Source organism: Pelobates fuscus, chromosome 1 (assembly GCF_036172605.1).
Source record: "Pelobates fuscus isolate aPelFus1 chromosome 1, aPelFus1.pri, whole genome shotgun sequence".
Taxonomy (NCBI): Eukaryota; Metazoa; Chordata; class Amphibia; order Anura; family Pelobatidae; genus Pelobates; species Pelobates fuscus.
In genome coordinates this window covers 238,174,359-238,246,447 of record NC_086317.1, presented here as the reverse complement: position 1 = coordinate 238,246,447, position 72,089 = coordinate 238,174,359, and the positions used below count along the sequence as shown (strand labels likewise).

Here is a 72,089-nt window from a genome sequence, read left to right as displayed (position 1 = left end):
CTATCTGAATTCACTTGAATCAGGTCTTAAATGCTGTCAAACAAACCCTGACATTGGACGGCCTAGCTTAGAAACTGCTCTGGAGGGAAGTCCAGATTGATTTTTAAATTAATCCCAAACTAACCAAATAAGATGTCACTTAGCTGCACCAGCAGGTAACAAGATAAAATGAAAACTGACTGAGTCAGGGTGTCACCTTTCAGGAGAAGCCTTGCACTGTGATCTACTATATTTCCTCGCACAATGAGTAGCAGCACAAAGGTTAATATTATGGGTGAGTCTGTAGCTGCTTCCCCATCCCTTAGTTTGAGGGTCAATCACATTAACTAATTTCTTTCAGACTAATGACACACAGGGGGTTTAAATTTGCCAGCAAATCATACTGGGACTACGGTGCAGAGGTATAAATCCACTATGTTTTAGCCAATTAATGTTTTTTCTAGTAAGCTTTTCTCTTTTTAGTTGAATCAGATTTATATTTTTAAAGGACACTGTAGTCACCAAAACAATTACAGCTTAAAGGGAAACTAACTAACTTGTTTTCCTGGCACTATAGATTTCCCCTCTGTCAAGGCCACCCCCTGCGGCGCTAGGGGTTAATAACCACATTAGTCACTTTCCTGGGTCCAGTGCCGATGTCCCTTGGCGCTGGCTCAGCTCTGGGTCCAGTGCTGATGTCCCTCGGCGCTGGCTCAGCTCCGCCCACGTTCCTCCCCCGCTAGGTGGAGAGACCTAATGCGCATGTGTGGCAATGGCTGCTCTCGAATTAGGATCTTCCCACAGGAAAGTATTATTCAAGTTAACGGACCAAAAGTCTGTTTCAGTTCCGGAACTCCCTCTAGAGGCTGTCTGAATAATTACCTCAGAGGTAATTATTGCAGTTTATAAAAACTGCAATAAATACCACTGCAGGGTTAAAGGTGAGGAGAGTTTGCACCCACACCACTTCAATGAGCTGAAGTGGTCTGGGTGCCTACAGTGTCCCTTTAATGTAGTGGTTCTGGTGTCTATAGCCTGTCCCTGTAGGCTTATTAATGTAAACACTGCTTTTTCTTAGAAAAGGCAGTGTTTACATTACTGCCTAGTAACACATTTAGTGTTACTCAGACGGCTACTAGAGGTGCTTCCTAGTCCAGTCTGCACAGTGCACAGCACTGGCATTCAGCGTCTCCACACTGCATGAATGCGCTGAACATTCCTCAAAGAAATGCATTGGTTCAATGCACCTCTTTGAGTAGATGCTGACTGGCGCAACGTGGCGTTTTGCTATGCATGCGCAATAGCCTCCATGTGTTTTCCTATGGGAAAGCATTGGATTGACTGAGATCATCAAAATTGATTATCTCATCCACAGAGGCTGAGGCTAAAAGGGCCGGGGACCTAAAGAGCTACACAGATTCTATAGTGTCAAGAATACATGTTTGTATTTATGACAATATAGTCTTACTTTAAAAGGACACTATAATCACCAGAACAACTACCGTTTAATGTAGTTGTTCTGGTGAGTATAATCATTCCCTGCAGGCTTTTTCATGTAAACACTGCCTTTTCAGAGACACCTCCAGTGGCCACTCCTCAGATGGTCACTGAAGGTGCTTCCTGGGGCAGTGCTGCACAGTGTGATTTGATTCAATGCATTTCTACGAGGAGATGCTGACTGGCTCAGCCGGCGTTTGGCCCTGCCCCTGTCCCGCCTCCTTGATGATATTAGCCAATCCATTTCCCTATAGGAAAACACTGGAATAGCCGAAATAATTAAATTCTGATGATGTCAGCAAGAAGGCGGATCGGGGGCAGGGCCAGCACCGGCAGACCCGAGGAGCGCTGGAAAGGAGGGGGGGAGAGGGAAGATTCCTTTAAGGATGATTATTTGAATTAATAGATGAGGATATATGGGCAATGTTTAGTACCCTGCATTTGCTAAGTTATAGTTGTTAGGTGTTGAGAAGGAAAGGAAATTATTATGTGAGGTACAGTGTCAAAGTTTACTCAATGATGACGAATAGGGGGCGGACCGAACACGCTATGTTCGCTGGCGAACTGTTCGGGACATCACTATGCCACAGTGCTCTTTCAGCCAAATCAACATAAATCTCCACAATGAAAGGCACACACTGGGCTTTTTGAAGAAATATATTCGTCTCTATTAATAACACACGGGTTACAGCAAATCGACGTTTCAGTCCATCATAAAACTTTCATCAGGATAACCTTATAGTTCCAAACACCATCTTTATATAGCAAAAAAAGTGCAGGGAACTTGTAAAGGTGAAGTACCCCCCCCCCTAGACAAAGGTAATACCTGTGATCAAAGATCCAGACTAAACAGTGCAAACTGTAGATTGATGAGCCACATGTGGACCACAAAACTTCACTTAAAAACCATCAGGTGACCACTAAATAGTGTGTTTCATGTCAATATGAATACAACTAGATACAATCCATGTATCATAGTGTATAAGATACATTAGATAAATATTAAACAAGAAAAAATGTGAAAGATATGTGAATCTTATCATTTTACCCATGGTGAAACTAAAAGGGACACTTGAATGGTATATATACATAATATATTAGTACTAATTGCACACAATAATAAGAGCACTGTGATCCATATATCCCAGATAAAAATACAAATGAAAAACCTAGAGACACATTGATAATGAGATGTATAAACAGAATGCTAGTAACCGTATAACCTTTTGATTATTTCTCAATAAATGTAGGTATTTCAGGAAAGTACCGTTTCCTCACTTAGTAATCAAAAATTCAATATATCCAGCCCATGTTAAATGATAAAGAATCACATAAGAACTTATAAATCACAAAGAGATTGAAAAAAAAAAAAGAAAAGGGTCTTCTCACCTAAATTGTTATACACCACAACCACTGTGTGGCTTAGAACTCCAATTTCAAAATACGAGCATGTCAAACTCTGAGTTGGACACTCGCTGTCTAGGGGGAGGGTACTTCACCGTTACAAGTTTCCCACACTTTTTTGCTATTTAAAGATGGTGTTTGAAGCTATGGGGTTATCCTGATGAAAGTCCTGTGATGGACTGAAACGTCGATTTGCTGTAACCCATGTGTTATTAATAAAGACAAATAGTTTTCCTCAAAAAGCCCAGCGTGTGCCTTTCTTCGTGGAGATATAATATATATATATATATATATATATATACACAGAAAAGGAAACAAAATAATCCTGCACTCCACGATCCAAACTTAAATGCCCGGTGCTTGTCCAGCAAGATACAAAAAACGAAGAAGAGATAGCACTCCCAGGACTTGTAAGTAAATATAAAACTTAACTTTTAATCAATCGGCAAGAGGTCGACGTTTCAGTCTGTTAATCACAGACTTTCATCAGGACTAAAGCACAACACCATAAAATGACATATATATACAATAAATGCACATTGGTAATCAACTTACCCGCCACCAAACCAATTACGTCTCCCTGTCAGCTCCGGCTGGGTTTGCCGCGGGTTCCGCCGACGTCAATGCGTGCGTCGCAATGACGTCATTGCACGGCGCCGGCGTCATTACACCACGTGACCACATGCCCGTCAGCATCATGGGGAGTGTTGTCATGGAAATAGACTCCATGGCAACCTCATAAAAACAATAATAAACGGCTGAAGCGGAAATCAGGCGAACATTTGAATTACATTACTTATTCCAAATGCATGAGTGTAACCACTATCCCCAATCGATCGGGGGATTATAAGGCTCACAATAATTACAGTCCATGGCAGGACAAAATCAAGATGAATTTTTAAGGGGGCAGAACATTCAAGGGATAAATTTCCTAGGGAATCCAAAGAAAATTAGACATTAAGCGAATGGGCTCATAATGTTAAATAACATGGAGTCTTACTTTCCGTAAGGTATTTACCCAATATATAAACACCGAGGTTTCAGGGCTTGCAATAGAATAGCCTAGCATATTGACTCCGCAATTATAGCGACTATAAGAACAATGGTGCTCAATCATGTTCAAAGAAATTGAACCAAGGAGTAAATATCTATATGGAGACTGAATCATGGGCCCATCTGTATACTGATCAAACCTCCAAAGTATGCCCACTAAGTGGCTTCCAGGAATAATTAACTAAGAAACAACAATCTGGAAAGAAATATATACAGATAGGTGATATCAATGAAAACCGCATATCAAGAACCCACTTCGTGGATTGGTCCCCATGTCTATGTATTCACTATATTGGTCAAAATAACCTACAGACACATAAAGAATGGAGGAATATGAAAAGTATGAAAGGGGTGGAGACAATGACCATCCTCAAAACTGGACAACCAGGGAGGTGGCTTAACCCCAAGGGCGGGCCCCCAACACCTATGCCAGTATACATCAGGTCATCCAAGATATTAAACTATAAGAACACAGACAACGAATATTTTTCATTTAGTCCAAGGGGATGGACTGTTTGTAGTGTCCTAATCCAGAACAATTCTCTTTGGAGGAGCATCTTTTTTCGATCACCCCCTCTCCTAGGTGCTGGGACATGATCTATAGCCATCAGCTTCATGGATGGCAAGTTATGGCCAAGTTCGAGAAAGTGCTTTGCTACCGGTAACTCCGACTTCTGGTCCCTGTATGCTGTTCTGATGCTAGACCTGTGGTTACGGATCCGTTCCCTCAAGGGCAAGTCCGTTTTCCCGATGTATGTTAAACCACACGGACACATGAGTTTGTATATCACGAAATCGCTGGTGCATGTTAGTCGATGTTGGATGCGGAAGCTGGTTCCCGTATGAGGATGTGTGAACGTTTTTCCGGGGATCATATGTCCACAAGTCACACATCCTAAACAGCGATAGCATCCCAGATTCTGTGGAGTACTGCTCTTCGTGTAGCAGTGAACTGGATCGGTGTTTACTAGCAGATCTCTCAGATTTTTGTTCCTCTTGTAGCAGAACATAGGAGGATTTTGGAATATTGGAGGCAGTGTCACATCATTGCTAAGTGTTCTCCAATTTGCCTCAATAATTTGTTTGAATTTAGGTGATGATGTAGTGAACGTGGTGGGGAAGACCAATCTGTCAGTTTTTTCCTTAAGTGCAGGAGTGTCAACTGTAGCCCGCCCTCGGTCAAGTGCCTTCTGTAAAATCTGGCATGTATATCCACGTTGTCGAAATTTTTCCCACATTAACCCTAACTGTTCTTGGGCTCTTATTGGATCTGAGTTGTTCCTCAGGACACGCAAGAACTGTGAGTAGGGTAGAGAGTTCTTTAATGAGCCAGGGTGGAAGCTATTAGCCTGAAGGATTGTATTTCGGTCCGTCGGCTTAGAGTATAAAGTATATGCCAGTCTCGACCCTTCTCGTAGTACTCTGATGTCCAGGAAGTCAACTGATGCCAAGTCCATCTCTGCTGTTAATTTGATGTTGCTGGTGCTTATATTGATGGACTGGACCATTTCTTTGGCCTCGGCTATGGAGCCAGTAACCAACATAAAGATATCGTCGATATACCTTGCATACTTCAGGATACGGTCATGATAGGGTTGCAGAATGTGTCTGGTTTCAAATTCAAACATGTAACCGTTGGCATACATGGGTGCCATAGCCGCACCCATGGATGTACCAGCAATTTGTCTGTACCACTCCGTCTCGAACCTGAAGTAATTCTGGGACAGGACTATTTCCAAAAGCTCCAGCGTATACTCTATGGGAGGTCCTATGTAGTGTGTAGATTGCGATAATATCGACCTCATAGCATCTATCCCCTCTTGATGGGGTATCACGGTGTACAAACTTGACACATCACACGTCAATAGAACAACCGGTTCAGAGGGTAATGTTGTCTCAGATAATAATCTTATGAAGCTTGGGGTGTCCTTTATGCAAGTGGGAAGATGTTCAATGGGTTCTTTAAACAAGAAATCCAGCCATTTTGCCAGCGGTTCCAGAACTCCCCCAATTGCCGACACTATGGGGCGGCCTGGAGGTTTATCCAAATTTTTATGGACTTTGGGCAATGAGTAAATCACCGGCGTCCTTGGTGAAGTTGCTTGGAGATATTGGTAAAGTTCCATCGAAATGTAGTTGGAACGGAGTCCTCTTGATAAGCATTCTTCAATTTGGTTAATGACCAGATCAGTAGGATCCTTGGATAGTTTGGCATATGTGTTGTGGTCCGACAATTGTGATAAAATTTCTGAGCGGTAGTCACAATAATTTTGGATGACAATGCCTCCCCCTTTGTCAGCCGGACGGATGATGATCTCCTTGTCGGCTGACAAGGATTTGATGATCGCTCGTTCACTCTTGGTACAGTTGGAATGATGAGGAAGCTTTTGTTTCAAATGATCCGATGACTCCTTCTGCACTGAGCGTAAGAAGGACTTAATAGATGTTTGGTTGGGCATAGGGTCGAATGTGCTCTTAGTTCTGAATCTGTTAGTCGTGTTCGTTGTATCCATGGTTTTGGTCTTGAAAAAATCTTTCAATCTTAGCGACCGACCAAATTTATAAAGTTCAACTTCCCAATCTAGGGGTTTAGCTCCAGACGTGGGAACAAATGATAAACCTTTACTAAGCATCCTTGTTTCTTCTGGTGTCAGAGCTCTGGAAGATAGATTGAAGATTGGGGCTATCTCTGTTGACGGGGTGGCCGCCCTCTTGCCCCAGAAGGTACGCCCCCTCTGGCCACGTCTTGTGATGTACCTCCGCCTGATGTTCCGTGTCTGCTCTGGTACCGTGTCCGTATAGATGTTTCCTCTGCTGATGCCCTGTCTAAAAAAGGTTGTGCAGTGCTGGATGAACTATCAGTTCTCCGTGCTGAAGAAGAATCGTGCGGTAATTCAGACTCGGAGGTAGATTCACCTGAAGTTCTATCTATGGTGAACTGTCTAGGTTTGCGGATGGGTCTGCGTTTCTTAATAAAATTCGGTGTATCTGACTTTCCGCTGAGCCATCTATATACACGATGTTCTTTATAGTCAGCTGTAACCCTCTCCTGTTTTTCTCTTTTAAACCTCACCAAATCAGTTTTGTAGTTCTTGATATTGTCCTCTAGTTTTAATAAGGTAGTTGCCGATTCAGGTGCTGATAGTAGTACCGCCTGTCGTGTTTCTAATTCAGAGATCCTTCTCCTAATTTGGATTAGATCTTCCCTGACGTCTTCAATAATAATGAGCATAAGGTCTAGTGAACATTTATTGAGGACGGAAATCCAGCGTTTGCAAACCTGTGGCTTTAATCTACCAATGGTAGGAATGTTTTTGACCCGAAAACCTCGTGGAATTTGTAGCTTGCGATGGTAATCTGACAGGAAAAGCCCATGTAGGTCCAAATCCGTCTCACGTTTTCTAAGTCTTAATAACTCGAAGTATATGTCCCTTAAGGACGTAGTATTGGGTAAATCAGATGTAGACGCTGCCCACCGTATCCTATCTGCATCATCCTCGCTGTACTGCCATGTTTCCGCCTGTTCAACTAAACCGCCAGCCAATGTAAAAAAATCTTCCATAGATGAAGAGATGTGGGATAATAGATTGAATCCAATATGTACAATTGTATACAAGTACTCACAAGGGTACAGAATTGTAATTTTCCAACAGAAGTAGTTGAATGTAGATTCAGGAGTGGTTCAAACTCCAAAGTCGGGGTGCATAGAAAGCTGGCTCCTGCCACTGAGCCATACATACAAGGAAACAAAATAATCCTGCACTCCACGATCCAAACTTAAATGCCCGGTGCTTGTCCAGCAAGATACAAAAAACGAAGAAGAGATAGCACTCCCAGGACTTGTAAGTAAATATAAAACTTAACTTTTAATCAATCGGCAAGAGGTCGACGTTTCAGTCTGTTAATCACAGACTTTCATCAGGACTAAAGCACAACACCATAAAATGACATATATATACAATAAATGCACATTGGTAATCAACTTACCCGCCACCATTTAAGTTTGGATCGTGGAGTGCAGGATTATTTTGTTTCCTTGTATGTATGGCTCAGTGGCAGGAGCCAGCTTTCTATGCACCCCGACTTTGGAGTTTGAACCACTCCTGAATCTACATTCAACTACTTCTGTTGGAAAATTACAATTCTGTACCCTTGTGAGTACTTGTATACAATTGTACATATTGGATTCAATCTATTATCCCACATCTCTTCATCTATGGAAGATTTTTTTACATTGGCTGGCGGTTTAGTTGAACAGGCGGAAACATGGCAGTACAGCGAGGATGATGCAGATAGGATACGGTGGGCAGCGTCTACATCTGATTTACCCAATACTACGTCCTTAAGGGACATATACTTCGAGTTATTAAGACTTAGAAAACGTGAGACGGATTTGGACCTACATGGGCTTTTCCTGTCAGATTACCATCGCAAGCTACAAATTCCACGAGGTTTTCGGGTCAAAAACATTCCTACCATTGGTAGATTAAAGCCACAGGTTTGCAAACGCTGGATTTCCGTCCTCAATAAATGTTCACTAGACCTTATGCTCATTATTATTGAAGACGTCAGGGAAGATCTAATCCAAATTAGGAGAAGGATCTCTGAATTAGAAACACGACAGGCGGTACTACTATCAGCACCTGAATCGGCAACTACCTTATTAAAACTAGAGGACAATATCAAGAACTACAAAACTGATTTGGTGAGGTTTAAAAGAGAAAAACAGGAGAGGGTTACAGCTGACTATAAAGAACATCGTGTATATAGATGGCTCAGCGGAAAGTCAGATACACCGAATTTTATTAAGAAACGCAGACCCATCCGCAAACCTAGACAGTTCACCATAGATAGAACTTCAGGTGAATCTACCTCCGAGTCTGAATTACCGCACGATTCTTCTTCAGCACGGAGAACTGATAGTTCATCCAGCACTGCACAACCTTTTTTAGACAGGGCATCAGCAGAGGAAACATCTATACGGACACGGTACCAGAGCAGACACGGAACATCAGGCGGAGGTACATCACAAGACGTGGCCAGAGGGGGCGTACCTTCTGGGGCAAGAGGGCGGCCACCCCGTCAACAGAGATAGCCCCAATCTTCAATCTATCTTCCAGAGCTCTGACACCAGAAGAAACAAGGATGCTTAGTAAAGGTTTATCATTTGTTCCCACGTCTGGAGCTAAACCCCTAGATTGGGAAGTTGAACTTTATAAATTTGGTCGGTCGCTAAGATTGAAAGATTTTTTCAAGACCAAAACCATGGATACAACGAACACGACTAACAGATTCAGAACTAAGAGCACATTCGACCCTATGCCCAACCAAACATCTATTAAGTCCTTCTTACGCTCAGTGCAGAAGGAGTCATCGGATCATTTGAAACAAAAGCTTCCTCATCATTCCAACTGTACCAAGAGTGAACGAGCGATCATCAAATCCTTGTCAGCCGACAAGGAGATCATCATCCGTCCGGCTGACAAAGGGGGAGGCATTGTCATCCAAAATTATTGTGACTACCGCTCAGAAATTTTATCACAATTGTCGGACCACAACACATATGCCAAACTATCCAAGGATCCTACTGATCTGGTCATTAACCAAATTGAAGAATGCTTATCAAGAGGACTCCGTTCCAACTACATTTCGATGGAACTTTACCAATATCTCCAAGCAACTTCACCAAGGACGCCGGTGATTTACTCATTGCCCAAAGTCCATAAAAATTTGGATAAACCTCCAGGCCGCCCCATAGTGTCGGCAATTGGGGGAGTTCTGGAACCGCTGGCAAAATGGCTGGATTTCTTGTTTAAAGAACCCATTGAACATCTTCCCACTTGCATAAAGGACACCCCAAGCTTCATAAGATTATTATCTGAGACAACATTACCCTCTGAACCGGTTGTTCTATTGACGTGTGATGTGTCAAGTTTGTACACCGTGATACCCCATCAAGAGGGGATAGATGCTATGAGGTCGATATTATCGCAATCTACACACTACATAGGACCTCCCATAGAGTATACGCTGGAGCTTTTGGAAATAGTCCTGTCCCAGAATTACTTCAGGTTCGAGACGGAGTGGTACAGACAAATTGCTGGTACATCCATGGGTGCGGCTATGGCACCCATGTATGCCAACGGTTACATGTTTGAATTTGAAACCAGACACATTCTGCAACCCTATCATGACCGTATCCTGAAGTATGCAAGGTATATCGACGATATCTTTATGTTGGTTACTGGCTCCATAGCCGAGGCCAAAGAAATGGTCCAGTCCATCAATATAAGCACCAGCAACATCAAATTAACAGCAGAGATGGACTTGGCATCAGTTGACTTCCTGGACATCAGAGTACTACGAGAAGGGTCGAGACTGGCATATACTTTATACTCTAAGCCGACGGACCGAAATACAATCCTTCAGGCTAATAGCTTCCACCCTGGCTCATTAAAGAACTCTCTACCCTACTCACAGTTCTTGCGTGTCCTGAGGAACAACTCAGATCCAATAAGAGCCCAAGAACAGTTAGGGTTAATGTGGGAAAAATTTCGACAACGTGGATATACATGCCAGATTTTACAGAAGGCACTTGACCGAGGGCGGGCTACAGTTGACACTCCTGCACTTAAGGAAAAAACTGACAGATTGGTCTTCCCCACCACGTTGACTACATCATCACCTAAATTCAAACAAATTATTGAGGCAAATTGGAGAACACTTAGCAATGATGTGACACTGCCTCCAATATTCCAAAATCCTCCTATGTTCTGCTACAAGAGGAACAAAAATCTGAGAGATCTGCTAGTAAACACCGATCCAGTTCACTGCTACACGAAGAGCAGTACTCCACAGAATCTGGGATGCTATCGCTGTTTAGGATGTGTGACTTGTGGACATATGATCCCCGGAAAAACGTTCACACATCCTCATACGGGAACCAGCTTCCGCATCCAACATCGACTAACATGCACCAGCGATTTCGTGATATACAAACTCATGTGTCCGTGTGGTTTAACATACATCGGGAAAACGGACTTGCCCTTGAGGGAACGGATCCGTAACCACAGGTCTAGCATCAGAACAGCATACAGGGACCAGAAGTCGGAGTTACCGGTAGCAAAGCACTTTCTCGAACTTGGCCATAACTTGCCATCCATGAAGCTGATGGCTATAGATCATGTCCCAGCACCTAGGAGAGGGGGTGATCGAAAAAAGATGCTCCTCCAAAGAGAATTGTTCTGGATTAGGACACTACAAACAGTCCATCCCCTTGGACTAAATGAAAAATATTCGTTGTCTGTGTTCTTATAGTTTAATATCTTGGATGACCTGATGTATACTGGCATAGGTGTTGGGGGCCCGCCCTTGGGGTTAAGCCACCTCCCTGGTTGTCCAGTTTTGAGGATGGTCATTGTCTCCACCCCTTTCATACTTTTCATATTCCTCCATTCTTTATGTGTCTGTAGGTTATTTTGACCAATATAGTGAATACATAGACATGGGGACCAATCCACGAAGTGGGTTCTTGATATGCGGTTTTCATTGATATCACCTATCTGTATATATTTCTTTCCAGATTGTTGTTTCTTAGTTAATTATTCCTGGAAGCCACTTAGTGGGCATACTTTGGAGGTTTGATCAGTATACAGATGGGCCCATGATTCAGTCTCCATATAGATATTTACTCCTTGGTTCAATTTCTTTGAACATGATTGAGCACCATTGTTCTTATAGTCGCTATAATTGCGGAGTCAATATGCTAGGCTATTCTATTGCAAGCCCTGAAACCTCGGTGTTTATATATTGGGTAAATACCTTACGGAAAGTAAGACTCCATGTTATTTAACATTATGAGCCCATTCGCTTAATGTCTAATTTTCTTTGGATTCCCTAGGAAATTTATCCCTTGAATGTTCTGCCCCCTTAAAAATTCATCTTGATTTTGTCCTGCCATGGACTGTAATTATTGTGAGCCTTATAATCCCCCGATCGATTGGGGATAGTGGTTACACTCATGCATTTGGAATAAGTAATGTAATTCAAATGTTCGCCTGATTTCCGCTTCAGCCGTTTATTATTGTTTTTATGAGGTTGCCATGGAGTCTATTTCCATGACAACACTCCCCATGATGCTGACGGGCATGTGGTCACGTGGTGTAATGACGCCGGCGCCGTGCAATGACGTCATTGCGACGCACGCATTGACGTCGGCGGAACCCGCGGCAAACCCAGCCGGAGCTGACAGGGAGACGTAATTGGTTTGGTGGCGGGTAAGTTGATTACCAATGTGCATTTATTGTATATATATGTCATTTTATGGTGTTGTGCTTTAGTCCTGATGAAAGTCTGTGATTAACAGACTGAAACGTCGACCTCTTGCCGATTGATTAAAAGTTAAGTTTTATATTTACTTACAAGTCCTGGGAGTGCTATCTCTTCTTCGTTTTTTGTATCTTGCTGGACAAGCACCGGGCATTTAAGTTTGGATCGTGGAGTGCAGGATTATTTTGTTTCCTTGTATGTATGGCTCAGTGGCAGGAGCCAGCTTTCTATGCACCCCGACTTTGGAGTTTGAACCACTCCTGAATCTACATTCAACTACTTCTGTTGGAAAATTACAATTCTGTACCCTTGTGAGTACTTGTATACAATTGTACATATTGGATTCAATCTATTATCCCACATCTCTTCATCTATGGAAGATTTTTTTACATTGGCTGGCGGTTTAGTTGAACAGGCGGAAACATGGCAGTACAGCGAGGATGATGCAGATAGGATACGGTGGGCAGCGTCTACATCTGATTTACCCAATACTACGTCCTTAAGGGACATATACTTCGAGTTATTAAGACTTAGAAAACGTGAGACGGATTTGGACCTACATGGGCTTTTCCTGTCAGATTACCATCGCAAGCTACAAATTCCACGAGGTTTTCGGGTCAAAAACATTCCTACCATTGGTAGATTAAAGCCACAGGTTTGCAAACGCTGGATTTCCGTCCTCAATAAATGTTCACTAGACCTTATGCTCATTATTATTGAAGACGTCAGGGAAGATCTAATCCAAATTAGGAGAAGGATCTCTGAATTAGAAACACGACAGGCGGTACTACTATCAGCACCTGAATCGGCAACTACCTTATTAAAACTAGAGGACAATATCAAGAACTACAAAACTGATTTGGTGAGGTTTAAAAGAGAAAAACAGGAGAGGGTTACAGCTGACTATAAAGAACATCGTGTATATAGATGGCTCAGCGGAAAGTCAGATACACCGAATTTTATTAAGAAACGCAGACCCATCCGCAAACCTAGACAGTTCACCATAGATAGAACTTCAGGTGAATCTACCTCCGAGTCTGAATTACCGCACGATTCTTCTTCAGCACGGAGAACTGATAGTTCATCCAGCACTGCACAACCTTTTTTAGACAGGGCATCAGCAGAGGAAACATCTATACGGACACGGTACCAGAGCAGACACGGAACATCAGGCGGAGGTACATCACAAGACGTGGCCAGAGGGGGCGTACCTTCTGGGGCAAGAGGGCGGCCACCCCGTCAACAGAGATAGCCCCAATCTTCAATCTATCTTCCAGAGCTCTGACACCAGAAGAAACAAGGATGCTTAGTAAAGGTTTATCATTTGTTCCCACGTCTGGAGCTAAACCCCTAGATTGGGAAGTTGAACTTTATAAATTTGGTCGGTCGCTAAGATTGAAAGATTTTTTCAAGACCAAAACCATGGATACAACGAACACGACTAACAGATTCAGAACTAAGAGCACATTCGACCCTATGCCCAACCAAACATCTATTAAGTCCTTCTTACGCTCAGTGCAGAAGGAGTCATCGGATCATTTGAAACAAAAGCTTCCTCATCATTCCAACTGTACCAAGAGTGAACGAGCGATCATCAAATCCTTGTCAGCCGACAAGGAGATCATCATCCGTCCGGCTGACAAAGGGGGAGGCATTGTCATCCAAAATTATTGTGACTACCGCTCAGAAATTTTATCACAATTGTCGGACCACAACACATATGCCAAACTATCCAAGGATCCTACTGATCTGGTCATTAACCAAATTGAAGAATGCTTATCAAGAGGACTCCGTTCCAACTACATTTCGATGGAACTTTACCAATATCTCCAAGCAACTTCACCAAGGACGCCGGTGATTTACTCATTGCCCAAAGTCCATAAAAATTTGGATAAACCTCCAGGCCGCCCCATAGTGTCGGCAATTGGGGGAGTTCTGGAACCGCTGGCAAAATGGCTGGATTTCTTGTTTAAAGAACCCATTGAACATCTTCCCACTTGCATAAAGGACACCCCAAGCTTCATAAGATTATTATCTGAGACAACATTACCCTCTGAACCGGTTGTTCTATTGACGTGTGATGTGTCAAGTTTGTACACCGTGATACCCCATCAAGAGGGGATAGATGCTATGAGGTCGATATTATCGCAATCTACACACTACATAGGACCTCCCATAGAGTATACGCTGGAGCTTTTGGAAATAGTCCTGTCCCAGAATTACTTCAGGTTCGAGACGGAGTGGTACAGACAAATTGCTGGTACATCCATGGGTGCGGCTATGGCACCCATGTATGCCAACGGTTACATGTTTGAATTTGAAACCAGACACATTCTGCAACCCTATCATGACCGTATCCTGAAGTATGCAAGGTATATCGACGATATCTTTATGTTGGTTACTGGCTCCATAGCCGAGGCCAAAGAAATGGTCCAGTCCATCAATATAAGCACCAGCAACATCAAATTAACAGCAGAGATGGACTTGGCATCAGTTGACTTCCTGGACATCAGAGTACTACGAGAAGGGTCGAGACTGGCATATACTTTATACTCTAAGCCGACGGACCGAAATACAATCCTTCAGGCTAATAGCTTCCACCCTGGCTCATTAAAGAACTCTCTACCCTACTCACAGTTCTTGCGTGTCCTGAGGAACAACTCAGATCCAATAAGAGCCCAAGAACAGTTAGGGTTAATGTGGGAAAAATTTCGACAACGTGGATATACATGCCAGATTTTACAGAAGGCACTTGACCGAGGGCGGGCTACAGTTGACACTCCTGCACTTAAGGAAAAAACTGACAGATTGGTCTTCCCCACCACGTTCACTACATCATCACCTAAATTCAAACAAATTATTGAGGCAAATTGGAGAACACTTAGCAATGATGTGACACTGCCTCCAATATTCCAAAATCCTCCTATGTTCTGCTACAAGAGGAACAAAAATCTGAGAGATCTGCTAGTAAACACCGATCCAGTTCACTGCTACACGAAGAGCAGTACTCCACAGAATCTGGGATGCTATCGCTGTTTAGGATGTGTGACTTGTGGACATATGATCCCCGGAAAAACGTTCACACATCCTCATACGGGAACCAGCTTCCGCATCCAACATCGACTAACATGCACCAGCGATTTCGTGATATACAAACTCATGTGTCCGTGTGGTTTAACATACATCGGGAAAACGGACTTGCCCTTGAGGGAACGGATCCGTAACCACAGGTCTAGCATCAGAACAGCATACAGGGACCAGAAGTCGGAGTTACCGGTAGCAAAGCACTTTCTCGAACTTGGCCATAACTTGCCATCCATGAAGCTGATGGCTATAGATCATGTCCCAGCACCTAGGAGAGGGGGTGATCGAAAAAAGATGCTCCTCCAAAGAGAATTGTTCTGGATTAGGACACTACAAACAGTCCATCCCCTTGGACTAAATGAAAAATATTCGTTGTCTGTGTTCTTATAGTTTAATATCTTGGATGACCTGATGTATACTGGCATAGGTGTTGGGGGCCCGCCCTTGGGGTTAAGCCACCTCCCTGGTTGTCCAGTTTTGAGGATGGTCATTGTCTCCACCCCTTTCATACTTTTCATATTCCTCCATTCTTTATGTGTCTGTAGGTTATTTTGACCAATATAGTGAATACATAGACATGGGGACCAATCCACGAAGTGGGTTCTTGATATGCGGTTTTCATTGATATCACCTATCTGTATATATTTCTTTCCAGATTGTTGTTTCTTAGTTAATTATTCCTGGAAGCCACTTAGTGGGCATACTTTGGAGGTTTGATCAGTATACAGATGGGCCCATGATTCAGTCTCCATATAGATATTTACTCCTTGGTTCAATTTCTTTGAACATGATTGAGCACCATTGTTCTTATAGTCGCTATAATTGCGGAGTCAATATGCTAGGCTATTCTATTGCAAGCCCTGAAACCTCGGTGTTTATATATTGGGTAAATACCTTACGGAAAGTAAGACTCCATGTTATTTAACATTATGAGCCCATTCGCTTAATGTCTAATTTTCTTTGGATTCCCTAGGAAATTTATCCCTTGAATGTTCTGCCCCCTTAAAAATTCATCTTGATTTTGTCCTGCCATGGACTGTAATTATTGTGAGCCTTATAATCCCCCGATCGATTGGGGATAGTGGTTACACTCATGCATTTGGAATAAGTAATGTAATTCAAATGTTCGCCTGATTTCCGCTTCAGCCGTTTATTATTGTTTTTATGAGGTTGCCATGGAGTCTATTTCCATGACAACACTCCCCATGATGCTGACGGGCATGTGGTCACGTGGTGTAATGACGCCGGCGCCGTGCAATGACGTCATTGCGACGCACGCATTGACGTCGGCGGAACCCGCGGCAAACCCAGCCGGAGCTGACAGGGAGACGTAATTGGTTTGGTGGCGGGTAAGTTGATTACCAATGTGCATTTATTGTATATATATGTCATTTTATGGTGTTGTGCTTTAGTCCTGATGAAAGTCTGTGATTAACAGACTGAAACGTCGACCTCTTGCCGATTGATTAAAAGTTAAGTTTTATATTTACTTACAAGTCCTGGGAGTGCTATCTCTTCTTCGTTTTTTATATATATACACATATATATATATATATGAAAAAACAGATAAAATTTGTATTATTTAATACCTTTTTTATTGGACTTACAGAATTTTTTAATGACAAACTTTCGGGAGAATCTCCCTTTCTCAAGTCTGAATTCTATGTGTCGTCTTGCTCAGAAATGCTTCAAAGTTGAGTTGTGATACAGGGGTTAAGACACAAGTTTGATAGTACATTTGGACTCTCTTGCCTTTAGTAAATATCTTCCAACGTTATCTGATGGGGCAGACCTAATGCACATGCTTAGCAAGTGCATTAGGCCCTCCCCATAGGAAAGCATTGAGCCAATGCTTTCCTCTGAGGATTTCAAGGATGCTGCAGCGTGAGGATGTCATGCATAGTTTAAGGGACTCATGGTCCAGTAAACTCCTGAAAGCACCTCTAGTGGCTGTCTGGTAGAGGCTGTCTTAGTACTGCAATGTCAACACTGCAGTTTTTTGGGGGAAAAAGGCAATGTTCTACATTGCAGGAGTAAGGGGAACAGAGACACTGCACCAAGACCATTTAAATTCCTTTAATTCGTAACATGAGAGCATCCTCTGAGGTTTTTGCTCTGGTGTCATGCACACTAGACAAAAACAGTAAATCCCCCTTCCCCCCCTTCCAACTTCTAATAGATGCAATGATTATCCAAGAGGAACTTAACTTCATACTGATGGTAGACATTCAATATGTGACGATACTCACAGGTCCAACTTCTTATGTTTCTGGTTGTCCTTGTATATTGTAATGCATGCTGGCACTGCATATGAAAAGTTAGAAAGAATGAGTCAGGAAGGTGCAAATCATGGACTATATACAAAGTGGATTATTTCATACAATATTTTGACTTTGACGTAACACACCATGAACCATAACCAATAGAGCTAAACCTCTGCAGCCATTTTTAATTTGTTTTTGTTATTCACCCTTTCAGTGCTGCAAAACTGGCACAAGCTCCTTCTAGCAACTAGAAGTTCTATTTTATAGGAGGAGGAACATACACCAGTAGTTAGCTTGGAATTGGTTGTTCATTGTTATGATTATTTAGCACCCCTTTAATATATTTACAGAAATAGATCATAAAGGTGTATATATTTAACTGGGAATTGTGGAGAGTATGTAATTAATTTTAGCCATATTAGATAATATGGGGGAAACATATTGCAGGAGAACTTTCCCAGTTTTGCTATTTTTACAATTATCTTGATTCTCAATTCTTTAATCAATATGTAAATATGCCACAAATACCTCGTTTATCAATAAAGTGTGCATGTTTGGGAATTAATAGCAAATTAAAAAAATTAGGTCAAAACAGCCAATTTTTTTTCAAGCCAGCTAAATTGTCAGTTCACTCAATTCAAACTAAAATTTAACCCCTTAAGGACCAAACTTCTGGAATAAAAGGGAATCATGACATGTCACACATGTCATGTGTCCTTAAGGGTTTAAAGTTCTCTTGGAATTCCTGCCAATTCACACTTTATTCAGGAGGTTATTAAAAAAAACAAAAAAAAAAACGTGAATTGAAAATCAAATTGCCAACTTGTACCTAAAAAAAATAAAATTAAAATAATGTTGATATGAAAATTCCCCATCTGTGTTATATGGGGTCTTCCACAAAGTTCTAAATTAAAGCTAATTAAAATACAACTGTCACATTTCGTGCAAAGACAGCTGATCAGAGAAAATGATCTAGCTAGTGTCACAGCTTTCCTACATTGCTTTAAATAGTCCAGGTTTTATTTCACTATCATTTGGCATTAGTGAATAGCCCTGATAGTTACAAATTGGCAATTTTGTTTTCAATTCACATTTCTGTGAGCTAACTAAAAATAGTGTATTACATATGATTGTTATGATGGTGCATGCTTATTAGCTAGAGCTAGGACTCTCCATAAGCTGCCATAATACAGACATCGAGCTGACAAGAAATAAATCCAATGTTAAGTAATTGACAAAGCCCCAGCAACCCCTTAGTAAAGGTGTCAGTACACACACGGTTATATCACAGCCGCCGCCCCTATGGAAGGTGCTTCCCACGGCTCGCCCACGGGGGGAGGGGAGCCAATAGCTGGTATAAACATGTGCGGGAACAATGAATGCTGCCAGACTCGCCGTGTGCGGAGAGCGAGGAGCGATTCACTGAGGTAAAGGAGACTCAAACGGCATGGGGGGCTGCAATGTGCTCACACTGGGGCTCGGACATGAGAATGAAGGGAAATACAGGAGGGAAGTCTGTCAGCTAAGGCCATTTATATACTTCCAGTGAGCGCCGGCTAAGCCTTTCTTTATACCCAGGATGTTATGTATGAGATGCAGTTTTGTGGGTTGTACGCATTTCAGCGGTAATTCCATATGGCAGGGATCCGCAGCGCCCTACTCATTTTAGACTGCTTCACATATGTGGGAAATAAAGTTTGCTTTGTTCCCCACGTGCATATAATCACCCCACGTGCATATAATCACACCATACTGTCCCCTTCCTTTGCTGGGGGTGCCTGGGCTCCCCGTCCACCAATGCTGGTGTCTGTCTCCCTTTAATCATACCCCCTTTAAATCCTGTCTTTCCTTCTGCCAGGGTTCTATTTTGAAATAGAATCTCTTGTGCTGTTGCTGCCCTTCCTGTATGGTTACTGTTGATGTTTTATAGGACAATGGATCTTGGCTCCTACAGCACTCACTATTTCTATGATGTGGACCTGAAGGAGGACTTTTACAGATGCATTGCTCCCAGTGAGGACATCTGGAAGAAGTTTGAGCTTTTGCCTAGTTGCTCGCCGTCTGCTGGAGGATGCATGGGTGGAATTGGTACAGACTTCGGAGCAGACCTTATGGATTTGGGATTGGAATCTCCTGTGAAACTGTCTGGCCTCAGCTCTGTAGTCCTCCTAAGAGACTGTATGTGGAGTGGATTCTCTACTCGGGAGCGCCTGGAAAAGGTAATAAATGAGAGGCTATCAACTGGAAATGCATGGACTGCTTGTGGTTCCAAACAAGTTCCAGATATTGAACCACTGGAGACTGGATTTGATGCACTGGAACAGGCCACAGCACCACCACAGCCTCTTGTACCTACACCAGTTCCGGAAAAAGTCCAAAATTCTTCTGGGTCAGAAAGTACCAGTGACTCTGGTAAGATCACTCCTACATAAATAGCACTTTTTTACTCCTCTAAATGAGGACAATGGTACCGACTTAAGTTATATATGCGTAGTAGAGCATACAAGCTTTATTACTGGTATTTATAAAGCTCCAACATATTCCACAGTGCTGTACAATATATAAACGGTAGAGACCCCCCTGCCTGTAAGCTGATATCTAGCCATTTAAGCGATTTTATACAAAGTGCTTAGCTAGATAGTCCATGAGCTTACAATCTAAAGAATACAGTGAGGATTTAAGACAAGAGGTAGCAGGGGAAATTTTGAGGTAATGGCTAAAAAGTTGAGAGTTGCAGCTATTGGTAAAATATATATAAAGGGAATGAAGAGGTAATTGAGTGAGAATCTCAAACAGCTGAAGGAGCATGCTATAAATTTAGGGGGAAACCCTAGTCTTGCATATAGCATGCTTTTTATGCTGAAATGCGTACCAATATTTCTCCCTCTTCCTTCATACATACTATATAGTGTGTGTGTGTGTGTGTGTGTGGTACAGTACCCAGCTTTGTAACATGTTGATACCTGAACTTGGTACACACCTAGTGCTCTTAGCAGGTGTAGGAGTCTGATTAACTTCATTCTGGCAGGACATCTATTCTGTGTACTGTGAGAAAAGAAGTTTAAATATTACACCTGTACCTTTTATACGTCAATGTATAACCATGAAGAAACCTTATGGGAGAAAAACTCAATGTAGTAACTGTTCAGCAAGATATAATTGGCTTTAAAAAAAAAAAAAAGCATAAACTTGCAAAACAAATGTCAAAATACTGTCTTGTCGTCCCCCCCACACCTTTTTTCCTTTGTCTTCCAACACATCTGAAGAAGACTGCTTTCTCAGTGGTATAATCTAAACACTGGATCTGTTTACTTTTCGATCACATAAGTAAATGGTCTATGAAATGATGTTGTGGTTTTTGATCATTTAAACTTGTCTCAAAGAATTATGAGAAACTCCTACACTCCATTAGTGTATGGAAGCAATAGTTTTCTATATAACGTGTCCACATATTCCTGTTTTTTAGAAAGCTGTAAATTCTGTTCTATTCCAATTGATTATAAAATGTCAGCTCTTTAATGGCCAATATAACGCAGATGTTAGAGGTGTTGCTGCTACAGACTTATTAGTCAATGTTGAAGGGGAGGAAGAGCGTGCATTGAACCAGAAACGTTTGCACTCTCTCCCCCCCACCAGACTTCACATGGCTATCATTGATTGAAAACCAGTAACAATTTGGTAACAAACACAACTAAAACTTCATCCCATCAGGCCCTCACTCAGGTTTCCTTATTCCCTAGTAGTATAAAATAATTCTATCTGCTCTACAGAACATGTGCTTCTTTATCTAGTGTAAGCACATTGTTTCTTGTCCTAATTACACTGGGAAGCCCACACATTGTATTAATGCTCCTGACTCTGTTATGAAAGCTCTTTGGATGGGAACAGTAATATTCCTGGTTAATAAATGTATTTTTTTTAAAGGGGTCAATTAAGGTCCTGCAGGAACTTGTCTGGTGTGAAACAGATGCCAATACTAGTTTTGTGGACTGCATTTATGGCATAGTTGTAACCAGTCTGTAGCCATATGGCTTTGGATAATGTTGCACATTTGTCACCTTGTATTGCTTTATAGTGTGTATACATTGACTAAACGGCTGGTAATGTTTTCCAACTATAAATTTCCTACCATTGCTTCTAACTTTAAGCCTTGCTATCTTGAACATGGGCCTTTTGCCATTGGATATAGTAGTTTAAGTTTATTTATAAATGAAGCACTAGGACCATGTCCTGATATAACAAGTGGGCAGCAGCCAAGTATTAACAATGTTGTGTGCATTGTGTATTCTTGGAAAGTGGGATGGCACTTAAAGCGGGTCTCAGTAAGACGAAGTGTTGCATTATGTTTACTAGACTCCCTCCTCCAGCACAGAAGCTGCTCAGTGTTTAAGAGCTTACAGCTGCACACTGCTGCCACATGGCCAGACAAAAAGCAACAGCTTGCAGTCAGGGTCAAACTGCTTCCAGCCAATCCGCGCAAACCTGGTGTTTGAAATGTGAGCACTGAGCCAATTGGATTGTTTCAGGGTGGGTGACTAGGATTTATTAATGGGGAAATGATCCTATTCACATGGAGCCCTTTTCACTTTGTCCCTTTGTTTTGAATACATACATCCACCCTCCCCCATACCACACCCGGTTTTACACAGGCTCCTGTACAATGCTCCTGCTGCCAGATCTTTGTAGCCTGCTCTCCTTAACTATTTCACTGCACAGCTGCAGTGCCTATTGGAGGGATAACCCTTTTCCAATGGCTTTGTGATATTGTATATGGTGTGACAATGACAGCAGTTAATGGCAAGAGGATATTTTATGGCAGTGTTTTAACAAATTGCCTGGTTATAGAACTTACAAACTATGGGATATGTCCACTCATTTTAAATTGAGGGTAAATAAGTGTTGTGTTCTATAGATACAATGACCGTAATATAGATTATAAAGGCAAAAACAATAGACCCATATGGTGTGCCCACTGATTTATTCTTCTGATGTCTTGTGCATACCTATCGGGCACACTCTCATTCATTCCTCTGCATCAGGAAGGCTCAATTTGCAGTCGCCCTCCATTCCAAAATGACAAATGTCTGTTTGTCTTTAACATGAACTTGTCATATGTGCTTTTTGAATGCCTGGCCCATTTAAAATGTAGAGACAAATACAAAAGCATGTATTGCAAAACTACAGAATTAACTAGTTTCACTCTTGCTACAAACCTTAGATGACACCATAACCACTATGCTCACTGTTATGATGGAAGAGTCACATTGTACATGGTCAACTTCTGAACTGTAACCACAGTGTATCCCTCTTTTTGATATATCCAAAGAGGAAAATTCTAATCTAACGTATCAATTTTTGTTACGTTATTTGGATAGAATTCACTTTCCATACAGAGTTGGGGCATCTGTGGTTGTGATCTCTTAAAGGAGCACTATAGGGTCAGGAACACAAACATGTATCCCTGACCCTATAGGGTTAAAACCACTATCTAGCCACCCTGGTCCTCTCATGCCTCCCTAAATATAGTAAAATTAAAGTCTGCAGCTGCTTATTTTGTCCCCGTTTCCTTTAGACCTGCCCACTGACTGCTGACATCATCAGAAGTGGTAACCTGCATCACTGTTATGTGTTAACCACTAATTAACCTTATTAGAGAAATTGGTGCTACACACCAGATAAAAATCCTAGAATTCTGCATCCAGAATGCAAGAGGATGTATGGAACCATTCAAATGCTTACTGTATTCCCAGTTATGAATAAAGTAATGCTATTGCAACATGCATATAAGCATATCCTGAAACTGCACAAATGCTAAATATAAAATAACACTGCTCATCCATTCTTACTTCTGTAAGACTGCAAAAATGTCCACTTGGTTTCCTGCTAGCTTGTCCCTTCCTGTTGGGTAGGTGTGGGAACTATGGTACCAAATGGTTTTATTTATTTTAAACGTGTAGTAAAGTGCATCTTGCATCATATTGATGCATTTCAGCACCTCAGATGAAGATTAAAAAATCTACTCAAAGATTTCTAATATTTTTTTTTTTTTTTTTTTTTTTTTATAGATGACGATGAGATTGATGTAGTAACTGTGGAGAAGAGGAAATCCTATGGTGGAAGGCAGCCAGTGACTATCACTGTGCGAGCAGATCCACTGGACACGACAACAAAACTTTTCCATATTTCCATCCATCAGCAGCAGCACAACTATGCTGCCCGTCCTCCTGAGCAAAGTCCAGTGTCTCCTCCACACAGCCCTATTAAAGAAGAGCCTGGTGAGGTGAGCTGCTTCTCTGTTCAGCCCTGCAGTCCACCTACACCCTTCTCTCCTGCTTCTGGAAGTTCTGATGGTGAGGATATCGCAAAACGAAAGAATCACAACTATATGGAACGCAAAAGGCGGAATGATCTACGTTCTCGTTTTGCAGAACTGAGAGAAGAGGTGCCAGGCCTGTCTCGCTCATCCAAAAGCTCCAAAGTAGTGGTTCTTGGTAAGGCTACTGAATATCTGAAAGGTCTGATCACTGAGGAGCAAAGACTTGTGAATGAAAAGGCGAGACTCCGAGCTCGACACAAAACGCTCATGTGTAGGCTGGCAAAACTGAAAGGACGCTAAAGGACACTGGGCAGACTTACTGCCTTGCACATTTGCACACTTTATTTTTTGGTATGGGGAAGGATAAATATGTATTGTATGCACATGTGAGACTACTTTAAAGACTGTTTATCTTGTAGAGCACACAGGAAGTGGGGCTGTGTCCTACTTCAGGTGATTTATGAATTCATGGTTCCACAGATTGCTTCTCCACATTCATGGCATAGTCTGGATCTTTGGTATTTAGTACTTTAATATGTTTGACTTGCACAGTATGGTTGTAGAATGCTTAGATGGATTTAGTTAGCTGACTTCCTACTGCCCAGACAAAATAACCACTACATTGCCCTGGTGCAGAAATGAAGTTTTGAAATATTTAAGTTAATTATTGTAACTAGTATAGTCAAATGACTGTTCTATAGATGTCTACCTGTTAAACTACCTTTCCTTAGCTCCTACTGGAAAAGGATTACGGAATTGCACATAGTTAACATTTAACCTGGAATGAATGCAATAATTGATTATTTCCCACCTAGACTTCAACTGAGTGTCAACGCAAACTTAATTTTTCCTAAAATGCTTAGTTGCCAGTTTCATGCCTGCCTTGTATCAAGGAGATAAGGTTTTAAGATAGATCTGGTCTAGAATACTGTTTTGTGGGAGGGTCTTGTGTGAACAGCTCAATCTATACCTCACTCTTGTCACTTTACACTTTTTGTTTTGATTTTTTTTTTTTTTTTTCCTCGTTTCTGATCCTGCTGCTGACTGCTGGAATTTTGTACCGAACAAAGTTTATACTGTATTTTTGTATCCTTTTGGTAAATTGAAACTGATTAAAGTGTGTGGTTGACTTTGATATTCATAAACTTTCTGTATGGAAACGGTTATTAAATCAGAATTTACAAATCTGCAAAGTCTCTTTAAAACTACAGATATCTGATCTATACAAAGCAGTCACAGAAGACCTATTGCCTGACTGCCACACAATCAACATCTGCCATCATGCAGCAGAGGGCTTGGTTACATGGGAGTTGCAGTACAATAGCCGCAGGAGGTTTGTTTCTGTACACATTACTGAAATGCAGACATCAGGATATACATTTGACATACTTTTAAAAGACTACTATAGACATCCAGACCACTTCAGCTCAATTAAGTGGTCTGGGTGCCAGGTCCATCTAGGGTTAACACTGCAGCTGGAAACTGCTATGTTTACAATAGGGTTAATCCAGCATCTAGTGGCTCTCATTGACGGCCACTAGAGGCGCTTCCCACTGTGAAAATCAGTGAGAAGATGCTTACGTCCATAGGATAGCATTGAGCATAGGGTCAGGAACACATATGTATTCCTGACCCTATAGGGTTAAAACCACCATCTAGCCACCCTGGTCCCCTCATGCCTCCCTAAATATAGCAAAATTTAAAGTCTGCAGCTGAGGGTGGGGGGACCCCAAGACCCTATAGTGCCAGGAAATAAAGTTTAGTTTCCTGGCACTATAGTGGTCCTTTAACAGACCATCTACTGCTTCAGACTTTGGTTTTGTGCTGCTCCAGGAAAATGTGGCAGAGGTGGACTTTTAATGACTCTGCATCATTAATTCACCCTGCAGTCTGTTAACTATTAAACAGGATGAATGTATGGGGAAACTGGCTGGAAAGTTTTAACTTCTGAATGAAGGTTTGTTAAAAGAATTTGCATTAAGAATGTGATGTAAATATCACAACCTCCTGGACTTGGGCTTTTTGTTCATGACAAGGGCTAAGTCGTCGAGTGAAGAGGGTTTTGATTTATTTTTTTCTATGCCACATGAACCAAATGTACACATCACTGTACTTGGACTGCATGTTCTAGCTTTTGCATTCCTTTGTCAGTCGACAAAGGACAAATCTAGATAGCCAAGTCTTTCAACAGTCAGTTCCTGATACCTTGCCTCTAGCACGCAAGGTAACTACTCACACCTATTTACTTGCATGCATAGTTAATAAAATAAATGTGGTAAACCGCGCCAAAATAGTGCTCAAAAGTGTAGAATACATTTTATACATACATCTCAATCTTGATTAGTACAATTCAGTATAAAGACCTCAAGAGAAACACAAAGAATACAAACAATAGTGCAATATGCTATGAGTGGATACACATGTGCAAAATATCCGATAAAAGGCAAACTCACACTTTACACAGCTGCTAAGAACTCTGTAAAGTGAGTTTGCCTTTTATCGGATATTTTGCACATATGTGTATCCACTCATTATAGCATATTGCACTATTGTTTGTATTTGTGTTTCTCTTGAGTTCTTCATACTGAATTGTACTAATCAAGATTGAGATGTATGTATAACATTTATTTATTCTACACTTCTGAGCACTATTGGCGAGGTTTACCACATTCTTTATTTTTTGTATTTCTGTTCACAAATAGCAGGTATTGGGAAATCCTGCTGGTTCACTGCTGTCACACTTTTTTTGGTTATATAGAGAGCGCCTAAACTTCTCCTCTATTTACCATGCATAGTCAATGATAGTTTGCTCATGCACACTTCTCTAGATGTCTCCCTATTTATCACCTTACCTGGTAATAATGTACAGTGAGCAGCAGCAATGTGTGCTTCTCTCTGCACATGCTGCCATTCCTTCATGATGTGAGGTAGACTAGGAAACTAAAGGAACATTATATGGTCAGTAACACAAACATGTATTCCTGATCCTACACTGTTACTACTACCCCCTCCCCTCCCATGCAATCTAGTAAAATCTTACTTGTATTCAAGTCTGTTGCTTCTGCCCCTAACTGTCCTGCTCACCTGACATTGGAAGTGATTGTGAGCCAATCACAATGCTTCTCCATAGGATTGGCTGAGACTGTCAAGTAGGCAGAGCCAGCATAAGCCAAACACAGCCCTGGCCAATCCGCATCTCCTCAAATTAATTGAATCGGTGCATCTCTATCAGGAAAGTTCAATGTTTCCATGCAGAGGATGGAGACACTGAATGGCAGTATAGAGTGTAGAGCACTGCCCCAGGAAGCACTCCTTGTAGCCATCTGATGAGTGGCTAGTGGAGGTATCACTAGGGTGTAATGTAAACACTGCATTTTCTCTGAAAATAGTGTTTACTGCAAAAAGCCTGAAGGGAATGATAATACTCACCAGAACAAATAAAATGAGCTGTAGTTCTGGTGACTAGTGTCCCTTTAAATATTGCACACTACAGTAACTTTACAATTCGATGAAGTAGTAATGGCAAAATTATGCTGATGGCTGCTAATGTTTTGGGAACTTAAAATGCAATATGTATAAATGTACAGCTTTTTCAGTAAGGGTTTTTTTTTTTAAATAACTTTTTACTTGCAAATTGGAGCTCCAAATTCCACATATATTAAACACAAAAATGGACCTCTGTAACCAGGGGGGCTATTCTAAATATGATAGAGGATGGATGTCCTCCGGGCTGGCAAGGAGAGCTTACACTCTCAGTAAACTATACTTTTCTCACAGGGAAGCATGCTTTAAATAGATTGACACTCCACTGCTCAAATAAAAAGGTTTAGTTGATATACCCCAATTAAAACACATGTGCATTTAATCATACATACTTTCTTTTTGGGTATATCTGAAACTGCTTGCAAAAACTGCAGATCTTTTGTCTGAAGCATTTGGGCAGGTTTAGAAGGGGGGCTTACCTAGTTTCTGTGGCTGTCCAATTAGACTTCCCAATGCAGCTCAATGAGGAGTGTTTGCAAGGCAGGAGCTCTGGCCTACTGCTCCCTTTTGAGTTTAGAGCCACTGAGCTAAACAAACCAGGAAGTAATAGGACCGGTTACCTGACAGCCAAGGGGTATAACAAGGTGAAACTTATAAAAGTGACAATTTCAACATTGTCATTTCTATAAAATGGGGAAAAGAGAATACACAAAATGTGCTTATGGGGTCAGGAGTGTCCCTTTAAGTATCTAACGTTTTTAGCACAAATCTGGAAATGCATTTTCTGACCGTATTTGCAATGTGGAAATCTTTCCAAATGTTGGATGTTTGTCTCAATATTTGACTCCGAGGAAATAAAAAACTAAATTAGCCAGGTTAAAGGAGCATTATAGTCCCCCAAAACCACTACCACTTAATGCAGTGGTTCTGGTGTCTATACCCTGTTCCTACAGGCTGAGCGATGTAACCACTGCTTTTTCAATGCTGACTAGTAACATTCACTCAAATAGCTACTAAAGGGGCTTCACCATAGAGATGCATGGATTCAATGCACCTCCATGAGGAGATGCTGATTGATGCGTTGGGTGCCCTTACATATGTGCAGCAAAACAAATTATCTCCGCTATGGAGGCGGGGCCAGACACAGAGAGCTTGGCACAGTGTGAGTAAAATCACCTTTTTATTGCGATTTAAGAGGTGCCAGAGACCTAACTAGTTAAACACTAGTGTCAGGAATACAGGTTTGTTTAACATATGAGGAGAATTTGCTTCAAAGCAGAACATTAGTAAGAATGAAGTTATCATTTAGAAAAATCTTATGAAGATAAACTAATACAGTTAAAATATGGTTCCATTTTCAGAATTCAACTCTGTCTGGCCATACAGGAAAAGTAAAGCAACTTCCACCCATTCTACATTGCTGCGGAATTTGTTGGCACTATATAAAATAACTCAACCAACTAAAGTCCAGATAAACATCTTTTTCCCTGCTGTGTCCCCTAGAGACCGCAATATATATTTCTTTTACTTGAAAATTGCATCCTCTATTTTTCACGTACTGTTACTTACTAAAGTGAGAATTTAAAGTGATTTTTAAATTTGAGGCCAAAGTATCTGTCTTCAGGGTACACGGATGCAATGATTTTAGACTTTATCTAAATATAGTGGTGCATAATTGTTTCTCTTGTATTTATTTTTCCTTATTATTCACCCTAATGATTCTACCATTTTCACATAATATATAGCAAATAAGCACTATTACCAGGAAAAAGGCTTATTCACAGTCTGAAGATTTGTTTCAGAAAATTCAGCAGTGACCATAGCAGAAACTTATCTGGGAAAAATTGCAAGAAATTGACTTTTAAAGTTACATAATAAAAAAAACCACCACACCATACATTTATAGATATCCTTCAAGGTATTTAAGTAAGAGCATTCTCTGACACTCGAAGTTTAACATTTTAACAACAATCTCCCCCCTCCCCCCCTCCCTCTTGAGCTTAGCTACACTGAGCTAAACAAACAAGGAAGTAACAGGATTGGTTGTCTGATTTACAGCCAGGGGGTGTAACAAGGTTAATTTAGAAAAGTGCTAATTTCTATTGAAATCTGAACTTTTAGTAAAATGAAGGGGGGGTACTTTTAAGCAAGCTGCAGTCTGGACTGTCCCTTTAATATGGGGCATTTTAAGTCTTTTTTCACTTGGTTATTTTATCACCAATGTGTGATGAATTTAGTGTTGTTTTGTTTTTAATTTTCCGATATGTATAGTTAAGTTAATTTCACAGTCCTTGTGGGTGATCCTCCTTCAAATTTTACTAATTGGTATTCTACTGCAGCTCTTGTGTAAATCTGTACTCTACATAACTACTTTTTCCAGGTTATTGTGACGCTTGTAGAGTCTAACTTTAACATGCCACGTGCAAAATGCCACACCATAAGCCCGCCTCCACCATGCCCCCTCACTCCAGAAGAAACTTCCTTATCAGTGTACATAAGGTGAGCTAAAATGCTGCAAGACAAGCAGCCTGCATCAGCAGAAGAGAGGTTATGAGCAGGCATACAGGGTGGATACGGCAATGTTTTCATTGCAGGGCTAAACACACCTCTAGTGGCTGCTTCTGCTGGTACGACCAAACTTGACTCTGTTATGTGAATGTTATCAAATGCGATCATAGGAAAGCATTGGGTTCAATGGCTCCATATGATAAGCATTTGATTGGACTTGCCGTGCATGGGCTTCTTATTCTCAATACTTCTCTATGGGAAGCAATGTATTGGAGAAGGACACAAAGATGGGAAAACCCTGCAGGACTACATTACCAGATGTGGAGTGGGTGGCTGCACGGAGTGAGTAAGGGTCTAGTAACCCCTCCCCCACCCTTTAAAAAAATTAAAAATAAAATGATTTAGGGGGGCATTGAATCTAAATTGGTAGAACACAGTGTTAGAAAGCATGCTTGTATTCCTAATGTGTACTGTTCCCTGTAAAGCAGAACTAGTTGTGTATGCATTTAGTGGTCTGAAGGTTTATAAAAGATTAGAGGGATATATTGATCTATTTTAAATGTAAACAGTACAACTGTTATAGATGGCTACAAGCCACCATTTCTACTCTCTGTAATGATTTCCAATAATTGCCTTTATTTCTTAGTCTCACAAATCAACATCTAGTCTATATAATCTGCAGCAATAGAAAATAACACACAAAAAAAAATCAATAGAAAAATTACATCATTCAATTGTTTCATTGTGTCTCTAAAAAACTGGAATAAATTGGTGAGAAAAAGCCAAAGGAACATATTAACCACAAATGCAACACCGATTAACTATATTTCACTGATAATTGTGTTGCTATAGTAATAAGGGGTTGCGAGTCTTATTCCTGTAACAATGTTGTACATCCATTCCAGAAAAAGAAATCAACATGCTGTTCTATACTGGAGCAGAGAGTGAATAGAAACACCTCCATTGTCAATGTCAGTAACGGTGCTAAAATCTCCATCACTAGATGTTTTATATGCTACATCCCTTTCTTTTGTTGCCTTTGTTCTGAAATTGCCTTGTCCCTGCATCAGATACAAACATACACACATACTGCACTTTGCCAGCCTGTTTCTATGGAAACAGTTACTGTGGACCAACAGAGATACTCTTGGTTGCTATTGGACAGTTGTTGCTTTTTCTGTTTCTATGGCATCAGCCACATCTTTTGTTGCTATGGGAAATTGTGCTGATGCAGGACCAGTTATCACACTGTTACCAAGGGAACAGCTTCTATCTGTCTGGATAAAGCTTCTGGTTAGCTCAGCTCTGTTGCTATGGGCTATTATGAGGATAAAGAAAACTGCATACATTAATTTGGATAGTGAGATCATTGTTTTGTCTGTGATGCAAGGAGATCTGTTTGAAAATAACATTTATAAAACAATTTCTTTTTTTGGGTTCCTCAAAATAATTTTGCCCCAAGTTTGGTAGTCTAATCTCAGGACCAGCTATACTCTCTAAAGAAATGTAATTTATAAACTGATTTATACAGATTTTAAAAATCAGAAAATAAATTCCAATTATATTATTTTCTTAATAACTGGGTTTTAACTGGAAACAAAATTCAATAAAATTTATACACATCATGTATTAATTATAGTATTTTAAATATATATTCTACAGAATCTGGTTCCATTCTTTCCCAATGTAAAAAAAGTTTATCCACCATAGAGAAGCAGACATGTAGTCAGTGCTCTACTAACTACACATATTTCACTTAATGGGACACTGTAGTCACCAGAACAACTACAGCTTATTGAATTTGTTCTGGTGAGTAGAATCATTACCTTCAGGCCTTTTGCTGTAAACACTGCTTGTTTCGGAGAAAGTGCAGTGTTTACATTACAGCCTAGTGATAACGTCACTGGCCACTCCTAAGATATCTGTTAAAGATCCTTCCTGGGTGCCTAAAATGCATCAAAACATTCAGTGTCTCCTCCCTCTGCATGCAGACACTGAACTTTCCTCATAGAGATTCATTGATTCAATGTATCTCTATGAGGAGATGCTGATTGGCCAGGGCTGTGTTTGAATTGTGCTGGCTCTGCCCCTGATCTGCCCCTTTGTCAGTCTCAGCTAATCCTGTGGGAAAGCATTGAGATTGGATCAGGCTACCACTTCTGATGATGTCAGCAGGCAGGTCTAAAGGAAACAGGGACAAAATAAGCAGTTGCAGACTTGAATACAAGTAAGATTTTACTATATTTAGGCAGGCATGAGGGGGCCAGGGTGGCTAAATGGTGGTTTTAACCCTATAGGATCAGGAATACATGTTTGTGTTCCTGACCCTATAGTGCTCCTTTAATAATTCTTATTCAACTTTCACAAACATATAGCCAATTTTAAGTATATGTGTGTTAGTATATTCATATATTCAAGATATGAAGTTCTATCACTGACTTAGAGAACCATGTTTAATCTAAATTAAAGGATTGCTCTGATTATCATAACCAATATAGCCTTTTGTACAGTACTGCAGAAAATATTGGCGCATTATAAATAATATACTAATTACTGGCTGCTAAACAAACTTCTCTCACATTGCTGGGCGCCAAGGAACCAACTTCAGGTTTAAACCATTGGAGAATGGTTTAACACCTGAAGGTAAGACACTCTTGCCCTTATAACAAATTCAATGAGCGTAAGTTTCTATTATGGTGTGAATGTAACTTTAATTTGAGCAAATACGCTATAAATATGCTAAAATTATTTATAGCGTATTTAATATCTATATACAAAACAGCTGTGTGTCCCACAACATAGTGAGAAATAACAAATAGCTGTGCATACTGCTTATAAAATCCAATGGTAGATCTTAATATTATTTTTATATATTTACATGGGACAAGTGCTTCAAACAAGATTGCAGCTTAGAGTCCATTGTATGGAATGCTGCCTTTGGGAGATCACATTATTTTAATAGCTTACACACTCTTTAAAATGTGTGCTACAGAGTGGCTATAATTAGTGTGGTAAGCAAAAACAAAACAAGTGGAAGTTCCTTTTTAACTCCATAGTTGGGACTCAAAACATGGCCCCATTTGATTTTAACTTACCAAAAGCCTTGACCCATTTTTGACTTTTTTTTTTTTTGAAGTATAAAGAATGTGTCACCAAGCTATTAAAGCTATAAAATGCTATGCATTTATAATTTGAGTAGCTGTGAAAAAAAATAAAAATGTGAATGAGGTTGACATATTGCTTACCACACTAATTATAGCCACTCTGTAGCACACATTTTAAAGAGTGTGTAAGCTATTAAAATAATGTGATCTCCCAAAGGCAGCATTCCATACAATGGACTCTAAGCTGCAATCTTGTTTGAAGCACTTGTCCCATGTAAATACATAAAAAGAATATTAAGATCTACCATTGGATTTTATAAGCAGTATGCACAGCTATTTGTTATTTCTCACTATGTTGTGGGACACAGAGCGGTTTCATGACTGAATACAGCTAGACATACTAATTTACTTAGCTAACCCAACAGTGTGTTTCTTTTTTTTCTCATCAAGTATTTTTACATGCATTTCTCTGCTTTACTGCAGAGCTAAGACGCGTTGTTCAGAGTAGGGGCTTGTACGAGTTTCCAGGGACAAACAATTATCTCACAATGTTTCAAAACTAGAGTGTGTAATGTTTGAGTCCTTATTAGGGATAGAGCAATTATTGGTTTTGCCGATATCGACCAATATTCCGATTTTTTGTAAGAATCAGTATCGACCGATAATCACCGTTAATGAGGTGGGCCGGCGTGTCCATAAAGCAGCACAAGCGGCCACCTTAGTGCGCAACAGCCAGGGGGGCTCTAGATTGGAGTGACCAGCAGAGATTGGCGCACAGTGCTCCCTCCTGCCAGGCACTCTGTGTAGCGTTGTCGAGCGGAGCAGTGCGCACCGAGGTACAGGAACTTGTGTTTCCTGTACCCGGTCAGTCTTAAAAGAGCACTTCCTGTCAGTCCGGCCAGGTACAGGAGACTAAATCTCCTGTACCGCGGGAGACAAGACAGGGGGAAGTTACACTTTGGAAGAGGCTAGTGAGGGAGAAGGGGAGGAAAAAACAAACACAGTGGGACAGGGGAAGGAGAGGGGGAGGGGGGGTAAGAACACTATGGGACAGGGGAGGCAGGAGAGAACACTATGGGACAGGGGAGGGGTTGGAAGGAAAGAACACTATGGTTTAGGGGGGAAAAGAACACTATGGGGGAGGGGAGGAAAACACTAGGGGGGACAGAGAGGAACATTAATAGAGCGCACTAAGGTACAGGGAAGCAAAACACTGGGGTGTGGCACTAAGGGAGAGGAACATTAAGTGGAATGGCAGGGGAAGTTCCCACACACACACTACACATACATATAAATATTCTTGAAAACATAAAAAAAAATCTGACTGGCATGTATATTTTGTGCATTTACCACTTAAAACAAAATTAGCAAAAACTTTTTTTTATTTTTTTTAAACGGTAAATGTACAGAATATCGGCGAGCTATCGGCTATCGGCCTGAAAGTTTACAGATTATCGGCATCAGTATTAGCTCTAAAAAAAATCAATATCAGTCGATCCCTAGTCCTTATAATTATTTACAAAGCACCAACAAATAGGTGGACTAACAAACAAGTATTTTCAGTAAGAAAGATGAATGTACAGAAAAAGAAGGTGCTGAGGGCCCCGCTCAAAGGAGTTTACATGTAACTGAGATATAAGCTGAAGCCTTTTCTTTTAAAATTTAAATTTACTCATAAACATTATCAACATCCTCAGCAAAGTGGGCAGTAAAAATAGCAAAAAGTATAGTTGAAGATAAAAGTGAATGATAGTCCTTCATTAAATGGCCACACTTGTGCTAAACTGGGTTTTGAATTACCACGCAGCAAGCATTCTACTGAAAAGCCATTGGAAATTAAATGCTGGACCGATATAGAGTACACAAAAGTAATACAGTTGCTTGCATTTTTCCAGCGTGGCAAAATTACTAACCAGCAGCAATAAATTAAAGGGCCTTTGCCCTCTTCTATTACAGGCCTTCATAGCTCGACCTAAAAAGTATTAAATAGGCTAATTCCTAAACTATCCTACAGAGATTTAAAAAACAAAAACAAACAGATAATATGTTCTTTGTGGAAAGCATCTGTAATGCCGTGCTAGACAGACGTACAGCTGTCTTAAGGGCCTCACTTGTTCAACAACAGCGAGGCAGAGAGTGTAAGAAATCTAGCAAGTTTATTCACTAAAAGGTTATTGAACCAAAGCGAACTTCAAAATTCTGTGCAAAACCAAAAAAACACAAGGGACTTTGAGATTTAATTCATTTCATTTTCAATTGTGTTCTAAAATTTTAAAAGACTGTAAGCTCGTTTGAGCAGGGTCCTCAACTACGTATTGTTCCTGTTACATTTTGTTATTGTCTCATTTGGTAAATTCCCTTTTATTGTAAAGTAGGGATCGACCGATATTGATTTTTTAGAGCCGATACCGATATTCTGTGAACTTTCAGGCCGATAGCCGATATTCTGTACATTTACCATTTTGGAAAATAAAAAACTATTTCTAAAGGTAAATGCACAAAATATACATGCCACGTGTAGTGGATGCAGTGTGTTTAGACAGGGGAGCTGTGTATGTGTGTGTAGTGGATGCAGTGTGTGTGTAGTGGATGCAGTGTGTGTTTGTATAGTGTGTGTATATATAATGCAGTGTGTGCAGGGCCGGACTGGCCCACCGGGATACCGGGAAATTTCCCGGTGGGCCGGTGCACTTGGGGCCGCACAGTGCAGCAGCCCTTCCTCTCCCCACACAGTACACACAGTGAGCAGCAGGCACTCCAAAGTGAAGTGTCAATGCTGCTCGGGAGTGAAGGATAAGGAGCAGGGAGGGAGGCAGTTCTGTGCCTGCCTGTCAGCCTTCACACACAGGAAGCATGTGACCCGGTAATCAGGCAGAGCAGGGCAGCCCACGCGGGTCCTCTGCCTTTTGCTTCCTGTGTGTAAAGTGCTGGCAGGCAGGGAGAGGAGTGGGGCCAGACAGAGCTGCAGGCAGGCTGCTTCTCAGCCAGGAGCTGAGCGAGCACGGAGCAAGGTAGGATTCATAGGGTGTGTGTATATTTGAGTGTGTAATATTGTGTGGGAGGTGTTTTTGAAGATATTATGTGAGTGTCAGTATGGAGTTATGTATGTGTGAGTGTCAGTATGGGTCAATGTATGGATCAAAGTTTGTGTGAGTGTCAGTATGGGTCAATGTATGGATCAATGTTTGTGTGAGTGTCAGTATGGGTCAATGTATGGATCAATGTGTGAGTGTCAGTATGGGTCAATGTATGTGTGAGTGTCAGTATGGGTCAATGTATGGATCAATGTATGTGTGAGTGTCAGTATGGGTCAATGTATGTGTGAGTGTCAGTATGGATCAATGTATGTGTCAGTATGGATCAGTGTATGGATCAATGTTTGTGTGAGTGTCAGTATGGGTCAATGTGTGGATCAATGTATGTGTGAGTGTCAGTATGGGTCATGGTATGGATCAATGTTTCTGTGAGTGTCAGTATGGGTCAATGTATGGATCAATGTATGTGTGAGTGTCAGTATGGGTCAATGTATGGATCAATGTATGTGTGAGTGTCAGTATGGGTCAATGTATGGATCAATGTATGTGTGAGTGTCAGTATGGGTCAATGTATGGATCAATGTATGTGTGAGTGTCAGTATGGGTCAATGTATGTGTCAGTATGGATCAGTGTATGGATCAATGTTTGTGTGAGTGTCAGTATGGATCAATGTTTGTGTGAGTGTCAGTATGGGTCAATGTATGGATCAATGTTTGTGTGAGTGTCAGTATGGATCAATGTATGGATCAATGTTCGTGTGAGTGTCAGTATGGGTCAATGTATGGATCAATGTTTGTGTGAGTGTCAGTATGGATCAATGTTTGTGTGAGTGTCAGTATGGATCAATGTTTGTGTGAGTGTCAGTATGGGTCAATGTATGGATCAATGTTTGTGTGAGTGTCAGTATGGATCAGTGTATGGATCAATGTATGTATGAGTGTCAGTATGGATCAATGTATGTGTCAGTATGGATCAGTGTATGGATCAATGTATGGATCAATGTTTGTGTGAGTGTCAGTATGGATCAATGTATGTGTGAGTGTCAGTATGGATCAATGTATGTGTCAGTATGGGTCAATGTATGGATCAATGTTTGTGTGAGTGTCAGTATGGATCAATGTATGTGTCAGTATGGATCAGTGTATGGATCAATGTATGTGTGAGTGTCAGTATGGATCAATGTATGTGTCAGTATGGATCAGTGTATGGATCAATGTATGTGTGAGTGTCAGTATGGATCAATGTATGTGTCAGTATGGATCAGTGTATGGATCAATGTTTGTGTGAGTGTCAGTATGGATCAATGTTTGTGTGAGTGTCAGTATGGGTCAATGTATGGATCAATGTTTGTGTGAGTGTCAGTATGGGTCAATGTATGGATCAATGTATGTGTGAGTGGCAGTATGGGTCAATGTATGGATCAATGTTTGTGTGAGTGTCAGTATGGATCAATGTTTGTGTGAGTGTCAGTATGGGTCAATGTATGGATCAATGTTTGTGTGAGTGTCAGTATGGGTCAATGTATGGATCAATGTTTGTGTGAGTGTCAGTATGGGTTAATGTATGGATCAGTGTATGGATCAATGTTTGTGTGAGTGTAAGTATGGATCAATGTTTGTGTGAGTGTCAGTATGGATCAATGTATGTGTAAGTGTCAGTATGGATCAATGTATGGATCAATGTTTGTGTGAGTGTCAGTATGGGTCAATGTATGGATCAATGTGTGTGTGAGTGTCAGTATGGATCAATGTTTGTGTGAGTGTCAGTATGGATCAATGTATGTGTCAGTATGGATCAATGTTTGTGTGAGTGTCAGTATGGATCAATGTTTGTGTGAGTGTCAGTATGGATCAATGTTTGTGTGAGTGTCAGTATGGATCAATGTATGGATCAATGTTTGTGTGAGTGTCAGTATGGATCAATGTATGGATCAATGTTTGTGTGAGTGTCAGTATAGATCAATGTTTGTGTGAGTGTCAGTATGGATCAATGTATGTGTCAGTATGGATCAGTGTATGGATCAATGTTTGTGTGAGTGTCAGTATGGATTACTGTGTGTGAGTGTCAGTGTGGATCAATGTATGGATCAGTATGGATTACTGTGTTAGTGTCAGTATGGATCACTGTATGTGTGTGAGTATGGATCATTGTACGCCATGGTATGTGAGTGTGTGGGCATCAGTACGTGCCAGTGAGTATCCATTAATCAAAAATCTGTGTTTATGCTTGTGTTGTTTTTTTTTAAATTACATGTTGAATTAAAAAAATAAAATATAGCTTTGCTTTATCTATGTTATTTGTGAAAGTATTCTGCATAGATACATATGCACAAATGGTATTATATCACTATATATATATGTATGTATGTATATAAATCGCAAGCATAATTTTAATAATTATTATGTTTATAATATATAATATTTTCATGCATAATACACTTGGAAATTACACACACACACACACACACACATATATATACACATATACATATATAATGTATGAAGGGTTTGACATTTGCCAAAGGGTTATTACTAATAGTTTTAATTTTAAAAAGTGAAAATCTAAATTTCATAATTTAAACCAAAATAGCAGATTTGAAACAAAATTTTAACTTGGGTATAGTGACAGCTTGACTATTGTAGCCTAAATTTAGCAATTTACATTTTCATTCACAAAAATATTAGTTTAGTGGATAACCCTGCCTTTCTCTCAGTAGTTCATTCCCTGGTATCAAACTACATACAACGAAGAGTGCACTCATAGGAATGAGGACTAACCAAAATAAGATTAATTTAAATCAGACGTGCAGCAGCATTCAGTCAATGTTTCATTCCCATTACTGGACCTTTCAAAATTATAAGGATGAAACGTTGAAGTAAGATGTTGCACATCTGATTAGAATAAAACAGCTCTTTTGTTTATTTTAAGTCCTGTGAGTGCGCTCCTTCTTGTTGGTTAAATAATTGTAACTGTATATCTGTCACAGCTGGCACAATTTATGATGGGGCTGGTATAAAATTTTTCCAGGGCTGCTTTTTATTCCCAGTCCGGCCCTGAGTGTGTGTTTGTATAGTGTGTGTGTGTATATAATGCAGTGTGTGTATATAATGCAGTGTGTGTTTGTATAGTGTGTGTGTGTATATAATACAGTGTGTTTGTGTAGTGTGCATTATATATACACACACTATACAAACACACTGCATTATATATACACACACACTATACAAACACACTGAATTATATACACAGTGTGTTTGTGTAGTGTATGTGTTTAATAATAGTGTGTGTGTGAGGGGGCATTTCTTATTAAAACATTTTTTTTTTTTATATTCAATTATTTTTTTTTTTATATATTTAATTATCATTTATTTGTTGTTGTCCCCCCTCCCTGCTTGTTGCCTTGCCAGGGAGGGGGAATATGTTAATCCCTGGTGGTCCAGTGGCATTGGCTTAGCTGGGGGAGGGGAGGGAAGTGGGGTGGGCAGCAAGCGTTTACTCACCTCCCAGCAGCTCCTCCAGCTCCCCAGTGTAAATCTCAGAGCTGGCCGCGGGTCTCGCGAGATTTACACTGGGGAGCTGGAGGAGCTGCTGGGAGGTGAGTAAACGCTTGCTGCCCGCCCCCCCAGGACCGCCGGGCTTGTAATGAGCCTGGCGGTCCTGGGAGGTATTATCGGCAATATCGGTATCCCTATTGGCCGATACCGATATTGCCAAAAATACCGAATATCGGCCGATTATATCGGAAAAAACGATAATCGGTCGATCCCTATTGTAAAGCACTGCAGAATAAGCTGGCGCTATATAAATACCAATAATAATTATAATAATATAGCCATATTGTCCCTTCTCAACCAGGCTATTTTTTATATTGCCAATATCAGCTCCAAAACACATTTTCACCTTAGCCAAACGGAATCTAGGCTTCAGCCCACAGTCTCCCTCCTTCTTTTCCTAGCGTTCCCACTTCTCCTCTCCCCTTTCTCAGCAGTTTATTTCTCAATATAATCAATCAGAAACAAAGCAAGCTCCTAATACTATAAAGGTATGTTATGTGTGGGACATTCTTAGCACCTGACCCATTAAAGCTTAATGTTGTGGCCTAGATGCAAACATATTGTCCCTGCATTCTCAGCAATGTAAACCCTACTCTCTCTGTAAAAAAAAAGGCAGTGTTAACATTGCACCCAAAGAACACCTCTAATGGTTGTCACTTAGACAGCCACTAGTGGTGCTTCCTACAGCAGTCCTACAACCTTTGCAGGACCAATGTTTGGCATCTTCACGCTCTTCCAGAAGACACTGAATGCACCCCAGGGAGAGTCATTGGGCATTTCTATATAGAAATGTGGGTTGGTGCAGCACATCGATATTCTACGGGAAAGCATTAGATTGGCTGTGATCATCAATAATGATGATCTCAGTCAAGGGTGGGGCAATGGCAAGTAAAATGTATTTATTTAACTATTACAGTGGTGTCTAGAGAGAATCTAAACAGTCAAGAGTATGTCTAATGGTCGAGTACTCCTTTCATTCATGCACTTGTCCCCAGATCTGTTCTACCATTTTCTATGTAGCACTAATTCTAACAGGATCAGTCAGTAAAATTAGAATTGTCAAGAGTTCAAAGGGAAATTCCAATGTAAGGTCAAAATAGCTTATTTTTTTTGTTGAACTATTTGGGCCTTAATCTTGAAATTAACATTTAATTCACTTTGAATTACTGACAATTTTCACTTTTGTGAATAACCCTATTATTAATACATTCTTTAATATTGTCAAAAATGCAAAATTAGAGGATCTGGAAAGAAATCCTACTCTGTTGCTATTTTAGCAAACTGCATTTCAGTTCATACAGGGTGTTTTGTGAATATCACCCAATAAATAAACTGGAAATTATGGAGAAATTACAAGGTTTAGGTTAAATTGTTCAATTCTTAATCTCTGTTGCTTGCCATTTCCTTGTCAATTCATTACTTCATAACTATTACTATTTTCTTTTGGGAATTGGTTTATTGTATTTTTTATGTTGTTATTACACTTTGGGTCTGGGAAGACGTCCAGCAATTGAATTAAACCAATTATTGTTATACTTTTATTCCTACCAATAAAATCGGAATTCGTTGAAACCTACCCTGAGTCCTGCTTTTTGGTACATTACTGATGTGGAGACTGCAGCCAGGAGTGAAGGAGACATTGAATTGCCCCATCTAAGGGAAGGCACCCAGAGGCAATATATTAATTACATAATCTGTGAGTTAATTTCTATCAGCACAGTTCCTTTTGTTACATACTGTATTTCACTATGTTTATATTCCGTTTGTAGACCCACAGATGCAACCCCCATAAGTTTTGTATTTTGGTTATTCTGGAAGGGGACACTCTCTGGGATATATCCCCACGGTAAGCTGTATATTCATCTACCCAATAAGATAAGTCTGTATTAACCACAACAAACACTTTGCGGTGAAAGTATGGGATATATGTACATATATCACGTTATAACTGCAGCAGAATGCCCAGGTTTATCAGTCAAGCACAGAATTGTACTGAAACTGAAATTCAAAATCAAGACAAAAACAGCCAAACTGTGACTATGCCTGAATTGAACCATATTTACAAATCAGCTTTTGCAGTTCAGATATACAATTTGATATTGAACTGCAGTAAATCAAAATGTTAATGGCAAAATCTAGGCCACAATTTGCAGATTTGCAACAATTCTTTATCTCAGCTGTAGTCGTCATAGCTACGCTATTTTGGCCTCATCTTTGAAAATTATTTTTTTGATTTTCAGTAAGATTCTGATTGAATCACCGTGCCAGTGAATAAATACCCCTGTGTGTAAAATGAATAGGGGGTGTACGGTTTGCATTACACACCCATAGTCATTACACTTATTTTGAGCAGTTAACACAATCTAGATAATAGCAGACACAGCCAGTCTAGGTTATGGCTAGTGCCACTCCAGGGGCTGAGGGCCCCGTGTCCCATGGCTGAGCATGTTGTTGTTGTGGTGGTTGTAAAGGACAGTATGTGTTTAATAGGAACACATAGTGTCACATATTGCAGATATTACAGATTAAACCCATCAATAGATCACAGTGTAAGCTGCAATTCGCCATTTCCATCATCTCTTACCGTTCCAGCACTCGGTCCTTTATTTGTCTCCGGAGTCACAGTGCAGCTAGGCCCTCTGATACTTTACATCACAGCAGCGGTTTTACGACCTACAGGTAGTTAAGGAGCGCTTCACTTACGGCCGGTTGCCATAGCAAGAGGTGACGCAAAGGAAGATGGCGGCGCCCGGTCTGACCCGCTGCCTGCCGCTTGTTGTGGTCCTGGGAGCCACGGGCACCGGGAAATCCAAACTGGCCATTCAGATCGGCCGCGCCCTGGGAGGGGAGATCATCAGCGCCGACTCCATGCAGGTAGCGGGCACAGGGGGTAACGCTGCACATGTCACTGTGTGCTGTGTGTGTGTCACATGGCTCTATCTCCATCACACGGGGGGATTCCTGTAGCTCCCATCATGCTTCACGGTGGAATGCAGACCTTATGAATCCTCTCTGTTACATTTATATAGAACATATGTTAATATTGTCCACCGTTTAACTCCTAAAGGATGGAGGCAATTGTACAAGTTCTGATCCAAACAAAGTGTAAACAGAACCTGGAATCTGACAACCCTAATTTACCTCTTTCGTTTATTACGTATTTATTCGAGTATAACGCGCAACATTTTGTACCGATTTTTAATTTAAAATTAGGGGTGCGCGTTATACTCGAATAAATATTCGAGTGGGTGCTCCGATTATACCTCCCAGGACCGCCGGGCTCATTACAAGCCCGGCGGTCCTGGGGGGGCGGGCAGCAAGCGTTTACTCACCTCCGTGCAGCTCCTCCAGCTTCCCAGTGTAAATCTCGCGAGACCCGCGGCCAGCTCTGACGTCAGAGCTGGCCGCGGGTCTCGCGAGATTTACACTGGGAAGCTGGAGAAGCTGCACGGAGGTGAGTAAACGCTTGCTGCCCGCCCCCCCCAGGACCGCCGAGCTTGTAATGAGCCCGGCGGTCGGTATTATCGGAGCATATTTATTCGAGTATAACAAGCACCCTAATTTTAGATAAAAAATCGGTATAAAATTTTATAACGATTTTTAATCGAAAATTAGGGGTGCGCGTTATACACGTGTGCACGTTATACTCTAATAAATACGGTAACTGCACCCACACTCATTTTATGTCGTTTTGTTAAGGAGAAATATGGCTTTAATTTCACATCAAATATTTTGATATGAACCATAATCTAAAATGAATAAATTCTAAAATAAATAGTTATTTTCTTAGTTCTGCAGGGCATTCTAACTGGAATGAAAATTACCCCCATCGTGGCATACTATTCGCAAAAATAGACAATCCAGGGTATTCAAAATGGGGTATGTCCAGTCTTTTCTAGTAACCACTTAGTCACAAATCCTGGCCAAAGCTAGTGCTCGTATATTTATATAACCCTGCTTTTTCACCAATGATATCATCAGCATTATACATTTTACTGCTCTAGAACACATAGTTTTGTTTAGCGATGTCTCCCGAGTACAACTGTAACCCCCATGTATAGGTTATTTGGTGTTTTGGAAAGTTTACAGGGTCAAATACAGGGCTTGCCCATTGTAGTTTTTACACACTGAGATTTGCCAGGTTGGTTACGTTGCCTTTGAGACCATATGGCAGCCCAAGAATGAAAATTACCCCCATCTGGCATACCATTTACAATCATAGACAACCCAAGGTATTTAAAGGGACACTGTAGGCACCCAGACCACTTCTGCTCATTGGAGTGGTCTGGGTGCCAACTCCCACTACCCTTAACCCTGCAAGTGTAATTATTGCAGTTTTTCATAAACTGCAATATTTACATTGCAGGGTTAACTCCACCTCTAGTGGCTGTCTATTAGACAGCCACTAGAGGTCACTTCCTGGGTTCTAGCACAGGTTTCCTGTGCTAGAGCGTCGCTGGACGTCCTCACGCTGTGTGAGGACCTCCAGCGTCGCTCAAAACCCCATAGGAAAGCATTGAAATGATTTTTCAATGCTTTCCTATGGGGAGACGTAATGCGCATGCGCGGAATTTCCGCGCATGCGCATTAGGTCTCCTCGGCCGGTGAGCGAGATCAGTCTCGCCCACCGGCCGACGTAATCACTAGGAGGAGCGTCGCGGAGGCGGAGACGCTGTCCCAGGTAAGTCACTGAAGGGGTTTTCACCCCTTCAGTAACCGGGGATTGGTGGGTGGGAGGGAGAGGGACCCTCCAGTGCCAGAAAAACGGATCGTTTTTCTGGCACTGGAGTTTCCCTTTAACATGTATGGGTACGTCCAGTCTTTTTTGTATCCACTTAGTCATAAACCTTGGTGTTCATATTTGTTTTTTTGCATTCTTCAAACAAAAAACCTGCTTTCACTGATGATGTCAGCGCCATATGTTTTACTGCTCTAAAGCACTCATATTTTGTTCACCATGCCTAACAAGCACAACAGTACCCCCATGGACAGGTTTTATGGGGTTTTGGAAAGTTACAGGGTCAACAAACACCCAAAAATCAAACCAAAGTTTATTAGGCCGGGTCATTAAACATAAGAGTCTGAGGAATTAAGTTATGCCACTTTTGACAGCTCCCCATCAAATGTATTTTATAAAATCTTTACCCGTGCAGCAGCCCACCTAGAAATGTTGGGGTTTCCTGGCGGGATAACCGGCCCTGAAAATAATGAGAGGGGGGAAATCTGTGCATTCACCTTTTACCTTTTACCTTCCGTGGCATCTTAGAGGAAGCATGGACTCTTCCAGCGATGGTCCAGTTCAGCATTAGGGACCTAATGTGCATGCACTGGGAGCACCACGCATGCATCCAATGCTTCATAGGAAAGCATCTAATCAAATGCTCTTCTCTTCTATGAGCTTCCGTTTTATGTGACCACTTTTTTACTAAGTCAGTGCAGTGGAGGCACGGTGGATTTAATCCTGCAGTGTAAACATAGCATTTTCTAAAGAAAAATCTGAGATGAAGTGGTCTGGGTGCCTGTGGTGGTACTTAAAGTTGACAAAACTTGACAGCGTCAAACTCCACTTCGTCAAGTCTGTCAGAGAAAGTTTGACCCAATACCTGCTCCTGGTGTCAAGACTTGCAGGATGTCATCGTAAACAAAAGTGTACAAGTGAAATAAGCATGCTCTAACCCAAGGGTGCCCTAAAGGTAGTTCCCCAGATGTTGAAAAACTAAAGCTCCCATGATGCTTTGCATACCTTTTAGAATGATAAAGCATCATGGAAGATATAGTTTTAAAACATCTGTGGATCTACCTCTTGGGCACCCCTGCTCAAACCTAATACACTGTTTTATTAAAACACTGTTTTGCTTTGAAGGATAATATGGTCGTGGTAAGTCAACTTTTAAATAAGCTATCTCTGATTTCCTGCACATTTTTTATTTTTTTAGGTATATACGAGTCTGGACATTGTGACTAACAAAGTGAGTGTCGAGGAGCAGCACCAGTGTCCACATCATATGCTCAGCTTTGTTGACCCACTTGTGACTAATTATACAGTTGTGGATTTTCGTGACAAGGCAGTAGCTCTAATATCCTTTTTATTTTGCATTGTGAGACTGCTCTACAGTAACACAAGCAGTTTTTTGTTTTTCTAAAAAAAAAAAAGCTCTCAAAATACTCAGCTGTCTCTACACCACTCCCCTTTGATACCCCCAGTTTTGTCCTACCCCATTCTTACCTCCACAAACCCTGATCCTCACACCAGTTCCCTACCCCTCCTCCCACCATCAAGACTCCACACACCCCAGAAAGCCCCGCCTATATCCAGTACCTCTGAAGGGCAAGCGGCACATGTGCTGGAGAGTACGGGAGGGTTTAGAAGAAACCTGGTGTCCTGATAGAAATTACAATTCTCCTGTGCCTTTACATCACTATGCCCCCTACCCACAAATATATGCCCTTGATTCATAAACATTAATTACACACCGCAAATTGAATCCAAACACAACCCAACCAAGACATAAGGAAGGTGACTATCTTCAGGAATTAAGGAATTGGACCACTAGCACTGCCACACTCCTGGACTAACAGACACCCATGGCCAACTTCAGCTACCCATCCTCACACCCACTGTATGAAATATAAAGAATACAGAAGGCATCCAGTGGCCAACTGGGGTAACTGGATATGTATCCCTATTGTGTTTAACTATTCCACCTTGACTCATATCTGTTTGACCTTTTGAAAACATCTCTGGAAATGGTTTCATGCAAACTGACTTGGACACACTGATACCTAAACAAGTCTTCTAAACTCACCTGCACTGGTTGTCCAACGCTGCACACCCAGTACAATCCAACCCAACCCAACCTTTATTACACATATGTAATGTACTCCGCCATCAAACACAATGTAACCTGACTCTCTTGCTTCTCCATTCTGTTATTCTACTGTTTTTGAAAATTCTTAAAGCAAGCATGTCAAACTCAAAGTCTGGATCGGACCACATAAACAAAGTTTAAGTTTATGTGGGCCGCAAAAAAAAAACCCTTTAAATTTTCATAGAAACGTAGGTTTATTTTAAAAAAGTACTGTAGAAAAAAAAAAACAGCATCCCCCTCTACTAAACCACAGCACCCCCTCTACCACCCTGTGCAAAATCTGATCCTCCCGCTGACACACACACATATTCACTGACAGACACACACATACTCATTGACAGACCTACTCAGACACACACACACACACTGACAGACACACACACACTGACACACACACATACTTGCTGACAGACACACACATAGTCACAGACAGACGCATACTCACAGACAGACACGCACACTCACAGACAGGCGCACGCACACTCACAGACAGGCGCACGCACACTCACAGACAGGCGCACGCACACTCACAGACAGGCGCACGCACACTCACAGACAGGCGCACGCACACTCACAGACAGGCGCACGCACACTCACAGACAGGCGCACGCACACTCACAGACAGGCGCACGCACACTCACAGACAGGCGCACGCACACTCACAGACAGGCGCACGCACACTCACAGACAGGCGCACGCACACTCACAGACAGGCGCACGCACACTCACAGACAGGCGCACGCACACTCACAGACAGACGGACGCACGCACACTCACAGACAGACGGACGCACGCACACTCACAGACAGACGGACGCACGCACACTCACAGACAGACGGACGCACGCACACTCACAGACAGACGGACGCGCGCACATACTCACAGACAGACGGACGCGCGCACATACTCACAGACAGACGGACGCGCGCACATACTCACAGACAGACGGACGCGCGCACATACTCACAGACAGACGGACGCGCACACATACTCATTGACAGACCTACTCAGACACACACACACACACTGACAGACACACACACACTGACACACACACATACTTGCTGACAGACACACACATAGTCACAGACAGACGCATACTCACAGACAGACACGCACACTCACAGACACGCACACTCACAGACAGGCGCACGCACACTCACAGACACGCACACTCACAGACAGGCGCACGCACACTCACAGACAGGCGCACGCACACTCACAGACAGGCGCACGCACACTCACAGACAGGCGCACGCACACTCACAGACAGGCGCACGCACACTCACAGACAGACGGACGCACGCACACTCACAGACAGACGGACGCGCGCACATACTCACAGACAGACGGACGCGCGCACATACTCACAGACAGACGGACGCGCGCACATTCTCACAGACAGACGGACGCGCGCACATACTCACAGACAGACGGACGCGCGCACATACTCACAGACAGACGGACGCGCGCACATACTCACAGACAGACGGACGCGCGCACATACTTACAGACGGACGCGCGCACATACTCACAGACGGACGCGCGCACATACTCACAGACGGACGCGCGCACATACTCACAGACGGACGCGCGCACATACTCACAGACGGACGCGCGCACATACTCACAGACGGACGCGCGCACATACTCACAGACGGACGCGCGCACATACTCACAGACGGACGCGCGCACATACTCACAGACGGACGCGCGCACATACTCACAGACGGACGCGCGCACATACTCACAGACGGACACACACATACTCACTGAGACACACTGACAAACACACTTCACTTCAGTCAGCGTGCGCGAGGGAGCAGTGAGGAGCAGGAAGGCTGAGCTCCCTCGCAGACCGCTGGCGCCCTGCTTCCTCCCCGGCCGGGTAAGTGTTAGCAGAGAAGGCACCTGCAATGTGGGGAAAGCAGGTGCCTACTCTGCTTTTCACACCAGCATGTACTCGCGGCTCGCCTGGCCGAAAAGATGGTCCTTGTGGGCCCCATGTGGCCCACGGGCCACAAGTTTGACATGCTTGGCTTAAAGGATCACTATAGGGTCAGGAACACAAACATGTGTTCCTGACCCTATACTGTTAACACCACCATCTAGCCCCCCTGGGCCCCTCATGCCTCCATAAATATAGTAAAAATCTTAAGCCTGAAGCTGTAAATCTGCATGCTGTTAGACTCACACAAAAAAAGCAGTCTGCTGACATGTGGTAGCCTGGTCCAATCACAGTGCTTCCCCATAGGATTGGCTGAGACTGACAAAGAGGCAGATCAGGGGCAGAGCCAGCATGATTCAAACACAGCCCTGGCCAATCAGCATCTCCTCATAGAGATGAATTGAATCAATGAATCTCTATGAGGAAAGTTCAGTGTCTGCATGCAGAGGGAGGAGATACTGAACCACATGATACTGTGCACAGTGCTGCCCTGTGCTCTGCTGGCAGCAGATCTGAGTGGATGGAGGTATATTATGCCTCAATCAACTCCGAAGTCCCTCTGGTTCACTCTGAGTGACTGCAACTGAAGGTGTTCCTAGCTTTCTAGCTTTCTCAGAAAATACAGTGTTTACATGAGAAAGGCTACAGGGAGCTATAGTTCTCACCTCAACAACCTCATTAAGCTGAAGTTGTTCAGGTGACTATAGTGTCCCTTTAATTGTCTCTTATTGAATGTATCTGCAACGTATCACATTGTTTGTAATAGAAACATAGAATGTGACGGCAGATGAGAACCATTCGGCCCATCTAGTCTGCCCAGTTTTCTAAATACTTTCATTAGTCCCTGGCCTTATCTTATATTTAGGATAGCCTTATGCCTATCCCACGCATGCTTAAACTCCTTTACTGTGTTAACCTCTACCACTTCAGCTGGAAGGCTATTCCATGCATCCACTACCCTCTCAGTAAAGTAATGCTTCCTGATATTATTTTTAAACCTTTGTCCCTCTAATTTAAGACTATGTCCTCTTGTTGTGCTACTTTTTCTTCTTTTAAATATAGTCTCCTCCTTTACTGTGTTGATTCCCTTTATGTATTTAAATATTTCTATCATATCCCCCCTGGCTCGTCTTTCCTCCAAGCTATACATGTTAAGATCCTTTAACCTTTCCTGGTAAGTTTTATCCTGCAATCCATGAACCAGTTTAGTAGCCCTTCTCTGAACTCTCTCTAAGGTATCAATATCCTTCTGAAGATACGGTCTCCAGTACTGCGTACAATACTCCAAATGAGGTTTCACCAGTGTTCCATACAATGGCATGAGCACTTCCCTCTTTCTACTGCTAATACCTCTCCCTATACAACCAAGCATTATGCTAGCATGTCCAGCTGCTCTATTACATTGTCTGCCTACCTTTAAGTCATCAGAAATAATTACCCCTAAATGCCTTTCCTCAGATGTTGAGGTTAGGACTCTATCAAATATTCTGTACTCTGCCCTTGGGTTTTTACGTCCAAGATGCATTATCTTGCACTTATCCACATTAAATTTAATTTAATGCCTTTTAAAGGGACACTTTAGGCACCCTGGGTGCAATGTCCTATGTCCCTTAACCCTACAGTGGTAATTATTGCAGTTTCTGAGAAACTGCAATAATTTATTTTCAGGGTTACATTTTGGTCATCTAAAAGACCCTGGACGTCCTCTCGATATGCATGAGGACTTTCAGCATCACTGGAATCCCCATAGGAAAGCATTGATTAATGCTTTCCTATGGGGAAATCCTAATGCGAGCGAGGCCATTGTCTCGCACGCTCCTTAGAAGGCAGACCCAAGCCAGCGCTGGACCCAGGTAAGTGACAGAAGGAATTACACCTTCTACACCACGGGGAGGCCTTGACAGAGGGAGAGCCTGACCCAGTGACGATTGGCTTGGCCCAGGTAAGTGACTGAAGGGGTTGACCCATTTAGCAATGTGGGAGGGGGGGATGCAAGGGAGGGGGGCGCTGTAGAATCCTATAGTGCCAGGAAAATGGTTTTGTTTTCCTGGCACTATAAAATCCCTTTAAAATTCACTAAATAAAGAATTTAAAAAAAAATTAAACTACTCCGCAGTCTGATGATTATCTCAATTAAACTGGAAAAGCATGAGCTCTGCAGTTGCTCCTTTACATTTTATGATTGTTTTATAGCACCACAATCAATCATTTTCTTCCTTAATTGAACACATTGAAGACATGTTTTCTCGTGACAAAATCCCAATTGTTGTGGGAGGAACAAACTACTATATAGAATCACTGCTGTGGAAAGTTTTGGTAAGTCTCATGTGTTTTATTATGCTTTCATTACCTTTATTTCCTGGTTTACTTTAAACATTATTTAAACAAATTCATGGACACTATAGAGTAGGATATTTATGTCTCTTTCATTGTATATTCTGTTTCAATGGTAATGTCTTTGAAACACATTTTAACTCTCTTCCATTTCCTTATTCTGCATTGTCTAACTTGTTTGATTCTCTTGTACTCCCTTAAAGGGACACTATAGTCACCTGAACAACTTTAGCTTAATGAAGCAGTTTTGGTGTATAGGACATGCCCCTGCAGCCTCACTGCTCAATCCTCTGCCATTTAGGAGTTAAATCCCTTTGTTTATGAACCCTAGTCACACCTCCCTGCGTGTGACTTGCACAGCCTTCCATAAAAACTTCCTGTAAAGAGAGCCCTATTTAGGCTTTCTTTATTGCAAGTTCTGTTTAATTAAGATTTTCTTATCCCCTGCTATGTTAATAGCTTGCTAGACCCTGCAAGAGCCTCCTGTATGTGATTAACATTCAATTTAGAGATTGAGATACAATTATTTAAGGTAAATTACATCTGTTTGAAAGTGAAACCAGTTTTTTTTTTCCATGCAGGCTCTGTCAATCATAGCCAGGGGAGGTGTGGCTAGGGCTGCATAAACAGAAACAAAGTGATTTAACTCCTAAATGACAGTGAATTGAGCAGTGAAATTGCAGGGGAATGATCTATACACTAAAACTGCTTTATTTAGCTAAAGTAATTTAGGTGACTATAGTGTTCCTTTAATATTCCCTGATAAGCATATTTGTGAATTGCAGGTATCTCAAACTGGTACAAAAGAAATGAATGGCACAGCCTGTAAGACTGCAGTCCAACGAAAAGAAGAGCTGGAACAGCTTGATAGCAATGAGCTTTATGCGCGTCTCAGACAAGTGGACCCAGAAATGGCTGCTAAGTTACACCCACACGACAAGCGGAAAGTGGCAAGGTAGGCATTGTCAACTGTCACGTGACTGTACTGATCAATGACTGATGGGTCAGAGCATACTCTCAAATGCACAAGCAAAGCTATTTAATACAGGATAAAGACAGCCACCCTATTGCCCACTGTTTTTCTACCCTGTTGTGAATCCATTTATGCCATGACAGGGAACGCTGTGGCTTATTGGGGAAATTATAAAATCTCCCTTACCACCGTAGTTTGAAAGGATGAAAAGCCTGGTGTCTATTTATTTTAATGTAGTGTGTGATTGTGTATATGGGTCTCTTACTTTTTGCAAAAAGGCTAAGCCATCCGCCTGTGCAGTCCTGAGTTGGAAACGTAGAAAGTTAGAATAAGGAATTTGTGTTCTTGTGTCGGACTGACTGATAAAGCAGCACAGCATTGCACAGCCCAATCAGTGTAATTATGTAGAGCAGGGTTGGGAGTCTTAGCCTGCTCTCTCCCTATTCTATTATTTAGTGCAGGGAAAGGAAATAGATGACTAACCCAAAAGCAGGTGGGTATTTATCTTTTTATAATAAAGTGTGTTTGTTAAGTGTATAATTTATTTGAGTAGGTTTTTTTTTTTCCAATGTGTAAACTTTTTTTGTTTACTTCTCTTTCTATCATTAGTTGACTGCTCTGGTAGGTGTGTGACATTCTCTGACAACCAGTCAAATTGTCATTGATATGGCACCACCACCATAGCTTGAAAAGCTGAAACATATGGTATGTTTATTTTAATGTAGTTTGTGGCAGTGTTATTTTGTCGACTAACAATTTTAGTCGACTAAAATTAGACTAAAAATAAACAATACAGAAGACTAAAACTAAAATGGCTTTTTAGGCAAAAGACTGTGACTAAAACTAAACTGAAATTTGCCGCCAAAATTAACACCGGTGTGTGTGTGTTTTAGACAGTGTGAGTGTGTCAAATGTTTATAAGAGTGTTTGCGTCTGTGACTGTTTATGAATTTTAGAATATTTCTGAGTGTCTGTTAGACTGATTTTGATCATTTGTTCATTTGCAAGTGTCTCTGTACAGAACAGGCATAGCTGGCACTCTAAACAGGGAAGATGTGCAGATGTTAAAGTTGAAGCATCTCAGTCCTCACCCTACCAGGATTATTATACTTTAATATTTAAGGTACACTGTAGGCATTATAACATCTTCAACGGATTGAAGTGGTTACGGTGCCAGGTCCCGCATCAGTCTGAAACATTTCACCCATTGTTTAGCAGAGATGCTGTTTCCCTGACAGCCTGCTCCCTGCCCACCATAAATAATATGGCAGCGGTAGCGTTATGCTCTGCGCCTTTCAGACATGTGCTGCGATTCAGTGTTGATTCCCCTTGCCGATCTCCTTCCAGATAGACTACCAATGGCCATGGAATCTTTTCGATAACTTCAACTCAGCAACTTCGTTTCATCAAGATCTCGCACGATACAACTGAACAGACCACTGACACCATTGGAGAATATCTAAAGAAAGGCAGAACCTTTGTATCTTGGTATATCCGTGCTATACCAACTACTGATGGATGTGGAGAAACAACCCCCCCCAAGTTTCAATCCTTATGGGAGGAAGCACTTCGCATGACTTTGATGACCCAAAAATGGGACAAGATCTCTCACTATACGTACCTCAGTTCAAACTGTGCGAATTACAGAGAAACCAACTATAAGATCCTCACGCACTGGTATGATGCCCCGCAAAAACTAGACACATTCTTCCCGGATAGTCTTTAAACATTCTGGCGATGCGGATGTGGGCCAGGTTCTCTCCTCCACATTTTCCGGGAGTGCTCAAGGATTGTCCAAGGTGGCGGATGAAGGCGTGAATTGGCTCCTGGTAGATATGTTGCTTAACCGCTCCACTCTCTGTCTCCAAATTTAAGAAATCCCTCTCCCGACACTTGCTACCTGCAGCACACTGTCTAATACCTACTTTCTGGAAACGGAGGGACACTCCGACATTCCAAGACTGGCTCAGCAGAGGAGAAGAGATCCGCCAACTGGTGGAGGGGGTTGCCGCAACTAAAGAAAGACTGGAGAAGCATGAGGAGATCTGGAGAACCTGGATTTACCACTTGGGCACAGACGATGCATAAAACCCGCCACAGACAATGTGTTGTGCCTGTAAAGGCTACGGGGAACTGTGGGGCTGTGGGGGCTCCCTGCGGGGTGGGAGCAGGTGGAACTGGAGCAACAATTCAGGACATGCACCTCCCTTCCACTTCTCCCTATCCCCTCACACTTTGTTCTTTTTCTCCCAACCCTCCCTCTCTGATTCATGACATCTACTATATTTTTACTCTCCCTCTTAAAGTGGTTCCTCACAAGAGCTCACTTACCAGGCTGCACAGGTTGGTAACTCGCGGAGTGTGCAGGTAGCTCTACGACCGCCGGGCCTTAGGCTACAGCATCAATGCCCAGGGACCTAGACCCAATAGCGAACCAGGTCACGGGGCAGGGAAATGAATACGGCGGATGTTGCCATGCACGGGACTAGGATTTTAGCAGTATACATGGAGGTTCCGTGCACAAGGACAGTTACACACGTAAGTGGGAAAAAAAGCGTAAACAACGCCCTTGAACACGTACGATGATATCTGTAGACCTGTACCTCTTCTTGCAAACCCAAATTGGGAACCACAGGGAAGTAGTAAGGCTCACAGTGGGAGGGAGTGACCTACTTCTGTAACGGATTCCCACCTGTTTGCTATGACTGCATGTAGTAATACTTTTGAGAAACTTTCAATGAACTGAGATTGTCAAAAAGAGAAGAAAAAAAAAAGCAACACTCTTAACCACTCAGTTACCTACATTATACAATCGCAGATGTATCCTTGGGTACAGTGATTGCAGCATTAAGATATGATTTATGTCTAGCATTGGTATTTTTGAAAACGTTGATCCTTTGTCTATCTACTTCAGCCAGAAGTAATAATGAAAAGCAAGTTGCCCAGCACAAGCCTTCAAAATATCCTCTAGATCAGGGGTTCGAGAGTATAATGTGGTAATGTGTTTGTAGGGGAGGGGGGGAGGGGAACAAACATTTTAGACAACCTATTATTCCTGTAACATTTTGTAATTGTCTCATTAATTGTTACATTTTTTTCCATTTATAATTTTATAAAACACTGCAGAATAAGTTGAATAATGTTGATAACAATAATTATATATGATTCTTTATTAAGGCGTCAAGTAAGTGGGTGACTTTTATGGCCCCTAAAGACCTTTATGAAAAAAATTTATAAAGGCCTTTAGGGACCAAAACATCACCCACTTACTTGGCACCTTAATAAAGGATCACATACTTATGATTGACAACTTGCTTTTCATTCATGCTTTACTAGGGGTAATGGGCAGTGAGTGCTCTCAGCCTATCCCTGCCAGCAATCTCTAGTATGAATGAGGTGTTGAGATGGTGAATCATTTAGAGCAGTGGTAGTCAACCTTTTTCTACCTACCGCCCACTAATGCATCTTTTTGGTTGAAAAAAAATTCCTTACCGCCCACCAGTTTTCGCGCAAATGCAGAATATTTTTAAGAAAGGAGGGTGTTTTTAAAAAAAAAAAAAAAAATGTACGTACATTTATCTTTTTATTTCTACTTAATGCAGGTTTATAAGGTTTTTAACTTTATAAAGTTTAATGAGAAAACAATAAAGTAAATTGAAATTACCTTTACTAGTGATTAATGAGATCCTTGAGGTTGTAAGGAACAAACGAAGGTCTCTTTCAGTGATATTCAGACGACTTCTCTGTTTGCGCATAATATGATTTCTCATTTGTACGTCAGCTCATCTCCTCTCCCTCCTCAATTCCCCTCCCCACCTTTTTTTCCCCTTTTTTCTATTTTTTAACCGTCCTTATAGCAATGCCCAGTAGGAAGGCTGAGCTAGGTAGCCCACTTACTATAGTCCACTATAACAGACAGGCACACATACAGACACACATACAAGACACACACACAAAGACACATACAGACACACATACAGACACACAAGAGACACACACACACAGACAGACACACATACAAGACACACACACAAAGACACATACAGACACACATACAGACACACAAGAGACACACACACACAGACAGACACACAGACAGACACACAGACAGACACACAGACAGACACACAGACAGACACACAGACAGACACACATACAGACACACATACATACATACACAAAGACACAGACAGGCACACATACACACACACACAAGACACATACATACATACAAACAGACACAAACAGACAGGCACACACACATGCAGACACACACATAAGACATACATAGACACACACACATGCAGACACACAAGACACACATACAATGACACATACATACAAAGACAAGACACACATACATACAGACAGACACACACACACACACACACACACAAGACACACATACAAACACAGACAGGCACACATACACACATACAGACACACATACATGCACACACACACACAAGACACATACATACAAACAGACAGACACACACACACACACACACAAGACATACATACAAAGACACATACAGACAGACACACACACACACACACACACACACACAAGACATACACACACACACACATTATATTTAAGTCACCCTCCTGTTTCCTACCTTTAAGGTGCAGGAGGGTGACTTTTCCTGGGGTCCAATGGTGGCTCAGGTGGATGGGAGTCAGAGTTCCCACTCTGACTCCCTCTGCTTCCTCCCGCGCGGCTCTCAGTTTTAGTTGGGAGTAGTGACCGGGGAATCACTTCCTCACAGCTCTGATGTCATCACAGGGGGCCCGGTCGCGCTGTTAAAGCGCCCAGCGCTGACCGGGCCCTCTTACAATCCGCATCCATCGGGTGGCCCTGACAGCATGGGCCACCCGATGGACACTTTGCGGGCCGGAGCCGCAAATGGTCACGGCGGTACCCAGTCCCCCGCCCGATCAACCTGGAAATCCCTACCGCCCACCTGGAATCCTGAAACGCCCACTAGTGGGCGGTAGGGACCAGGTTGACGACCCATGATTTAGAGGGACCATTAAAAAAAGTATTCTACATGCTTTACGAAGTAATACGTTTTTAGACAACAGAAGCATTAGCTCAAGGAATATTTCAAGGCATATATGTAGACTACATTAGCAGTGACCTATAGAATACAGATTGTCTACTTATTGTCAGGTAACTGTATTTATTGAATAGAAGGCCTACTTTTATGTGTTTATGGATTCTGTGTTTCATACATTTTTGCTGCCCCTTCTCCCTGTCTATGCACAACATGATTTGATTGTCTCTGAAACTGAATTTATTATATATTGTTTTTTAAAAATGTAATTATAATAGAAATATTGTATATATGTGTAAAATTACATTTGCTAGAACTTCATGAAACAAGAAATGTTGTAATACAGATCTTCTGCACAGTCTGATGACCATGTATACTCTGTGTTGTATATATACTCACTTTAAAAAAAAAAAAAAAATTATTTGGTTTCACTGATGTGTTGTTAGCTATAAATCTGAATGTTGAGTGTAATGTATGTGGAAAAACTATCTATGGGTTAAAGCTTTTATTTTAAAGAGTGCATCATTTTCATTCTTTATTGATAAGAATTTGAAAATCTATACATTTATGTGATAAAACAAAATCCTCTACTAGCTTTCCAGTTCAAATCCTGACATAACCATCTTTAATAGTTCGGCCCTTAAAGATTTGGAAGGTTTTTACACTTTGTCTGCTACAAATAACAGATTTGTCATCGTGTTAAAAGAGAACAAGTCTTGAATTATTAAATTGCTCAGCGAGTCTTTCCGACAAGGTGAAAGTTTAGTTGAATGACCGGTCAGGTTTATTCACTACACTGTAAAGTGTAAAAAAAACACAAAGCAAAAGTAGCATGTGTAATTTTAGGTTCAGTTACTTAATCTTTTTTTTTTTTTTTTTCTTTTCAGTGAAAGTAGATATTTTGTTGATACTGTACATTTTTCTTCTTTATTATTTGTTTAGATATTATTATAATGTATAGTATGGTAGTGAGTATTATTATATGAATACTATATTTGTAGCAGGACTTGCTACTTGTATGTCTGTTTATTTATGTTGTCGGTTTGCAGTTGATGAGCCAGTTTGGTAACATAGTTTTGCAGCAAGCACTGACTCGCTTGTAACCCATTTTGGAAATCCCTGTGGTTTGTACCTCTCCCTTGCCCAGAGCTTCTGGGAAACATGTTCACACCCTGTCTGTTTTGTTGGCTAAATGGGAAATCTGTGATATTTTGAGGATACGATTTTCTCTGTGATCCACTTTACATGCAGTACTTCATACAGTCCCAGTGATGGTGTATTTGTATATAGGAGCCTACAGGTGTTTGAAGAGTCTGGAATCTCTCACTCTGAGCATCTGAGACAACAGCAAGAGGATGGTGGAAGTCCATTAGGGGGAGCATTGAGGTATCCCAACCCTTGTATCCTGTGGCTACATGCAGATCAGGAAGGTAAGATGTTCTTATTGGCCAGCGTGTGTGCTAAATACATCATCTATTCGTGTTTTGAGTATGGCAATTAAACATGTGTTTTATGAATCCTTACAAAATTCGTGCTGCTCCTGCTTCTCATTCATCTCATATTGTGTCACAGTTCTAGACTCCAGACTGCGAATAAGAGTGGATGAGATGCTGGCTGTCGGGCTGATTGAAGAGTTAAAAGATTTTCACACGCGTTACAACGAGAAACTTATCTCACAGTCAGGGTGAGTGAAGTACCTTTGAAAACATCTGTAGAAAATTCAGATAACAGAAGCAGAGAATTTTTAAAACTATTTACTGCATACTCTAAGGGTTAAATTAGGTTGCAATATATGAATAAGTAAGTAGAATAACTGAGAATATGGAAGCTGTGATCTGGTAGTATGTGTAACATGAAATTACATCACATGGCTGAACAGCTCAAGCGCCTGAGTTTTATATCTCATACTAAATTCTTTCTGCTCCAGACAGGATTACCAACATGGCATTTTCCAAACTATTGGCTTCAAGGAGTTCCATGACTACTTGGTAACTGAGGATGGCTCTGCAACACATACAAAGGAGGTCTTGCTGCAGAAAGGTTTGTGCTGGATTTAGTAGGTAGATAGTAGCAGGTGGTAGCCAAAATCAGAACTGTAATGGAGAGAGAGAACAGGTTTCTGTTAACAATAACTAATTGGATTTTATTTTCCAGGTATTGAAGCTCTAAAACAAAGAACCCAGCGATATGCTCGAAAGCAAAATAAATGGGTGCGGAACAGATTCCTAAAACGTATGTTTGTTTTTATCTTGTATTCTGTAACCTTCTCGTGGTGATTAGCTGATATGCTCCCAGTGCTACACACCTTTCTCATTTGCATATATTGCCACCTCACTTCCTTTTCTTATCTGATCTTCCTGCAACTTATTGCTACATCTGAAAAATAATGCCAAGGTTTAGTTTTCTACTTTAAGTGCTCCTCCTAGCAAATGCATAAATGATATGATGCTTTGTGCAGATGTCATACAGGGTAGGTACTGATTTATAGGAGGGGTATGTTACTAATAATTCCATAATACATTAAGCTTTTATAACAACACTTCTGAGTGATCTGATTAGCACATCATTATGTGCAATTGCTGTAGATTTAAGGCTTTGACACTTTTTTCCTTTTTTTTTGCCCTCCATTCATTACTGAGGCCTTGAAGCACCGTTTTTTAAATACTGTTATTTATCTCCTTTTCCTTTTCATATGCGGGGTCTTCTTCAACCCAAGTACATCTTGTTGTACATTGCTTAGCAGGTATTTGCAAGAGAAGACACTGGAAGGAGGTAAATATAACTTTGAGAGCAGCATTAACAAGTTAAAGGGACACTGTAGGCACCCAGACTACTTCAGCTCATTGAAGATCTCTGGGTGCTGTGTCCCTTTTGCACTTATTTCTGCAATGTAAAACATAGCAGTTCCCGAAAACTGCAATGTCTACATTGCAGCTCTAAGTCTGCCCTCAGTGACCATCTACCAGACAGCCACTAGAGGGCTTCTGGAATCAAAACAGACCTTTGGTCTGTTATCTGGTGCTGGGCATCCTCACGCTTTGCATGAGGACCTCCAGCGTCAGATTTTTCCCCATAGGAAAGCATTGATGTTTTTCTTTCGGGAAATCCTAATGCGAGAGCAGCCATGCGCATTAGGTTTTCGCTGCTGGCTAACGTCGGTGGGGGAGGAGCATGGGCAGAGCCTGACCCAGCACCAAAGGACATTGACGCTGGATTCAGATAAGTGACTAATGGGCTTTTACAAAGGAAGGGGAGCACTGGTAGAGGGGCACTGTAGGGACCTAGAGTGCCAGGAAAAAGCCCCCCCCGCCCATAGAATTTGTACTGGAAATCCTGAGGATCGTTCTAACTTCCAACTACTTCAGGTTTGAACACACCTGGTACCAACAGACATCAGGCACTTCCATGGGGGCAGCCATGGCTCCGATGTATGCCGACAGCTACATGTTTGTATTTGAGTCCCTACACATCCTACAACCTTTTGCTGCAAATATAATCTTCTATCGTTGATTCATCGATGATGTGTTTATAATATGGAGAGGGGACTTGGAGTCAATCACATCTATGGTAAATTCGATTAATGAAGCACCCACACAGGTCAAACTCACAATGACAGCAAGCCCCACAGAAGTCGACTTCCTCAACGTCCACATCTACAAGAACCAGTCCAAATTGGCATACACCCTCTATACCAAACCAACAGATAGAAATACAATACTCAAAGCAGACAGTATCCACCCGAAACCACTCAAGGAATCACTACCACTCTCTCAATTTATGAGGGTAATGCGCAACAATTCTGATCCTGTGAATACCTAAAAACAGATCAAAGAGATGTGGACCAAATTCAGAGATAGAGGCTATAAAGAAGCAACCCTACAACAAGCACTGATTGAAAGTTAAGAGTTAAATTAAGAGCCAGCACGACAGAATACCAAAAATAATCCACGCCTGGTATTTCCAACCACGTACCACACAGCGTCCAACAGTCTACAAAATGCACTAAGGTCCAACTGGCGCATCCTAGAACGTGACCCGAGCCTACCAGAGGTCTTCCACAATCCCCCCATGATGTGTTATAAAAGAGGGAGGAACCTGAAGGATCTTCTGGTCAAAACGGATCCAGTGCACTGTTACACCAACGAACAGACATCTGTTAACTGGGGCTGCTACCGCTGTCTGGGCTGTGTCACCTGTAGTCACATGTCACCAGGTAAATACTTCACTCACCCTCAATTAGGGAAGAGATACCCTATCAAACATAGACTCACTTGCACTACAGATTTTGTAATCTGCAAGCTGCTGTGTCCCTGTGGACTGTCCTATATAGGAAAGACAGATCTCCCCTTAAGAGAACGCATAAGGAACCATCGCTCTAATATCCGCATAGCCTATAGGGACAATAAGGCTGACCTCCCTGTGGCCAACTTTAGCTTAATGAAGCAGTTTTGGTGTATAGAACATGCCCCTGCAGCCTCACTGCTCAATCCTCTGCCATTTAGGAGTTAAATCCCTTTGTTTATGAACCCTAGTCACACTTCCTGTAAAGAGAGCCCTATTAAGGCTTTCTTTATTGCAAGTTCTGTTTAATTAGGATTTTCTTATCCCCTGCTATGTTAATAGCTTGCTAGAGCCTGCAAGAGCCTCCTGTATGTGATTTAAAGTTCAATTTAGAGATTGAGATACAATTATTTAAGGTAAATTACATCTGTTTGAAAGTGAATAATAATTTGTTAGCTTTGTGACTCACCATCTTGTCCTGCGGGTATTTGTTTTTTTTTGTTTTTTTTTTTGTCAATCTTTCTTTTATTGAAGCATTTTTGATGGGGTACAGAAGAGAAGGAGGGAAACGCATAATTTGATTACAGTAGAGGGTTTAAACATTGTCAGCTTTAAACTATTACATTTCTGGGATAGCGATGCTTCGTTTTTTTTAAATAAATCAGGTTGAGAAAACAGGTTCATAAATCAGTCATAGAAAACAGGATTTAAATACAGGCGTTGAAATCAGGCTTTTAAATCAAGTTATTAAAACAGGCTATTAAATCAGGCTATTAGATCGAAAATATGAAATCAAGCTATGAAATCAGGCTATTAAATCGGGCTATTAAATCAGGCTATTAAATCAGGCTATTAAATCAGGCTATTAAATCAGGCTATTAAATCAGGCTATTAAATCAGGCTATTAAATCAGGCTATTAAATCAGGCTATTAAATCATGCTATTAACGACATGACATTAAGCATGTTAGGCTAGTAGTGAAAACGACAATTTTGGTCACGCTTAAATGTGCGATAAAATAGGAGTCCAAATTTGAAGGGTACTTCCAAAGTTCAGCTTCCATACAGGATTGCGTCCGGGCATAAGCACAGTCCACATGGTGTGAATATGGGCAGCGGCTGGATGCCAGAAGATGAGGTAGTCCCTATGTGCCTAGCCGATACCCATTCTGGAGGCCGTGGCTGCTGATCTGGAGCAAGAGGCTAGTGAGGGGGGTGTCCGAAGCTTGTTTGCGGCGGAGTGCCAGGTATCCGGCGTGTGGCGGCGTTTCCCGCGGTTCAGCAGGTCAGAGAGGTGTTCCAAACCTCTGGGCCTCAAGCTCGGGATGTGGATCTGGCAAGGTACACGGGCTGTGGAAGACAAGGGTGTCGGAAGACCGCCGTGATGGACAGAGGTAGGTCTTGTGTGCCGGTAGCTTTGCTGCTGCTTTAGCCTATGTTGGGGCGATGTGTGGGGCCCAGTGCGTTTCTTCTGTGTGTGTCTCTCCCCTGCGGGAGCCGCTTGAATGGTCTGCGAGCGGGATACCTGCAGTGGGTCTCCAAAGTAGCGTCTGCGGGTCACCGGTCGAATCCACCCGGCCACCGCCCGCGCTGCGTGAAGATAGGGTATACCCCTGCCGCACAGAAGTTTATGGAAGGTTGAGCACAGCCAGTCCAGGGCCTCCAAAGAGGAAGGCAGTGTATGGGTGCTCACGGGTCTCCTCTGCGTTCCTTCTTGGGCGGCCATTTTGGGCGCGCCTCGCTTGACTTGTATGTCTGCCATTATAGCATACTCGTTCACCGTCGCTTGTCCGCTTGCCTTGCGGGGACCGGGATGACCCCCACCGGTCCATAGGGGGGGGGGTTCAGTGGCTAGTGGTGATTGCTGGGTTTTCTGGCTCCGGAGAGAGCGGCCGCCTCTCCCCCGACTCCATCTCCCGCAGGCCGCAGACAGATTATTGGGCTGTATGCCCCGTTCGGCTTCAGGAGGGTATCCCCCGGTTCCTTGGTGTGTCCCCGACGTGGGTAGCACACTTTGGGGGGTCTGTGGGCTATACTACTGTCGGTATTGCTCGTTTTGTCGCTTGCCCGTGGGGAGCCCTGTCCCTGCACGTCTGCTCGCCTCGGCGGTCAGACTCCGCCCCCCGGGTATTTGTTTTTAGTAATTCACTGCTTAGTAACTTTCTTTTTATACAAGCTTTTTTACACTACTGAATCAAGTACCCGGGCAACACCGCTGGCTAAGGATGATGAGAGTTAAAGTTCTGTTTGTAACCATGGTAACCTCAAACCATGCATACTGGATATTGCCAGGCAAATGGTTGGAACACAAACACTCCCCTCCCCCCTTCCCTCTGAACCCCAATAATGCAAATACAAGGGCAGAGTGGCAGACAGCTGTGGCCAGCTGTGCTATATCCGGACACTGATTCAGTAAATACACTCCTGTGGTGCATATTTAATTTAATTGGACTGTTCAGTTTGTTTTGGAGGGATCTGGGGTATATATTCTCTTGTCTGCACATTTGTTACCTGTCCTGATGAAAGCTCCATATTGGAGTTGAAACGTTTTTTATATATGGAATAAATAAAAGCTAAATTTTACTATTTCAACCAAGTCCCAGGAGTGTGATTGTTTCTACACCCATATATATATATTTTTTTTTTTGGGGGGGGGGGGGGGGCAATGCATCAGTATACAATTGTACAATAGATTAGCACGAAATAAGAGTCTGCACACATTTATCAACATAAATGTAACAAAAGTAGCATTAAAGTGTCTCGTACAGTGAAATGATTTTTTTCCCCCCTGTATCTTGACATAGCTAGATCAGAAGTGACAACACCCACACAGTTTAACGACTCTGTCTGGTCTGCAGGACTGTGCTGGGTATTGTGCAGTTGTGTTAGGGTCAACGCCTCGGTAGGGTTTAAGCATTTACCTCACTACGTGTCTAGGAGGCGGGGGGAGGGGGTATTATAGATTTGGTCCGAGCTGAGGGGGAATGGTGTACCATGATATATGGCTCAACAGAATATATAAACAACAGGCAAACTTAAACTAAGACCAAACAAACGGGCTATCTGCATGAAGTGTTCAGGTGGTATTTGTGGCCGGAGCTGTCATTCAGTGTTTGGTTTGTGCAAGTGAGTCCTGAGGAAGTCCCAGGGCAGGTAGCAGAGACCTGTAGATCTGTGACCATGTGCTTGTGTTCACCTTTGGTGACTTGGAGTGTGCATTCCGACCGCCATCTAAAATGGATATCATGTTTCCGGAGGAGAGTGGTAAAAGGTTGGAGGGACCGTCGCCATGCTAGTGTACCGCCAGATAGGTTGGTATAGAAGACGAGAGACATCGTTTCAAACCTGTAGGGGGTTTGCTCCTTTACTGCAGCCTGTTTTGCCATTCTATATCTGCTGGTTTGAAAACGCACCGCTAGGTCCCTTGGTACGGATACTGGGGCTCTGGGAGACTTCGGGGATCTGAAGGAGTCATCTCTCCCCACTGCCTTAGCATCCTTTGGAGGTAGAAGCGCCTGTAGGAGGCGTCGTCGTAAGTGCGGTAACTCAGCTGCAGCTACATCCTCCAGGGAGCCCCTGATCTTAAAGTTATTCCTGCGCCTGTTGTCCTCCAACATTGCGAATGTTGCAGATCCTGTACAGCTTGCTGTGTAGAGTGGTGATTTGCTGGGTGCAGGCACTGGATGTAGTTTCCAGGTCTCCCATCTGTCCCCTCAGGCCTTGTAAGTCTGCGCGGATATCGGTGAGTATATTCCTCTGTAGGTCTGCCAGCAGTCCCTTTAGTACCGCAGTGGTTACCGGTGAGTCATCTGGACCCTTCAAGACCGGTGGAGTGGGAAGTATGGCAGGTAAGTTCTCCATTTCCTCCTTCTCGGATATTTCGTCCGAGAACTACGAATAGGCCTCAGGGTGGGCGGCCATCTTTGGCCCATTTGTGCCGTGTGCTTGCCTCAGGAGGTACCCAATATCCATGCCCACCCTTGGCCTGTGGGGTTTTTGTTTTTTGGTCTTGCGACCCATGTTGGTTTCCCGGCCTCTAGGTGTGCCTGTAGTATCGCCAATCGCGTTTTCTCACTTTTTTTGAGGTATATCAGACCCCAGCTGTGCAGAGCTCTTGGTAGATGCGACCATTCAGCTTGGAGTCTCGACTCCGCCCCACAGTGACAGAGCTACTTTAAGTCACCATAACAACTTCATTAGAGTCCAGACTGTCTGGAGAAAAGATAATAAAAAAGGTACTCTCTTTTTCATTGTTTTTTCTCAATGGGGAGCTACTGAGGAGCTAAAAGTCAGCTGCACTTTCAGCCTATCAGCAGCATTCAGTCCGATCTTCCTGGTTGAAGCATTGGATAGAGGAGGAGTTCAGGAGCAGAGCAATCAGGTGTTGACTTGAAGATTTTACCTTCAGGTAAGCAGACACCTGGGAAATCCTTAGACCATAACAACTTAATTTAGATTAAAATGTTATTGTGCCATGAGTGGTCTTTGGAGATCTATAATGGTGATTTTATTTATTTATTTTTTAATTCGTAATAAAAAAAAAAAAAAGGATTTGACTTATTTTTTTATAATGCATTACTAACCTTGCACTTGTTCCTGCTTACTGTATTCCTTCATAACACTTTTATATTTTTCTTATTTATTCAATTCCAGCCTTGTGTATTCCTTTAATAATAGCTATTTATACAATCTGTTTTCTTGCTGTATTGGAACATTGTAGCAGTTTATTGTAGTATTATTATTTTTGTAACATTCAGGGTTAGTCACTAACTTGAAACCTGTCAGGAAGTGAATTAAAATGTTAGGTCTAAAATAGCCAAACTGGAAGCATACCTGACACTAAAAATGTTTCCAGTTTGACTATTTTGGCCTTACATGTGATATTCACTATGCAATTCCTGGAAATGGAAATAACCCTGATTTTGTGTGTGTAGTATAGGTTTATGGAAGGTAATTCTAATAAAAAAAAAAATGGATATATTATATCCTTTACTCTCTATAGCCCAGTACTGAGATTAAGAATTGCCTGCTGTTCTTCTCAATCCGTTTTTCCTAAAATTATGCTAATTCCACACTCTAATTGATAATCCAGAAAAATCTCTTTTGGCGTTCATCCAACCTACCCATCTCCTGGCCTGCAGCCAATAGTTGCAGCTGGGACTCGAATGTTTAGGAATAGCAACGCTTAAGACAGGTGCTCAGCCTGAAGCAAGTCTCCCATTCACTGCATAGCAGGTGGAATGCTGGGCCTGCCATATCACTTCATACAGTGTTACTGAAGTCTGTGTCTGCGAGACACTCTAACTAGCGTTGATTAGCTTTTTTTCAATTAGAATGATTTACTTTTTTAGAAATCCACAGAATCAGACTGAAACTGTGGCAGAAAAATCTAAACATCCCGACAGAGCTCTTTCCATGATCTCAGGTGTCTGAGCATCATGCCTAAGCATCTTAGAAGCTGTACAGCTAAAGTGCTGCAAAGCAGGATATATTCCTCATAACTTTGTGGAAAGGAGCATGTTAATACAGAGGGTGGGTCTAGGTTTGTTAAATTCTGCAATTAACTACTCTTTATGCATATAGGAATGTGCCTCTTCTATGTGTTTTAGGACCTGGACCAAATGTTCCCCATGTATATAAGCTGGATGTTACAGATTTATCTGCCTGGGATGAATGTGTTCTTGCACCTGCTCTGGAGATTGTAAATCGTTTTAAGCAGGTTTGTCATATTTTAAATAGAACTTCTAAGTACCCTGTAAGCCTACATTGCACCCTTGCAGCTAATTGTAGAATTTAATCTACCTCGTTACATGGACTGATTTCCTATCCACATGCATTCTTAGTACTGCCTAGTTGTAACACTAAAGTTTATCTGTGCCTGAGTAGGAAGCTTTCTATGGCACTAGTATGGTAGCAGTGTTCTAGTATTAGAGCCATTAGTTACTTAACCCCTTAAGGACACATGACAGAAATATTCCATCATGATTCCCTTTTATTCCAGAAGTTGTGTCCTTAAGGGTTAAGTCAAATTTTAGGATATGCAAGTTTGTTTTACACTGGACGTGATGATTAGAGTCAAAGCCATCTAGTTAGTAGATTTTAGATATTTATTTATTCAGAGAATTATACAAGTTTCGAATTTGTATTTTTTATTTTCAGAACTAGGGTCTGCTGGTAGCCAGCAAGGTGATTCCAGCGGCTTTAGAGCAACAACTTGCATGTTAATAGCAGTTCTATAACAGCTAGAGGCTACCCTGTAATGGCCTCTCTGTGCATAGACATTGACAGTGATACGTGCTTAGGACCAGATCTGTTAATTTTACAATGATGTAGTTTCCGTTTGTGTATAACACAGCCTTATTTCTATAACCAGGGTCAAACTCCAGCAATTCATCCTCTGCAGATGGCATGTGACAAAAACGAGAATAAGCGTAGTAGACACCAATGTGATGTCTGTGACAAAGTCATCATTGGGGATCGAGAGTGGGCTGGTAAGTAGCATATGCTTAAGTCTTGTTCTTGTTGTCACCATTTACTCATATAAAGTCACTCTGTGGGGGAAAAAAAGAAAAAAAGCTCAATTGTCTATGATTTAAGTCTGTATTATGTTCCATTTACCTGCAACAGCTCACACAAAATCGAAATCACATCTTTACCATGCAAAAAAAAGGCGGAAACTAGAAGGAACAGATATTTTATCAAATGATCAGAAGAGTGAAGGACTGGGCATGTCTTATGCAGAAGGAGTAGATGGTGAACAGTCATGTATTAAGGATATGGAAGGACCAGTGGAAGTGCAAAAGAAAAAAGTATTTATCCATGAGGGAGCAGCGGATGTACAACAAGAGACCAAGCATCAACTATTAAAACAAAGAGAGCAGGATTTAAGCATGAAGGGAAGCATCTATAGCCACAATACAGAGAGAGCACAGGGTGAAACTACAATCACGGGAGACAGCTGATGCAAAGTTTGAAAGTGAGCTGGTTCAGGAATCCCTTTGTCTTTTGCCCTGGAATTATTGGATTAGCATAAAACATCAATTACTCCAAAAAGCCTTATCATCTTCTGAAAAATTCACAGCTCATCTATCTGACTAGCTCCGGACAATTATTTTTATGTTCCAGCAGTTGTTTTTAATCCATGTAATAAACCTTCAAACCTTTTGCTGCTACAGGACCACGTTTGCCTTACTGTGTGTGCATTGCATGCTTGGATGGTAAGCATTCAGAAGGTACTCCAAAACCCGGCCTTCACCCAGTGTATCCCCGATACACCTCAGCAAACAAAATGTTTCCTTTCCATAAAAAGCGTAAAATAATGGTGTTAACCAAAATGAACAAATATCATATTTGTGTCACCGCATTGCATGATGAAGAGTAAATAATTTGTTATTGGACTGTGACACTATTATAATAATTTAGAATTTTGTTTAACACTTATCACCATTATTTTACCATGTTAGGAAGGTGTCTATGCAATTACATGGTAGCGCTTTGGGAACAGTTATTTTATACTTGCCATACTATATATGGTGTGTGTTTGTATATCTGCATACATTGTACCCTTGCAGGCTTTTTAAAGGGGGGCTTTATTTCCCCCATACCCTCTCCCCCCCCCCCCCCCCCCGTCTCATTGGTGGTACTGTGGAATCTAGTACAAACACCAGCTCCCGCAACCCTACAGTAGGAATGGTTAAGCCATGACCACCTCCTCACACTCTCACTGGGCTTCAGGGTATAAGTGTGTGTGTGTATATATATGTGTGTGTGTGTGTGTGTGTGTGTGTGTGTGTATATATATATATATATGTATGTATAAATAATTGTGTTTGAGAACATTTGTATATGGGATATACTGATTGATTGTGGGGAGGTGAACTGGGATAGAGGTAGGGGAAATTTTAAATCTGCTGGAGGGAATGGATGTGAAGAGTTTAACTGGGTTGGGTGATCAACTTGGGTAATAAAGCTTGTAGATGAACTGACTAAATGTTTTGGAAAGTTTGAGGGGGGTGGACTGGAGATGTGACAGAAAGATGTGTTTTTGCAGATATTCTGGATATGGTACAGGGAGATGATTTAATGAAGTTATGTGGCTGAACAGAGCTGGGGAAGCAAATGACTGCGAGAAATGTACTGTAGATATGGGCTTACATACTGAGGAGGGATGTAGAAGATGTTCTGTGGAGCATAGGAAGATGCACTGGAGAGATGAATTGTGAGGGAAAATGTTCACATATGAACTAGAGGTTTTTGTTTATTTTAAGAATTATTGCTTGGGAGATAAATAGGGAGAAATGGCTTGCCAAGTGTCCTTTTTACATTGTGGCAGGTGCAATGCACGGATGTAACTTCAGCAGGTAGGTATTTGTTGGGTTGGTGCTGGGGCAACCACTGTGTCCTTGGTCCTTGCCAGCACACTATTGTGGGGATGATGCCCTCAAACTTAGCAAATAAAATCTCAACAAGAATCCTTCTTCTCCATGTATGATACAGAATACACAATATGTTGGATATAGATAAGAATATAAAAGAATGTAATTTTCAGGAAAATGGGAAAGAAACCTGGGTAAACATGTTTAAGAGGTTGATTGGATGACCGTAGTACCAACTGCAGAATCTATAGTTCACTGTTTACATTTCGTAGAAGCTCATTAGAAATACGGACTAAACATCAATAAATGTAGTTAAACATTAGCAAAAAATGTTGTCAATGCTATATCAAAGAAGTTTCTTTTAGATACAGTAGTTCTATCGTTTGGAACTCAATCTCCTCTACAAGTATAATTTCAAGATGATATGGAAAATGTTTTATTATTTTATTATTTGAACAAGAGTAAAATGTATATACTCTGGGGTTGAATTACTAAATCAGGACTTGTGGAGAGAACAAAAGGGAATGTTATACTAAAATAACTGAATTTGAAAACTTTTTGCAGTTTCATTATTTTGGCCTGCAATTTGCAATTCTTTTTTCAATTCCTCGATATTCCCAGTTTAGTGAAAAAAAATACCTCAGTAGAATGTTTATAATTAAAGGATCACTATAGGGTCAAGAACACAAACCTGTATTCCTGACCCTATAGTGTTAAACCCACCATTTAGGTGGCTTGCCCCCCCTCAGCCCCCTTGTAAAAGTATAACACTAACCTTCTTTCCAGCGGCGCACGGGTACGCCGGTGCTGGCTCCTCCCCCTTTGTGACATCATCAAAAGTGACTATTTTTAGCCAATCTAATGCTTTCCCATAGGGAAAGCATTGGCTTGGCTAAAATAAGCATTGGGGCGGGGCCATATGCCGTTTTGGCCAATCAGGACCTCCTCATAGAGATGCATTGAATCAATGCATCTCTATGAGGAAAATTCAGCGTCTCCATGCAGAGCGTGAGGACGCTGAATGTCAGGGCTGCTTTTTCTGCAGCACTGCCCCCGGAAGCCTCTTCAGTGGCCATCTTAGGAGTGGCCACTTGGAGGTGTCCCTAGGGGCAATGTAAACCCTGCTTTTTCTCTGGAAAAAAAACAAAAAACTGAAGGGAGCTATTATACTCACCAGAACAAATACATTAAGCTGTAGTTGTTCTGGTGAATAGTGTCCCTTTAAGTAACACAAATAATATGTATTATACAATTTATGTACTTTCCAAAATAAATAAAAAGAAATGTCAAATGTTGCCACTTATAGATAGTACTGCTGACATAAGTTTAGTGTGGCTTTTAATAATTATATGATGATTAGTGCCAGACAGTCCCAGGGATCCTGGGCACTGTAACATAAGTAGCTCATTAGACTCTCTAATCTCTCTAGAGATATGTAATGCTATTGCATATAAATATGTCATATTCTCTGGGGACACTTAATATACACACAAACCATCTCAATAATGAAGCTTCTACTGTTTACTAGAATGATGTACTTGGTGATCCCAACTCATCACCCAACTGCCCACAATCTCATCATGGATATGATTAATAATAAAATATGTACTTTGTTTTATCAGAATCAGATTAACACTCCAAACCCTTAAGCACTTAAAGCACTCAGATTGCTGTGTCATATTTCTCAATTTTTAAGTGCCAATTTGAAGATAAATCAGGGTTGTAGAAGTGAGGTGTCTCAGTTGGAATTAGAATGGATTAAATGCTTCTCAGTGAGAAGCAGTGCTGGTGCAGTATGGCAATTGCGGTGCATGTGAGCAAAGTTGAAACGAAAATACCTTTTTACTAGTAGATTAAAGGTAAGTAACCTAATATTTAGAGGAGTAGAGTGAACTCGAAATCTAAATAATTTTCTAACACTCCAGAATCCTGACTAGATACAAACCTTTATTTAAAAAGAAAAAAAATCAATGTGGAGATTAAAAAGGCAAATGTTTAACCCCCTAAGGACCAAGCTTCTGGAATAAAAGGGAATCATGACATGTCACACATGTCATGTGTCCTTAAGGGGTTAAAAAAATAAAAAGGTGTGTCCTAAACAAGCATGAGAGTGGGTGCTTGAACAAGAAGTGCGCGAGCACAGACTTATTAAAAGGCATTTGTTTTTCTGTTTACCTTGCTTTTAATGGTCCAGGAAAAGATGTCTTCCATTCCCCGAATGCAAATGGAGTACTTACTAAAAATAAAGATTCTGTGGTTCTATCAAAACCAATAACAGCCATTAAACAGTTGAAATAAGAAAGGATCTAGAACTGGCAACATTTCAACTTTCTTCTACCAGGATTGTAAAAGGCCAGATGTAGGTTTAAATCTTGCTTGTTAAGCACTAAAGGGCAGGGGGGGCTCCCAGTACCTGGACTGCCACCACAACCACTTACACATCTGTAGGGCTCCCAGTGCCATGATTGCCACCACAACCACTTACACATGTATAGGGCTCCCAGTGCCCGGACTGCCACCACAACCACTTACTAGACATGTGCAACTTTTTTCTTGCAATTCAGATGCTTCCGAAGTTTTATAGTACCGAACCGAGTGCAATTGGTCCGAATTGCCGAAGCAGACAAATTTGTATTACTT

The 72,089-nt window shown here is 41.6% G+C and overlaps 2 protein-coding genes across 3 annotated transcripts; both read left to right on the top strand.

Annotated features, from left to right (window-relative positions):
- Window positions 1–18,973: 18,973 nt before the first annotated feature.
- Window positions 18,974–25,041, top strand: MYCL (MYCL proto-oncogene, bHLH transcription factor). The gene is made up of 3 exons (XM_063444523.1): window positions 18,974–19,036; window positions 19,540–20,021; window positions 23,675–25,041. The coding sequence occupies exons 2-3, from the start codon at window positions 19,544–19,546 to the stop codon at window positions 24,223–24,225; spliced, it is 1,029 nt and encodes a 342-aa protein (XP_063300593.1). The 5' UTR covers window positions 18,974–19,036; window positions 19,540–19,543; the 3' UTR covers window positions 24,226–25,041.
- A 17,286-nt stretch (window positions 25,042–42,327) lies between these two features.
- On the top strand, window positions 42,328–68,251 carry TRIT1 (tRNA isopentenyltransferase 1). 2 transcript variants are annotated; one of them, XM_063455409.1, is made up of 11 exons: window positions 42,328–42,484; window positions 45,547–45,687; window positions 50,657–50,743; window positions 51,547–51,716; window positions 58,085–58,224; window positions 58,367–58,478; window positions 58,722–58,834; window positions 58,949–59,026; window positions 66,684–66,793; window positions 67,448–67,565; window positions 67,702–68,251. In XM_063455409.1, the coding sequence occupies exons 1-11, from the start codon at window positions 42,350–42,352 to the stop codon at window positions 68,034–68,036; spliced, it is 1,539 nt and encodes a 512-aa protein (XP_063311479.1). In that variant the 5' UTR covers window positions 42,328–42,349; the 3' UTR covers window positions 68,037–68,251. The 2 variants fall into 2 exon arrangements, with proteins under 2 accessions (XP_063311479.1, XP_063311471.1); XM_063455401.1 differs by lacking the exon at window positions 42,328–42,484 and having other exon boundaries at window positions 45,562–45,579; window positions 50,664–50,743.
- The last annotated feature ends 3,838 nt before the right edge of the window (window positions 68,252–72,089 follow it).

Excerpts from the sequence above, each read along its gene's own strand:
- MYCL (XM_063444523.1), top strand. The coding sequence starts at position 19,544 with ATGGATCTTGGCTCCTACAGCACTCACTATTTCTATGATGTGGACCTG. Across the intron at positions 20,022-23,674 it reads AGAAAGTACCAGTGACTCTG|ATGACGATGAGATTGATGTA; the intron begins GTAAGATCACTC and ends TTTTTTTTATAG.
- TRIT1 (XM_063455409.1), top strand. The coding sequence starts at position 42,350 with ATGGCGGCGCCCGGTCTGACCCGCTGCCTGCCGCTTGTTGTGGTCCTG. Across the intron at positions 45,688-50,656 it reads GTGACAAGGCAGTAGCTCTA|ATTGAAGACATGTTTTCTCG; the intron begins ATATCCTTTTTA and ends TTAATTGAACAC. Across the intron at positions 51,717-58,084 it reads GACAAGCGGAAAGTGGCAAG|GAGCCTACAGGTGTTTGAAG; the intron begins GTAGGCATTGTC and ends ATTTGTATATAG.